Here is a 67,778-nt window from a genome sequence, read left to right on the forward strand (position 1 = left end):
ACCAAGTACCTATAAGAACCAAAGAAGCATCATGAGGTTCTCGGTTCTCCTCTGCAGCTCTCTTCCTGGCAGCGCTCTGGAGCTCAGGTACTCCCAGGGAGGCGGATCTCTACCTGCCGGCTCCACCACTCACCTGGATCACTACGGCAGTACAGGCTCAGGGGGCGTGGTCAGACGGGCCCACCGTGGACGCTGGGGAGGAGCGAGAGAGGACGCCAGCAAGGTGAGGAGCTTTATTTATGTTTTATGACCACACTAGGCGTAAATTCGAGTTCAGGTCACTAAACCCGTCCTCTCCAATGCAGTACGGTGAATGGGAGAGCGGTGCTTTGCTCGGCCCGGGTTTCGAGGGCGGAGTTGAGGGCGGATGCTCCGATGACGAAGAGGACCGCGAGACGCTCTTCGGCTCTGAGCTGCTTTCTCCCAGCGGACAGACGGACGTCCAGACACTGGCCATCATGCTTCAGGAGCAGCTGGAAGCCATCAACAAGGAGATCAAGTGAGCTTCAGATTCTCTAACACTATACTACATTTTTAGTTTTTTCTGATTATTAGATCTGTTCATTTTTCTCCTAAATTTCACACTGATAAAATAGACATTAGTACATTTTTGAACCTCATTCAATTCTAAAATCTTATATCTTTAAGAACTTAGTAATACATTTAGATTTGATCAGATTCAACTTTATTAGCATTGTGCAGGGTACAAGAACAGGTCCATTTACAACCCCAACTTGTAATTGCAACTCCAATTACAACCCCAGGTCCAATAACAATCCTAATTCCAAAAAAGTTTGGACACAGCGCAAAATAAAAAACGAAAACAAAATGCAATTATTAGCAAATTTCATAAACCCATACTCTATTCACAATATAACATAAAAATATCAAAGTTTCAACTGAGAATATGTACTATTTTAAGGTAAAGGTCATTTTAAATTTGATAGCTGCAACACGTCTCAAAAAAGTTGGGATGGGGCAACAAAAGTCTGGAAAAAGTAAATGTTATTAAAATGACACAGAAACACATGCAGATGACTTCAGATGACAGTCCAGGTGTTGAACTGGCCTACCTGCAGTTTAGACCTTTCACCATTTAATAACATTGGGCGCATCATGAAACGAAAAACACAACAAAGGAAACCCAGAACTGTTTAGCATGAAGAATCCTGTATCAGACACATACGGGACAACATTCATCTCCCAAACTTCAGCAACTTCCTCAGTTCCCAGATGTATACGCACAGATGACATGATGCTACACAGTGGGAAAATTTTTTTCGAGAAGTGTTGCAGCCATTAAAATAATGTTTCCCTTAAATAGTATATATATATTTCAGTTTAAACCTTTTTTTTTTTTTATGTTGAGTAGAATGTGTTTATGGGATTTGCAAATCATTGCATTTAGTTTTTATTTACATATCAACTTTTTTTGGTTTTGGGGTTGTATAAAATTAATGATTCAGGTTTGTTTTCTTTCCATTAAATATGAGACACTCTGACTACAAATCAGTATGAAATCACGAAGATGATGTAGCCATTAGGAGTTTTTTTCTGGGAAAATCGCAGAATGACAAATCTGTGTCTGGAATTTTACTGTAATGGTTTGACGACTTATTTTTCTCGCTTTTTCCAGCTTTATGACAGCTTCAGCGTTTTCAAAATATATTTAATAACTTTAAGAAGGCTTTTAAATACCGATTCTGGAAAGATCCTGAGAAATTATATGTAACTGTAACACGTTCTGGGTGCTGTTGTAAAACGACGATTGTGCCGCAGAGGGTTCTTTTTATAATGTCATTAGAATGTTTCACCTCATACTGAATAAGGAGGCACATTAAGGGGAAGATATAGCATGTGTCTCATATGAATTCATTGGTCATTTCTCTGTTTTGAGTTACTTCCAGCTCTTCACATTTTCAGAGATTATTTATTCAGTCTGTGTGTGTGTATGTTAGGTTGATTCAGGAGGAGAAGGAGAACACAGAGCTAAGGGCTGAAGAAATCGAGAGCCGTGTAAGCAGTGTGGCTCTGGATGGACCCCCTGTTCCTCCGTCCTCTTTGGGAAGAGATGCCAGTGGCAGGACCTTCATCACTCCGTCCCTCACCTCCTCCACACTGGCATCCCCCTCTCCGCCCAGCTCGGGTCACTCCACCCCACGCCTGCCCCACTCCCCGGCCCGCGAGTCCGACAGACAGGTAGAGCATCAGTTGGAATATCACACAGTTGTGTAGTTGTGCTTGAGAAATGTGCTGAAAACTCTGGATCAGGATCTAGCTGATGCCTCATCTTGCAAATATGCAATATTAAAAAAATGGCTGTTTTAGATTTAACTACAGCAACTCTAACACTACAAAAATGAAACTAATCTCCAGCACTACATGAGGCGCTATAGTACCAGTGAGTACATAAAAAATTACTTATTCATTACACAAAGAATCAACTTTGTTTCCTTTCTCAGAACAACAAGGAAGATGATAGGTCCCTGGCCTTGCTGGACTCCACCCCTCCTCCCACACCTCGCGCACTGCGATTGGATAGAATGAGCCACACCCACCCCGGGGCCATGCTGGATGACAGCCGGGAGTTTCGCAGGTCAGTGAGGAGCCTTAAAGACATTAGTTTATGTTTGTTTAAATAATTAGCAAATCAGAATGGAAAGGACACACACACACACACACACACACACACACACACACACACACACACACACACACACACACACAGAGTTTTGGTGAATCTCATGTTAATCTTAAGTACTTATATAGTAGTATCGAATTCTTGGTAACTCGGAAGAGTCTTTAGTTTGATCAGATTTATAAAAGAAAATTCAGTTTTACCCTTTTCTTCAAAAACAGCCGAGTTCCCGGAGGCGTGTCATGGGCGGAGCTAAAGAGTAACGAGTTTCACGTTTTTGCGAGTCGCATGCTTTTGCGTAGCATTCGTTTTTTGAGCCGTGACATTGCTGTAAATAAAAAAGGGACTTTATAGTCCTAAATGGACTATGGCGTACCATCAGATCCAGCCGTACATGTCTGATCCATAATCGTATCCCAAGTCTGAAATTGAGCATCAAGAACACCACCAGCAACAGTGACCACAGCAGGATGTGTCTTTATGGTAAGAACAAGCTTCTCCTTCCTTCACATCCAGAAACATACTTCTATGGAAACGTTCTTCTCGCGCGAGTCTTGTGACGAATGACGTACGGTGGTGGGCTGTTCTTGCTCTCTTTCTGGTTGCTGTGTGCCCACACAAGGAATTCCACAGTTCATGACATCATTTAAGAATTTAGTCAATAATCCGCTGTGGCGAGAGGAAGAGGAAGAGGAAGAGGATGACATCATGAAGGACTATATTCAATAAAATTTTAACAAGAGTGTATTTGGCAAAAAAGATTCCGTCTTCCCCCCGAAATTGTTGTTTAAAACTTTGCCCGTGTTTAGCATGAGAATCCAAATCTTTAGACTAAAATAGCCTTGATTTGTCACATATAGATTACAGCACAGTGAAATTCTTTTCTTCACATATCCCAGCTTGTTTGGGAGCTGGGGTCAGAACACAGGGTCAGCCATGATACAGCACCCCTGGAGCACAGAGGGATAAGGGCCTTGCTCAAGGGCCCAAGACAGGCAGCTTGGCGATACCGGGGCTTGAACATCCAACCTTCCGATCAGTAACCAGCACCTTAACCATTGAGCTACCACTTACAAACTCCCCCAACCCCACCCCTTTAAAAAATGTCAGAAAAAATTAGAAAAACTATTGCGATCTCTACAAGTGTGTTGTGTTATTATGTAATATAATATAATAGTATATGATCATTCTTTGGTTGGTATCAAAATGTTTGGAGACTAGCGATGTAATTCTCTCATCAACACCTTGGGTGGTTCCATGTAATTCCGGAGTAGAACGGGAGCTTAATGTCAACAGTCTGCTACACTGACTCAGGAATACAGTTAGCTTCTGATCATCATCACTGTACCCCGCAACATTGTATATCTGCTTCAAATGGACATTTGGTGCAACCCAGATGAGGATGGGTCCCCTCTTGAGTCTGGTTCCTCTCAAGGCTTCTTCCTTGTGATATCTCGGGGAGTTTTTCCTTGCCACAGTTGCTCATCAGGGACAAACTTACTTACAAAGAATATATTTACGTTTAATCACCACATTATCTGTGTAAAGCTGCTTTGAGACAATGTTCATTGTTAAAAGCGCTATACAAATAAAAATGAATTGAATTGAATTGAATTCTGAGTTAGAACAAAGAGCAAACATAAAATTCTGGGAAAACTGGGCAAATCTGCCACAAGGACATCTGGCATGACGTACGTTTGACATACGCTGATGCTTCGACGGTGTTTTAAGCGGCACGCTCGCTTCAACATTGGAAAAACATCACTGGAGGACGAAGAGAGATCAGGAAGACCTTTGACAAGCTTAAACCCTGAAAATGTTGAAACCGTTTGGCAACTCGTGCATGATTGTCAGAGAACAATCCACAGGATCTCACTTCTGCATCCACCATACTTGCCAGATTTGCCTCCTGCGGACTTCGCCCTCTTCCCGAACAATGAAGATCGAGCTCAAAGGTCACTGTTTTGACACCATTGTGAAGATCCCGCGCAAATTGCAGAAGGTGCTTGACATGCTTCCAAATGAAGACTTCGAAGACACATTCCAGAAGAACTCTGGGAGGCGCTGTATTGCTGTGCAAGGGGACTATTTTGAAGTTGATAGTGTGTAAACATAGATAAATAAAGTACTTTCTTGTGAACAGATCAAGTCTGCGAAATTGTTGATACCACCTGTGTGTATATATACATATAGTACTGTATATTTGTAGATTCAGCTTATGTTCATGATAGCTATTGCTAGCTACTTTAATATTACATGTCTAGTTTAACTGAGACTCCACCCACCCCGCATTTTAAAAAGTATATCTCTCTGTGTTTTTCTCTCTCTCTCTCTCTCTCTCTCTCTCTCTCTCTCTCTCTGATCCTTGCAGTCTCTCGGCAGACGGCAGCAGCTCGAACAGCAGTCAGGACTCCCTCCACAAGGCCAGCAAAAAGAAAAGCATTAAGTCTTCCATCGGCCGCCTTTTTGGAAAGAAGGAGAAGGGACGCATGGGACAGCCAGGCCGCGAGTCCACCTCTTTGGGTGAGCCAGGGACAAGCATATTATATACAGGGACATGAGACCAGGACATGAAGGACAAGAATTGAGAGACAGGGACATGACTGATTGAGACATAAGGGACAGGGGCATTGGGACAGAGTGGGACATAAAGGGCAGAGACACAACAGACCTGGACAGAGCATGATGGGATGTAACAAGAAGGACAGGGATATAAGAGACAGGGACATGAGGGCCAAGACACAAGAGACCAGGATATGAACGGATGAGACGTGGAGGACAAGGATATGGTATATGGTATATAGGACATGACTGGTTGAGACATAAGAGACAGGGACAGTGAAGGATATAATCTGATTTGATATAATATGATGTGACAGAGGGGGACATGAAGGACAGGGTGTATCCGAGTCTCCCTGTTTCTCTCGCTACGCAATTTCCCAACCGGGTTAAGTTTTGCCTTGTTTTTTGTTCCAGCTTCCACTCCCTCTGATGATCTCGGCTCCGTCGACCCACTCGGCCTCACCAAGATGGCCGGACCCGTGGACAAGGACCGCCGCAGCAAGAAGAAGTACGCTCGTCTCACTTTCACTTAATATGGGCTGTGTCTCAAATCACACACTTCTTCATTGTATACATTACAATCAGGTTCAGTAGGGGATGTGATGTTTGAGCAGCGGAGATGTTCAACACCGAGACCGATGAGTGCTATATCGAAAAACAGGAAGCTGTAACTAATCACCGATCGCTAGCTACACTATATAGCTATATGGTCCAACATTTTTTGGACACCTAACCATCTGTTTTTTTAGCATCCTATTTCTAATGTTGTCTCCATTTCCTGTTATAATAAACTCCACTCTTCTGGGAAGATGTTCCAGTTGGAGATTTTTTCAACCACAGGTGTTTTAGAAAGTCAGATATTGATGTAGGTAAGGTGAGGAGGCCTGGCTTGCAATGGATCTACTGGTCTGGAAAATCTAACACAGAGCATCTAATTCTCTGCTCTTTATGGATTGTATCTCATTCTTGTTGTGTTTTTTGATGTGAAAATCATGGTTTTGTTATTGTTATTTCTTAAAGGCACGAGCTGTTGGAGGAGGCGTGTCGTCAGGGGCTTCCCTTCGCCTCGTGGGACGGCCCCACCGTGGTGTCCTGGCTTGAGGTTTGGACCTTACGTTCAATACCTAATATTTAGGTATTTTATGCAGTGTACATACAACACCAGATGATATACAAACACATTCCACCCTGTCCAAGCCAGTAGGTGTCACTCTAGAGTGCTTAAAAGTTTTCTCATAGAATACACTGCGTGGACACCTGAGCATTAGATTATGTGCTTCTTTTTAAACCTCCCATTTCACATTTGAAGGGAAGATATTCCACTTGATTTTGTGGAGATTCATTGAGACACAAGGGTGTTGTTAAAGTTGTTGTTAAAGCAGGTACTGATGTAGGTGAGGTGAGGAGGCCTGGGGTGCAGTCAGCAGGAAAACCTCAATAGGTTCAATAGGGTTGGAGGTATATAGCAGGAGATCTCCCACTTCTTTTAACCCATGGAAAGCAGATCTTTATCCAAAAAGATCCAACGATGTGATGTAAATGGTTTGCAAGACACAAAAAACTGAAATTAAGAACAGCCAACAAGCAGAAAGAAACTGTTTTACCTCAGGGAATTGATTCCTCTGTATGCGCTTCAGAAATGTAGATATCAGTAACTAAGTACTTGTGAGAGGATCAGAGTAAAAGCTAGCTGCTAATCAATGAGGCTAGCAGTTTCACAAGCTCAGAGATAATTGCTAAGCTTTATTAAGTACGAGAGGTTCTAAGAAATGGGACAGAAATTTTAGGAACATGCACATTTCACCTCAGAAATGTTGCTAAACGCAAGTTACTATTTACTATTTGTCACCATGCTGTTTTAATGTATCTTAACATTTTTCTCTTTTTCTTGCTATCTTTCTATCTCTTTATTTCTCTATCTCCCTCTCTCTCTCTCTTCCATCTTACAGTTGTGGGTAGGCATGCCTGCATGGTACGTGGCTGCGTGTCGCGCTAACGTGAAGAGCGGTGCGATCATGGCTAATCTGTCCGACACGGAGATCCAGCGTGAGATCGGAATCAGTAACCCGCTGCACCGCCTCAAACTGCGACTCGCCATCCAGGAGATGGTGTCGCTCACCAGCCCATCTGCCCCGGCCAGCACCCGCTCTGTATGAACACACACACACACACACACACACACACACACACACACACACACACACACACACACACACACACACACACACACACACACACACACACACACAAACAAACACGTTGGCCCTTTACAAAGAACAAAGGGGACACCTGTGTACCTTTTAATCTGCATTTCAAATCCGGAAATTGAAGTGTTTATGTAGATTAGTGTTAAAGGCACCGAACATTGCCTCCGAACGTCATGAGTTTAAATCCCAGCAACACCAATCTACCACTACTGGGCCCCTGAGCAAGGCCCTTAACCCCATAGATGCTCAGTTGCATGAATGAGATATGGGTTTAAGGGCCTTGCTCACTGGCCCAGGAGTTGCAGCTTGGTGTGGCTGGGACTTGAACTCACAACCTTCAGATCCAAAGTCGATTTGGATAAGGGCATCTGCAAGATAGATAGATAGATAGATAGATAGACAGATAGATAGACAGACAGACAGACAGACAGACAGACAGACAGACAGACAGATAGCAAAATGCAGTTTAGCATCTACCAGAGGTGCAAATAGTAACAAATGCACAAACTGACAAGTGCAGATTAATATGTAAAACACAGGTTTTTATTATTGGGGTCAAATCTCTGTCACATGGTATTTCTGGAAGTCTGAAAAAGAGCAATAAATAACAACATTGTGTGTGTTTTTCAGTCAACCAGTAACGTTTGGATGACGCATGCTGAAATGGAGTCTCTTACTGCAGCCACCAAGCCAGTGAGTAGCTTCCGTTTCTCTTTTTTTCATCAACTACATCCACCACATGTCCATGCTACCTGATAATCCGTCTGGATCTGATTCTGGATCATCCATCAGTCGTCTATCACACTGCAACACAGCCCCAGAATGGAACACAGCACATGTTTTGACTCTCAGAGCCCCGGAGTCTAACAGAGTAAAATGTCATTAATATGTTAATTATTAACAAGACCAAAACACGCTTTCACCTGCAACTCTCCAAATACATTTTGTTATAAGGTTTGCATCTCTTAGCTAGCTAGCAGGAAGTAAAACAATTAATAATATGTATACTGACTATTAAAATCTTCTCAGAAATCCTGTCCTGTTACCGTACCCAACTTTGCCCTGAAAATAGTTAAAGATTTTTTTGAAATCCACTCAGGTTTGTTTAACTAGCTAGAGTTAGCAGTGAACACTACAAATAAGTGTGATATCTTTCTCACAGAAAAATCTCTGTAAAGGATCATATCCTCTCATATATCAAATAGAACTAGTGTATGCTAGCTAGCTTGCTATTTTGCCCTTAATTGTACCTATAAATGGTTTCCTAATCCTGTCAGTGTTGCTTATGTTAGCTAGCTAGAGTTAGCAGTAATGATTAGGAAATTTGTTATTATAACTTTTAAAATTGTGTCAAAAATCCTGTTAACTTTGCTTATCTTAACTAGCTAGTTATTTTCCCTTTAATTGTTTGCTAAGGTTAGCAGTAAAAATCCACAAAGAATTTGTCTTAATGACAAATGTTAGCTAACGATATATGTTATGGCAGCTAGCTAGAGCGAACATAATGAGCTATATCCTTATAACTTTTTAATCTTCAAAATCCTATCAAGTTAGCTTTGTGTAGGTTAGCTAAAGCTATCAGTGATGATTATGTATTTACGACTGCAACTTTTAAAATGTTTTTAGGAACATTATCGAGTTAGTTAATGTTAGCTAGGTAGACTTAGCAGTAGATGTTTCAGTGTTTCATGAAGTTTGAGAGACACGTGCATGTTCCTTCTGTTTCTATGCAACAAACTCGGTCATTTAACTGTATGAAAGTGGAGGAAATGTATTTTCTTAAACCAAACAAATCTATAAATTTCCAGATGTTCCACTTTATTTTTAGTAAAAAAAATAAAAATCCTCCATTAGCATAAAGAACACACACAGTTCGTTTCTCCAAACTTTCAGCTGAAATACTTTGCCTTGCCGTGCCGCTTGTAAAACTCGCCAAAGATGTTCTCCATTAGTTGGACATTTCTTTCTTTCTTGTGATCCAGTACATCCCAGAGCAGTTCAGTAGGATTGAGGTGCGGTGACTGGGCAGGTCGTTCCATGATAAATATCACTCCAGACGACTGTTTGCTCTTTAAACACGTACAGAACTACGTACAGAATGTATGGAGAAGTCGGTTCCAGACGGAACTGCATGGTGTTGAAGTGTGGAATGGAAGCCATGTTGGTTTACTTTCACTTTCTGGAACCTCCACTGCTCCAAAACAACCCCTAACCATTAAACCCCACCTGCATGTGTGACTGAGGGGGTGAGGAAGTCTGATCACATCTTCTCTCCTGTTCTCCATCTTACACAAGTTCTTTTGTGAGAGACAAAAATGTCACGTTTGGACTCCACAGCACCTTCTTCCACTCGTTCACTGTCACTTTCTGGTGTGTTTTTGCCTTTTACTTAGTTTGTTGCATGGAAACAAAATGAACATGTATGTGTCTCAAAAAACCATAAAAGACCAGGTGTTTCCTAACGTCCGACAGGTGCTGTATGATTGTAGCTTTATAAATCCTGATTCAAGGGGTTCCTTTATGGATCTTTTTACAAGCCAAGTATCATTAACTCTACATTACATAATGGGAAACACAGTGGTGATTTCTAATGGTCCCTAATGGATTTTAATGGATTTCCGGTGGTCTCTTTTGGTGAAATGTGGTTCTCCAAAAGGTGACATTTGTAATGATATCCTGATGGTAATCATGTACTATTAGTGTGAGGTAAAGTTTAATGGAAACCAGAAAAAGATTAATGGAGTTTAATGGACTCCATTTGTAAAGCGATGCTGAGAGACAGACACTGTTGAAATTGTTGGACATGTGTTGACCTCTGTCTCTCTCTTTCTTTCTCTCTTTCTTTCTCTATTTCTCTGTCTATCTCTCTCTTTTTCTTTCTTTCTTTCTCTCTCTCTCTCTCTCTCTCTCTCTCTCTCTTTCTATCTATCTGTCCCTCTTTGTGTGTCCTCACTAGGCTTTAGTGTTAAGCATCTTCTGCTTTTCCCTCAGAGTTCTGTCATAAGCGTACACATGCCGCTTCCACCTAATGACCCGGTCACTAACAAACTGTTCCTCCCTTTGTTCCCTTTCTTCCTGTCCTCCCTTCCAACATCCCTCCTTCTTTCTCCCTTTCATCGGCGCGTCTTTCCTGCTGCTCCTGCCCCGCTTTTCCTCCTCTCTTCTCACCCCGTGTCTCTCTTTAAACTCCTCCTCAACTGTGCAGGAGCTGAAGGAGTTCAGCTGGGATCAGGTACGTCATCTGCACAGCACCGCCACATAAAACTTTACCTGAAAGACCATGTTTATGAGATTCTTTTTCACAGTTATAGATGATGAGAATCAATTTCGTGTCTGGTCTATAAATTCCCACTAAGGACATCACATAGCTTAGGCTCGTCATATAAATTAGGACCCCCCCCACAAAGCATTTGGCCACCACCTAGCTTAGGACAATCCTTTAGCTTCGGACCATTATGTATATGAGGACCACCACAAAGCTTAGGGCCATCATATAGCTCTGGACCATCACAAATCTTAGAACTATCCTGTAGCATAGGACTATGATAAAGCTTAGGCCCATCATGTATCTAAGGACCATCACAGAATTTAGAATCTAAAACAAAGCTGAGGACAATCAAGAAGCATAGGATCACCACACTGTTTAGGACCATCATGAACTTTTGGCACAGCACCCCCAAACAAACGTACCTGATAGACCATGTTTATTCTAATATTTTTACGCTTGTAGATGAACAGAATCAAGTTTGTGTCTGGTCTTTAAATTCCAGGCTCAGGAGGCATGTTAGGACCACCACAAGGATTAAGAGCATCAGGTCTTTTAGAACCATCATGTATCTCAGGAACATTAACAAACACCAGGGTTGGGCAAAGATACATCAAAAATTTCTTTTAAAATAAAATACCAAATACCTTTAAGTAAATCAAAATAAACTACAAAATACATCAGCCAAACCATGTATCAAAATAACCTACTGTATTTTTGTATTTAAAAATTATAAAAAATACTTTTACATGGGCGCATGAAATTTCATAACCTTCCATCAGTTGGTGTGTTTGATCTGTTCCTTCACCATCACACCGACTCAGCTGTTTGAGAGCAACAGTTTTTCTCTGGGTGAATCACTCAATAAATCTAACACATGCAACCAGTTAACAGATCAAATATTCACATACGATATCTCTGTGATCTCCCAGATGAAGGTTAGTTTTAAAGTAACCAATGGTTTAAAGTTGAACAGTTTGCGAATGAATCATAAATGTATCCTAATTAAGTTACTTGGTGTTTGGTAATGAAGGGCTGCTTTACATCAGTAACACTGAGTCAATAACAAACAACAAAACAAAAGTAACTTTTGACTTATAGCACCTGCATTTATAGCAATTAGTTTCTAACTCATTAATCATTTGATTGTTAATCATAAATATAATAATATATAATGTGTCAGGAAGTCATACATGTGATGGGATGCAAAATCCTGATCCTATCAAACAGCTCCTTCAATTAGGGTACGATATTCAATCAAATATTTATTTGTAGATTATTAAATGCCTATTTAAAAGCTGGCAGCTACACGGTTCTTACGTTCACCACCTTCTTTCATATGGATAAATTTTCCCTTCTGATCTCAACAAGTCTGAGCAAACAGGCGCCATTCAGAGGCCACTTTTTAATAATGCCATCATGTAGAACTTCTTACAAAACATTTTAAAACTACAAAAAAAAACCAACACTAAATTAGTTTGATACTAAATATGAAGCCCTTTTCTTTAACCCACTGAAATATAAGTGACAAAATCCTATTTTATATTTGAAAAACCCATTTGAAATACATGTATCATAAATACTGCCCATCCGCATACCACGGATATCTTGTAGCATAGGGACATCACATAGTTTTGGACCATTATAAAGCTAAAGACCACCATGAAGCTTGGGACAATCATACAACTTTGGACCATCATATATCTTTGGACCACTATGTAACATAGGACCATCACAAAGCCGAGGACCATTATACTGCTTTTTACCTGGTTAAACTTAAATACTCCCATATTTAGTATATATGGGTTCTGTAACATAAATTACTGTTATCACTGATAACTGAAAAGGTATCAAATATACAGCAGATCATTTATTTGGCTGCCTGTCAATTTGAAAATCTCTTTATTTAATGCATCTATATTTGTGCGTGTGTGTGTGTGTGTGTGTGTGTGTGTGTGTGTGTGTTAGATTCTGGCCTACGGTGATATGAACCACGAGTGGGTGGGGAACGACTGGCTGCCCAGTCTGGGTTTGCCTCAGTACAGAAGCTACTTCATGGAGTCTCTGGTGGACGCTCGCATGCTGGACCATCTGACCAAGAAGGAGCTGCGTGGACAACTCAAAATGGTGGACAGCTTTCACAGGTACCAGTAACGCCTGTAACCTGTAAATGAGTGTTTAAAATGGTAAAATGGTGGCTGTTGAAATTAAGAAATAAATTGAGAAGAGGTTTGACAAAGGACTTCAAAATGGCCAACGTAGCTCACATGAAGCTCTTCTTAACATATTGCAGATTTTAAGGACACCTTACTGATACATTAGGCCTGACCTTGAAAGTTTGATCAGGGGTCTATTGTAAATAAGTGTAAGAATCTTTACATCATTTTTTCGCCACTAATCTGAGGTAAATATTAACGTTTCTTATAGTTTTATTACATTTCACATTCAGATTGTATTTTACATAAAAATCTTTTTTTTTTACCATATTTTTTAGCACTTTTTGTTACAGTTTGCTAAAGTGATTAGCGTTTCAGAATTTGTTGTGATGCAGTGCTGATATTTCTCCATATAGCAAAACCCTAAAGGTTTGATAAGGGGTTGATGCCAATCATATTTAAAGTGTACATTTAGCCATAGCAAGCCTTTTTTTATATAATTTAGCAACACTTCTGAGGTAATAAATCTTCTGGGAAAATGTTAGCTAGTGACAAATGCTAGGAACTAAAACTTCTATGTCAGCGAAGTGGAATAAGAAGTGCTAAAAAGTATTCTAAAGCGCAAAATGCTTCAAGAATGGGTCGTCTTATGTAAAATATAACATTTCTGAGGTAAAAGTTCATATTCATAATAGTTTTGTCTGGTTTTCATTTGTGCTAGCTTAATTCTTAGCCGTAATCATGATCTAGCATATATACACTGACGTCTGTAGATTTTATTCATCCAACAGGATTCATTGAACAAATCATTGTTGTGACATTGGTGAAGTTTGGTTTAGTGGTTGATGATAAAACACGTTTAGGAGCGTAATTTTAAATATACTAAGTATTTTCTCTGACAATAACAAACATATCTGAGGTAAATGTTGATATTCCAGATAGTTTTATTTGTTTTTTACATTCACTGTGCCTTTAGCTCAGGATTATATACAACGCTTGTGCTAGCTGTATCATTAGCCGCAGGTTTTAACTAGCATAAATCAGCTAATGAACAGTTTATGCCCTTCTTGTTGACCCTTGTGACCTTTCTGACCCCAGGGTGAGCCTTCACTACGGCATCATGTGCCTGAAGAGGCTAAACTACGACCGAAAGGAGTTGGAGAGGAAGCGAGACGAGAGCCAACACCAGAATAAAGGTCTCGTAAATAGATTTAGACTTTATTCACTCCAAACACAGAAAAATCCGGATTTTTCTCCAAAACCGCTTTTGCGAACACAGTTGGATCCTGGTAAATAAACTGAAATAATTTGCTATAATTAAACACACACACACTAAAAAAAAATATCACAAACTATGCAGAGGAGAGACACTACATGGCCAAAAGTAATGGGACATTTTTCCAGTCATACGTGCTTCTTCGAGAAAGTTGGAGAGACACAATTGTACAGGACGTCTTTGGATCCAGTAGCATAAAATTTTCCTTTGACTTAGGTTTACTAATAGTGAAACTGTTCCAGCATGACCAGATATGCTTTACATGTGTGGGAGTGAAAGATCTCCTGCTATAGAGCTCTAACTGACTGCACCCTGGCCTCCTCACCTCACCTACATCAGTGTAGAACATCTGTGTGAACATCTTCCCAAAAGAATGAAGGCCATAATAACAACTAAATTTCGAATGGGCACATAAAAATCTTAAGGTCAGGTGTCCACAAACTTTTGCCGATAGAGTATAGCAAGAGAAATTGAGTTAGTTACAGCTTCCTGTTTTAAGATCCGGCACTGGATATCACACCCAATACAGAACCTTTTATCTAAAGTATATAATGTAATGGCACAATTTGAAACACATCCCATATTGAGAAGAAGTGAGACGAGCTTCTTGAGGTTGACATGAGTGGAAGATCTTGAGTGGCCTGATCTCATCCCTCAAGTATTAATGATATTTTATTTTAAAATTATTATTATATGAACTCTGCACTGGATTCCCACATGCTCATAAAATTCACATTTCAGGGGACCAGAAGTTCTGGAGTTTTAATAATGTTAATAATTTGTCCCAATTTTTCACACAAGTCTGATGATTAATTAGCAGCAGGTTACAAAACTTGACTCAGGAATTTCTCCTGCCGTCTGATTGAGTCGGGAAATGTACAGTGATTTCCGTTACGCCCAAACTTAAACATGTTTTTTTCATATGTAGTATTGTCTAAAAAGTCTGTAATAGAGCAGTTAGCCGCCGGGGTCTGTGCGTTGCTCAGGAAACTCTACAAAAGAACCACTTGAGAGACACAATTTAAAATAAAGCGAGTGGAGAGCGGAAGGGAGGCTACCCAGCATGCATTTAGTCAGAATAACAAATAACATGCTACTATATGCAACATTGTGGAAATGGCACATGAGCTTCTGGTAGATCGCGGCTTAATGTATCTTGGAGGTAAAACGTGATCCGAAATCATAATCATAACGATCCTGGAAAAAAATAAATAAAACACATACAAAATTGCTAAATCTTTCCAGATCAAAAAAGATACAAAACAGGAAGTGAATAAGATACACAAATACGCTTCTGTTTTTGCTAATTCAGGGGTGTGGTTATAGATGCATTATTGCGACATGCTTCTGTGCATTCTAAAAGTTCCTATGTAGCTGTTCAATATCTTATGTATGTTGTAAAGCTACAGAACGAATCTTTACATTAGATTGTGTAAAGCTACCGATGAAATCCTGTACTTTCAAATTTTAAAGTAAAATTTTTCACTCACCCACTAATTTAGCTACAAAATTCTTACCAGCTATATAAAACTTACACTAGTCAAAAAGATTTGCTAGAAATTAGCCCAAAATCCTGCCAGGTGACAAAAAAATGATTCTGTTTTACACTGGGGCAAGTTCCCTCAGGCAAGTTTCCCCACAATATGTTTCTCGAGTCGTAGATTTAGTTTAAATGCAAATAAGCCAGTGTGCCGTTATTTGTGGAAAAGTAACCTGTATATATAGTATGTATGTATGTATGTATGGCAGCCAGATATGCACAGATTCTGCACAATTAGTCTGTATTAGTCTAAAATCAGGAATTTCTGATGTGATTACAGATGTGATGGTGTGGTCAAACGAGCGTGTGATGTGCTGGGTGCAGTCCATCGGTCTGAAAGAATTTGCAGATAACCTGGCTGAGAGTGGTGTGCATGGAGCTCTCCTTGCCCTGGACGATACCTTCGACTACACCGACCTGGCCCTGCTTTTGCAGATCCCCAACCAGAACACACAGGTGAGAGCGAGAAAGCACGTGTGAGCTAGCACATTGTCCTTTCTTTGGCATGTTGTCCTATTGTGCTCGACTGTTCTGTGTTTCTTTTTAAAGAAACACCCTTTTAACTAGACATTTCTGCAACATTATGTGCGGAATCATGTGGTTCATGTTTCAAAATAATGGTTTTTCAGCTCTTGCCTGGTTGTGTTTTTCCAGCGTAATGGATTTGGTTCACAGTTCTCGCCGTGTTTGGCTTTTAACCGCATGTTACACATGATGAAATGTCTGTAGGAGAATGCTGAGGATGGAGCCACCCGACAGGAGGAAAAGAGGAAGACCCAGAAGGAGGTTTATAGATGTGGTGAGGGAAGAAGGTAGTGGTTTAAAAGAGGGTAGTTGAAGGTAGTTGGTTTAAAACCAGGTAGTTGGTTTAAAAGAGGCAGATGAAGAGGACAGGGGGGTATGGAGACAGATGATCTGCTGTGGTGACCCCTAACGGGAGCAGCCGATATAAAAAGAAGAAAGTAAATTGTTCATACAATGGAGTATCTTTGGGAAAATGTAAAGAAGTGCGGTAAGACTCACGGTGGCAGTCGTGTGTTTACATCAATACGGAATGGTGTAAGAACTCTGTCCTCATTTTCACCTACTGCTCACTGCTGGTGGAGTTTATAGTTATGAGATGTAGACCTTTTTATTTACCCCCAGGAATTCAGCACCGCTATTGTGCTCGGAGTGTACATTCCACCTAGCGCTAATGCTAAGGAAGCAGCTTAAAAGTAGGTGAAAACCTGGCCAGCAGGATCCATGTCTGCTCTCCAGGACTGCTTTAAATGCACTGACTGGGACATGTTTAGGGCTGCATCCAACGGCGATTTCATCAACTTGGAGGATTCATCAGTGACCAGCTACACCGGCAAGTGCATTGATGACATGACCATCTCCAAGACCATCACCACACGTGCCAACCAGAAGCCGTGGATGACCGCTAAGGTGCGTGAGCTGCTCAAATCTAGAGACTCCACCTTCAGAGCAGGGGACAAGACAGCCTTAAAAACAGCAAGGGCCAAACTGTCCCATACCATCAGAGAGGTATAGCATGCACAAGGAAAGCTAATCCACAGCCACTTCCAGGGTAGCGGAGACAACCAGCGCATGTGGCAGGGCATCCAGGCGATCACGAACTGCAAGCCAACTTCACCTGCTTGTGACTGTGACGCCTCCCTTCTACACGCAGTTTGAGGTGCAGAACAACATGGCGGCAAGGAAGACCACCCCTCCTCTCAGTGACGAGGTGCTCTGTCTATCCACGGATGAAATGAGGAAACCAGACGAGTGCTCAGGGAATGTGCAGAACAGCTAGCGGATGTCTTCACTGACATCTTGAACATCTCCCTGAGCAGCGCGGTTGTTCCTACGCGCCTAAAGACAACGACCATCGTACCCTTGCCGAAGAAGTCTATAGTCTCCTGCCTCAATGACTATCATCCTGTCGCCTTCACATGCATCATAATGAAATGCTTCAAAAGGCTCATCATGAGGCACATAAAAAGACCCAGCTACCACCCTCACTGGACCCCATGCAGTTTGTATCATCCAAACCATTTCACGGACGTTTCCATCGCAACAACCCTCCATCTGGCCCTCACCCACCTGGATATTAAGGACATGTATGAATGCTGTTCATAGACTTCATTTAAGCATTCAATACAATAATTTATCAGCACCTGATTGAGAATCTGAGCCTACTGGGCCTAAACATCTCCCTATGCAACTGCATCCTTGACTTCCTGACTGGGTGTCCTCAGTCAGTCCTGATCGGGAACAGCATCTCCAGCACCACCCACTGAGCACTGGGGCACCTCAGGGCTTTGTGCTCAGCCCACTGCTGTTCACTCTGCTGACTTAAGACTGTGTAGCAATCAAGTTCTCCGATGACACGACCATGGTGGGTCTCATCAGCAAGAACGACGAGTCAGCATACAGAAAGGAGGTGCAACAACTAACAGCCTGGTGTAGAGTGAACAAAACCAGAGATGGTTGTTGACTTCAGAAGAGCACAGAGCTTCTTCATTCAACTTCACTTGGTCACGCAACTCCTGCTCCATCACCAAGAAAGCCCAGCAGCGAGAAGGCTAAGGAAAGCCCATCGAAATGGGCAGCTGCATCACTGCCTGGTTTGGGTCACTGCACCGTCTCGGATCGCAAGACCCTACAGAGGATAGTGAGGACAGCTTTGAAGATCATTTGAGTCTCTCTCCCCTCTATCATGGACTTTTTTAACCTCATGCTGCATCCACAAAGACAACAGCATTGTGGACGACCACACACACCCCTCACACACACTCTTCACTCTCCTACCATCGGGGAAGCAGTTCCAAAGCATTCAGGCCTCACATCCAGACTGTGCAACAGTTTTTTCCCTTTAACCATCAGGGTCCTCAACAACACAGAACACACACAAACACACACACACACACACACACACACACACACACACACACACACTCAACTGTTACTGAGCTGAATCTGAACTCAAACACACACTCATACTCACTTCACACATCCATGTCTTCAGCACCACCCATATTATATTCTTTTATTATTACACAGCTGCTGTTTGGCACAAGCTACTGTGTTTACATTTTGTGTTTATTTACAAGTTTACTCCTGTTTCCAGTTCTCTCCTACACACTGCACTGCATAATACACAGTATATTTACTGGTGTACACACTGTCTTGTGTTGCACTGGCAAAGACTCATTCCAAAGCTCTGTGTTTTAGTCCTCAGGTCTGTGTTTTCTATTATGTAGCTTTATGTTGTTTTATGTAGCACCAGGGTTCAGGGGGAACGTTGCTATATATATGGTTGAAATGACAATAAAACCTTCTTGACTTGACTTGACTTGAGAACCACGAACCCAAGCAAACATTTCCTTTTTATCTTAAATGTTTGTATTTATTAACAATTTTTTTAATGAGTTTTCCCCTATTTTTTTAGGCACGCCAACTCTTGGAAAAAGAATATAACTCCTTGATTGCCATGGGAACCGAGAGGAGGCCGGATGAGGTAAGTGTCATGTGATGCATTAAATAAGAGACAAATGTTGCGTCTGATGATCCGGATACAGTGAGAAATGTTATTATATTATTCTTTGTGTAACTGAAAGATAAAGATTGAACAACCCCGACTCATTAACTCTGAACTGGCGGAAAATTGTGACCACTGAAGATTAGAATGGTTTAAAAGTTGGGGATGGTGTGAACATAACAAATTCGACATAAAAAAGGACTTGTTAATGGTTCTGTAATTTGTCCGTGTACGTTTTCTTTATATTTGAAACCTGTTTGTTTTTGGATGCGTGGTTCTTCTCTCAGGACGGCACTAAGACATTCACTCGCTCCCCGTCCTGGAGGAAGATGTTCCGTGAGAAGGACCTGAGAGGAGTGACCTCGGACTCTTCAGAGACACTGCCTGCGAACTTTCGCGCCTCGGCCATCTCCACTCCATCTGTGACCCTGCGCAAGGTTCAAAGCGAAGGTACGATGCACAGTTACACATTCTTCATCCTCATCATCATCATTATCATCCTCATCATCATCATTGTCCTGGATATGAAACCAGATGAACCAGACTCAAAAACCAGGGCTCAAATAGGATATTTCTGGTAGATGTGATGTTTTAAACTGAGTGTGTTTGGAATAAATAAGACATGAACTTGCTTTGAGTTTGCGTCATCGTTCGACAGCTTTGATTGTTCCGGATGGTGCAGGAGACCACAAGGATTGTAGGAAAATAGAAAATGTAGTGAAATATCGTAAAACCAAATAATGGATGGTGTCTTAGTGCTTACAAACTTAAAGGTAGAATATATGGACAAACGTACCATAAGATTCGTCTTCTTAAACATCCCATTCCTCTATTATGTCTCATTTGCTGCTCTAATAACCTTCATATCTTCTAAAAAGATGTTCCAGTAGATTATGTGGAGATTTGTAAAGATTCATTCAGTCACAAGAGAGTTAGTAAAGTCAGGTTCTGATGTAGGTGAGGTGGGAAGGCCTGGGGTGCAGTCAGTTTGAGTCTCCAAGTTAAAGTGAAGGGAGAATTTCATGCTACGGCACCCAAAGACGTAATAGACGTACAATTGCATACCTCCAACTTTCTAAAGGAACTACATATGGAAGGAAAAGTCAGGCATCCTACATTCCATGTCCTCAATCATCACGTGTGGTTTGAGATGCATCTTTTAATACAAAGCCTTAAAAACATGGTTTAACGTTTTTTTTTTCTCTCTCTCTCTTTCTCCACAGTGTCTCCGAGGGGCGAGTCAGCATCAGTGAGAACATACTCTTGCTGAAGGCCTCAAAAGGTGTGCAGTTAAACCAAAAAAGCGTTTTCTCTCTCTCACACACACACACACACACACACACACACACACACACACACACACACGTTTACAAGCGTGAGAGGAATGCTTTGATTGTACGTTTGCCTTCTGTTTACGAGTTCTTAATAATGTAATGACCCATGCTAAAGTTTCCACATGTCTAAAGGGCGTGGAGTTTCTAGCGGCGCCTCGTCGCGTTCCTCTCTCTCTCTCTCTCTCTCTCTCTCCTCTTATTGTGATAAATTACACTCAAAGCTTTTTAGCGGTTCGTAAGAATTCCGGGTTTGGTGGCGAATCATCGCTGAAATTCTGTGTCTTTCCACAGGGGGCGCTGTGAGCACATGACTGGGAAAGCCGAAAAAGGAAAAAAAAAGCAATGATTATATTACATTTAGAAAAATATGAAAACAAACAAACAAACAAAAAAAACCCCACCCCACTGGTCTGGACTATTCTGCAATAACAGAAGACGGAGCCGGGGCAACCGGAAGAAGAAGAAGAAAAAAAAATACATAAAAGAACTTGAAGACTAAAGACGTGACGAATGTATGACGTAGAAAGGACAACGAGGACACTCAGACCTGGTGTGGGAAACGGAGGACTCTTTTTAACTTTCGCTCTGTCGTTCTCTTGTCCCTTTTTTCTTTCGTCCGTGCCATGATGTCTCTCAGTCAGTCGTTGTGGTTTTTAATCAAAACTGCCGCTTTCTTCAACCCCCGCTTCTGTTAATTGGACCGACCCTGTGCACTGGTGCCCATTTCGTTCAGATTGTACCATCTCAGAAAAAGGGGTCCGTGTCTCTCGTTTTCTCTTCTTCTTCTTTTCTCGCCCTTTATCGTTTTGCACCCAGACAGGATGGTAAGTAGCGCAGACAGAAGGCGTCGTAAAAATGGAAAGTGCGAGTCAGAGGTTAACCGTGATGGAAGGTGGCGTCTGCACTCCCACCGTGCGAGGAACCTCACGCTGAAAAGCATTACGGGATTTCCCCTTAAGGCCAAGCTTTTATCTCCAATTCTTTTATTTTAAGGGGGTGTAAAAGAGCAGCATGAATGAAGATTAACTCGAATACGTAAAAGATTTGGGGCAAAACAGATGCAGATGGAAGACATGGAAGGAAAAGTGAGAATGATAGAAATGATAAAAAAGAGGGTGAGGTCCGAAAAATGCAAGAAAATCCACAGCGTCCTCCTTTTGACACGATTCATAACGCAAGCCATAACGGAGGACGACGGGCGAAAAAGGTGCAGGATGAGAAGTGGGAAAAAAAAGGAGGAGGAAGCTACAACGAGAACTGAAGGAGAATCGTTTCTTCTGTGTTGCGATGCATGTCGAACATCGAACAACGACTCAAAACCTTTTGGGGAATAAAGACAACAAAATGTGACAATGTGAATTAAAAAAAAAAAAAACATCTGAAATAAGTGTACATTAACATACGACCACATTCGCGAGCCTGGGGAACAATTTGTAAAATGTGTGTATTTTCATTTTTATTTTTTTGATTTTGTATGATAACTATATTTATTTTCTTTATGTATGTATTGAACAACTGTATGTACATGTTCATTTATTACCTAATTCTGACTGTAAGTTTGATTTTATCTAGTTCGAAGCGTAAATATCTTCAAAAAGCGAAAAAAAAAAAAAAAACGTACGAAAAACATGGTCATATGAAATTATGCTACTTGTAACGTGTACAATTTTGAGGACAAACTTGTGTTATGGTTCCAAGCGAAACGTCGCCGGAGGGACGACGTTGGCGACGACGATGTCGGGGGGCGGCGGCGACTCGGCTCGAAGGCGCCACCTGTGAATTAAAGTCATAAAGCCACTGACTGAAGATATATAAATATATATAAAACGGAGGATGTGAAAAATGAAAATAAAGCGGTCCTGAACGGTACCTCAGGTCATCTCGGTGTGTTTGTGATCCGCTCAGAGGGACTCTAGAGCATGTATCGGGTTTCGTGTGTCGTGTGTGCGTACGTGAGTATGTGTTCCGCTGTGTAAATGACAACGTTGTTGATTCGCTGCAACCCTAAGACTGAGGACATGTATGTATGTTTGCAAAAAACAAACAAAGAAAAAACAAACAAAAACAAAGGTATTTGTACATGTGCAAATATATTCATGAAGAATTCATGCCGTGTCTTCGCATGCTTGTGTGTGTGATTGGAGAGAAAATGAGTAACAGCTTAAAAACAGCTTAAAAATTGTCCGGACCGCCAACATTTACCTCAGATTTGGTGATGAATCACGTCGAAAAATACTCTGGGTGGCTACAATACACTTTAATTACACTTAGCATGAAAGTCAAAAACCAACTGTCATGTTTTCCTTGATCTCAGTCACATCTTACTTAAAATTATCCAAATTCTATCTTAGAAATCCTCTAAATCATCCAACATTTTCAAAATGCTAATCAGGATGCTATGAGCATACAGTATCTTACATTAGCTACCCTCGCTTCATAGCTCCAGAACAAACTGAACTTCATGTTCAACTGTTGATGTCAAGAACGTTAACATTTACCTCAGATCTGCTGGGAAATCACTAGGAAAAGACAATCTACAGCTACAATTACACTGTAATTACACTTAGCATCAAATGTTAAAGCTAATGCCATGACTTTCAAAACTAAATGGCCCCAGAGCGAAATAAAGCTCTGACCTTCTTCTGACCAGGCAATGTTAAGGCAAAAACGACAGTGGAATCTACACAAAAGTTTCATGAACATCAACATTTACCTCAGATCTATTGAGAAATCGCTAAAAAGAGACTTTGGATGACTAGAATTGCGATGGAATTGTTCTTAATATAAATTGCAAACACAGTTTTCCGCTACATTGGTTTCAGGGAGATCATGTGAACCTTCTTATATGCATGGTAACACATTTATTAGTTATAAAGAGTAATTTATACCTTGAATAACATCTCTATGGCCTACTAGCACTTCAGAGACACGTGATGTAGTTTATTCAGCTGTTGTTAAATAAACTGGCACTTACCTCAGGGACCTGCTCAAGCTAAAGTGGCTAACCATGAAAGAAATCTGATAGCTTTCCATTTCAATATTGTTCTGATTAGCACGATCAAAATCAGTCAAATGGAGTTTACGCACTTGAGAACTGGTTAGCTAGTTAGCTAACACAATGGAACTCAGGAACACAAAGTTCTCAGAAACTTTAGCGTGTCTCTCAGATCTGTTGGTAAATTACCCATAAAAATCTTCAGGACTAAAATGGTGTCATATCTGATCTTAGCATCTAATCTGCTCATCCAATTTCTGCCAAATGGTTCCACAAATTAGGAAACTTTAAAACGGATTATTGTAAGTGTTTTATTTAATACCGATAAGAATAAAGTAACTGTTACTTGAGTGTTATTTACCTGTCAGTCATTAGCATTATAACTGGAATAATCCAGGCCATATTGCTCAGGTATTTATAAACTATAAGGCCAAAATTATTGAGACACCTGACTTTTCTAGCCATTAGTGCTTCTTCTGCAAAGTTGGAGGCACACAATTGTATAGGACGTCTTTGGATGCTGTAGCATGACATTTTCCCTTCATTTGTAGAAAACTGGGAGACACAAACCTGTTCCACAATGCTCTTGTGCTCCATGAACATCTGCTTTCCATGGGTTGGAAGATGTGGAAGATCTCCTGCTATAGAGCTCCATCCTTATTGAACACCTTTGGGATTAATGTGAACGCTGAAGGCCTCCTCACCTTCATCAGTACCTGACCTTACTACCAACCCTTGTGGCTGAATACAAACTCACACAAATCTCCCCAAAATCTAGTGGAACATCTTCCCAGAAGGGTGGAGAATATTATAACAGTAAAAGGGAAATAAATCTGGAATGAGATGTACAAAAAGAAGCACATACCAATCTTATGCTCAGGCGTCTACAAACCTTTGGCTATTTAAAGTATATATATATATATATATTATCGGCAAAAAAAACAAAAAACAAACACAAGTGTAACTTTCACTTCATCATTTATTAATGCCTTTATATAGAATTTTAATTACATGATCTTTTTTTCCTGTCGAAATGAAAAAAATCCACGTCGAACAGAACTCTAAAAATCTCAGTAAACAAATATTTTATTTTATTCATTTTTTTTTTTTTTTAGAAAGTTTGCAGGCACTACATGACATTCTTACACACACACACACACACACACACACACACACACTCCTGACCACCAGACGTGAGTCGGCGCCTCTCGGAGGCCACGTTCGAGTGTTTTGTAATCCTATAAATATATACATAGTTTCATACTTACATAAATGCACGTGTTTCCCGTACAGGACATTTACAAAGGAAAATATATTAATATCACAGGTACTCATGCTTTTATACTAATAAAAAGTAATAACTTACAGCATGTATATAATAGATACAGAATAACAAATATATAGATAAAAATAACAGCATTCTTGAAAACGGTATTGCAACAGGTACGTGACGTTCGAAGGAAAAAAACGTAAGAAACTGAGGTTGTTGTGTTTTATTGTGGTTTGTGAGTGACGGCTTCTGTAGACAAAAGAGATCTCGCTCTTCTTTTTCCTTTCTCTTGGAGTGAGTGAGTGATAGAGAAAGCTACAGCCAGGTCCAGATGTCTGACTTCACCACCAAGAACATAGAGTTTGTAATCTGACACAGATTGTAGTCAACATAGTTACATTTCACAGCAATTAGAAAGAAAAAAAAAACAAAAAAAACAGAACGAATCTGGTGGTTTCTACACTGTAGTCATGGCTGTTACGATTCTGTCACGTTACGAGTCCCCCAAAAAAATTGCGATACCACATTTAAACCTCAAGCAAACGAGGCCATGGCCACATGAATACGTTTTTGTTTGAAAACGCATATTTTTCTCTCCGTTTCGGCCTTGGAGACGGGATTTTCAGTCAATGAAAAAGTTGCTTTTTGAAAATGTGAAAACGCGAAAATGCTCTCCAAAGTGAATACAATTTGAAATGTTTGTGTCAAATTGTGGACTTTCGAAAACGATGACGCGTTTTTAGTCACAAAGAGGAAACGATGCAGTTTAAAGCGTTTTAGTTTTGCTCAGGGATGAAAGCGTTTGCAGAGGTTTCAGTGTGGAGGAGCAACTTTTGAGAAACGATTCCAAACTAAAGTGTGGACGTGGAGAGTTTTTAGACGCCATTTTTAAATTCATCCGGAGCAGTGTAGACGCAGCCTGAGATGCATTGCAAATTTCCAAACACTGATAGGCGTAATGGGCCGGAGATTTCCATGTTCCCTTTCGATGCAGCGAAAACTTTAGGCTCCTAAAATGTGCAGTGGAAGGCTTGTCAATTTTATGCTGAATTGGTGGTTTTGTATATGTAGTACAATATCTGTGGTAAGTGGTTGTAACTAACTTGTGCAGATATCCATACTTCATTAGCGCGTCCAGGAAAACCCCAGCAACTGGAAGTGGTAGCTTGGTGGTTAAGATGCAGGATATCTACTTGAAAAAGTTCAAATCCCAGCACTACAAAGCTGTCCCTGATGGGCCCCTGAGCAAGGCCCTTAACCCTCACCTACTCAGTATAAATGCGATTTGGACAATGGCACTGGCCAATTAATGTGAATAACCAGTGGCATAGATATATGCAGGAAAATCTGTTTCTTTTACTGAGAACCTTCACTACAGGCCGATTTTATCCAGGTGACCTCTGACCTGTAAATTCTTACGAGCCAAAACTAAATTTGTCTGTTTTATATAAATAAATAAATAAATAGCCACTTATTGTTAAGTAACATCGCAGATGGTCAGGGTCATCGTCACATCCAGTTTTGGTTTATTTAATGTAATCAAAAAACCTTCATTTGTTGTTTTAATAAAACAAAGTTTATTACACTTTACTGACACTGGACTTTATTAACCTGATGTTGGAAGCACACAATTGTGTGGGATGTCTTTGGATGTGGCATGAAATCTTCCCTTCACCTGGACACTAATAGACCCAAATCTGTTCCAGCATGACAATATGCCTGCCCCAAATCCAGCTCCTTGAAGATATGATTTACATGGGTTGGAGTGGAAGATCTTCTGCTATAGAGCTCTAAACCTACAGGCATTTACATTTCGCGCATTTGGCAGATGAGTTATCCAGAGCGACTTACGATTATCTCATTTCTACAACTGAGCAGTTAAGGGTTAAGAACCTTGCACAAGGGCCAGCTTGGTGGTGCTGGGGTTTGAAATCATGACCTTCTTATTATGTTCTAGTCAAGCATTTCTTCGACATGTACTCCGGTTTTTGTTAGGTTTTTTTTTGTGTAATTGAAATTCACAAAATAAGCTTGATGGAATGCACCATCATTTCCAAGTCTATGCATGAACTTGAGAATGTCACTGAGTGCATCATTTTTATAGGAATATTTGAACAATGCATTATTATTTTATAGAGATATGACCCACAGGAAGCTCATGCTACTTGTTGACGTTACCATGTGGCACGATCGTAAAATCAGAGCTGAACACGTTCCCTGTTTCTTGGTCACGTCACACCACTATCTGACAAATGGCAAAATATCTGAGACTTGTATAGCTGCAAATGCATAAAAAAGGGGTGGAGCTCTTGGTAGTGAACTCATTCATGGACCATACTGTTCATATATACGCTAACTGGCCATGATTTACCCTGCAATCACACTGGCAGCAAAGTGGTTAGGAGACAGGAGCAACTGTGATCATGCAAATGGGAAAGCTTTTGCCAGTGAGGGATGGTGTTGTTCTTTGTTTATTCCGTGCAAAATTATCCATGTTTTTGGTTCATTCATGATCAGCTAATCCTGTTGTTAGCATGTGTTGATATTACTGTACCTTGGGGGAGACCAGGGTAAAGGACAATCTAAAGACCTGCACAGAGCAATTTCAGCAGCAGTGCAAAATGGCTGCCAGTGTGTATACACCACAAAGCTGCACTTTGGAGGTCAGCCTATTGCTAATCATATACAATGGCATAGAAGTGTGTGTGAGAGTCATTTAATTTGACACCTTATTTGTCGGTCACCATGTAGGTGTAGTAGCAGTAGACTAAAGCCTAACTGTTAAAGTCCTCCATCATTATCAGTTAAAGTTTAGTAAAACAGTAGTTGGAGATGTTTGGACTTTTTCATCCCACCAGAGACTATGGTGACAAGGTTTCTGCAGAATCTTATTATAATTATCTGATGTCCATGTAACGCTACTTCAAATGCTCATTGAAATGCTGCTGATGGGTTTGTGAGACCCACATGCAATGGCCAATCAGCTTTCTGTTACTGGTGCGAATCTCTATTGAATTGTACCGCAGATGTAAAACGGATTTTATTTTTCAGCTATGGGGAAGCCGATAATTAGCTGTAAAAAAAAATTATTCGGGGCTTGGTTTAAAACAAATTTGTGTATTTTGATGTAGTGATATGCGTCTTATCTTTAATTCTTAATGGTCTCAAAAAGTTTTCAATTTGACATAGTGAACCTGCAGAAACCCTGTGAGACTAATCAGGTGTTTAAACCCCAAACAGCTTATCCGCATGTATCTGCACCACACACAGTAACATGTCATTGTGTACTGAGAATAAACCCAAATATCTACCAAATGTCTCTTAAATATCGGCTTTTATGTTGTTGTACCCTGACGTGTGGTTAAAGTTCGGTTCTTTTGTGTCCTTGAGAACAACACACAGACACATGATGTATCAATGCGGATCCACCTCCATCCTGTCCCCCTTGTATTGTCCGACGTGAATGCTCTCACGTACGACTGCTTGGTCTGACACTCACTCACCCAGTGGCGTTTATCCACACCAAGGCAGCCAGCGCCGGCTAGTCCGTGCTCTCCGGCTGGCACGCCGCGGTGATCAGGCCCGCGGCACCGTGTCTCGTAGAAGTACTGCGTCATCATGCCTTTCTTGGTGGGAAATTTCTCCAGCACAGTGACATTTTGCATGTGCACATCAATCGCAGTTCGCCTGTCCATCACCCAGCTGCTTGTAGACTCACAAACCGATCGCTCGATTCCCGTGTGTGAGAGTTGGCGTTTTCTACGTCGCAGCGACGGTGCCGCATGCTCTGAGGAGTCTGATAAATCCGTCGGGAGATTCCTAGGGGATTCTCCATCTTCATTTTTTTCCATCCTAAATTCCTTGTCATCCATTTCAGGTTCTTCCTGTTGCTCAGGCATGAGCCCCAATTCCAGCATTACCTGCATTGGAGGATGTTTGGGAGGTGAAGGGGAGGTGGAGAACAGCACTCGAGGGTTTGTTTCCAGCAGCAATAGTTCATCATCCACCTGCAGGAGTCCATCTAGGCCCAATCCCAAGCCCTCGGGGGGCATTGCAGGCATTGAATTTGCCCTCATTCCCTCTCTACCCACCTCCCTCAGATCCTCCTTGTGTGTAGGCATGTCTGCAGGATGCAGGTGCCTTGGCCAATCTTTAAAAGTCAGTCTTCCAAATGACACCTCCTCATTTTTTCTATCATTAGACCCATCTCCTTCAATATGAGTTTCTAGCTTGCTATCCCCCTGAAACTGACCATCTGTTGATCTATAGTCCCTATGTAGGTGGTTCTCCTTGGAAGTTTGGTGTTCTTGAAGTTTTCTTGAAGATTCCAAACTGAGGTCCAACCTGCCTGGCTTTCCCTTTTTGTATTGATTCCTTCCAGGCAAAATGTCCTCGTTCACAAATGATGTGTCCTTAACCGTCAGATCCATCCGAAGGTGGGTATCTGCCGTCCTGTGAGGTAATTTTTCCGCTGATTTTTTATGACTCGACACGTATTCCGCATGGGTATCTTCGGATCTGGAGATTGGATTGACCAGTGATCTGGTGCTGTTGAAGTTGTTCCCAGGCTCCATTGTCGCAGCAACAAGCCTGGGCACACTGGGACAATGAGGGAAGAACAGGGCCGAGGCAATCACCATGGCAACCAGGGGAAGCCAGTGCATCACTCCCAAGACGTATCAACTAGAAGAGAGAAAACAAAGTGTGAGAGAATGCAAGAACCTTAAGATGTTTTTGATTACATCTGTCAGAGTCATTCCAGGCACACCTCCATCCAAAACCCCCCAAAAAACCCGACAGGAACAATAAAGTTTAAGTGGCTATAGACTTACAAATCTGGCACACACCAGTGGGAAAAAAACTACAAATGTGGGAAGCCTCCATGCACAAAAAGAATGTATTTCACAATTATCGACAATACACAATTTAAAAAATACAGAATCTATGCATACAGTATCTCACTAAAGTGAGTACACCCCTCACATTTCAGCAACCATTTTATAATGTGTTCTCAAGGGACAATCCTATAGAAATGAAACTTGGATATATTTTGGAGTAGTCAATGTGCAGCTTGTACAGCAGTACAGATTTATGATATCCGTTTCATTTCTATAGTGTTGTACCTTGAGATACACTCAAATGGTTGCTGAAATGTGAGGGGTGCACTCACTTTTGTGAGATACTGTGCATATCTAGTAATCTATAAGTCTACTTAACTCGATTAGTGGTTTTCAAGGTCAAATCTTAGAACTGCTTACAGTTAAGGTCCTTTTTTTGCAGTTATTGCTTAATGATGGTGTTGTGAGAAATACATTTCTAAATGTAACCCCTTTTTTTTAAATACACTTATCAGGACATCAAACCATCAGAGGATATCAGACCTACAATACACACGTTTCTTTAAAACTGAAGGCCACTCCACGAGTGTTAAACTGCTCCTTGGTAGTAAGTATAAACACACATGAAGTTATTTTCTTAGTGATTTATGCACTTAATTTTCTGCAGTGAACAGAGTCATAACAGCCCCATCTCAGGGAGCTTTTCTTGCTGCTCATGAGGGATAAACAATTCTAAAGAATAAACTTTTATTTTAACCTTATAGCAGCTTTGTCTGTGTGAAGCTGATTTGAAACAAGGTTTTGTAAAAAAGAACTATATAAAAAAAATGAATTGAATTGAACTAGCAAGGGGGTGACAGTTTCATGAGGCGTTCAAAATACTTTAATATCACGTACGTTTTGTAAACGTTGTGGTTAAAAAGCTTTTTGGTGCTAGCGTGAATGCGTTGATTAAATATCTAAGCAAGCCTTTTAATGAAAAGTCTAAGCATGTAGGACATGGTATCTCAGTGCTTAAGTAGATGGACTGCCAAAAATGAAGGATGTGAGTTCAAATCCCAGCACCACCAGGCTGTCACTACTGGGCCCTTGAGCAAGGCCCTTAACCTTCAATAGCTCAGTTGTATAAATGACATAATTGTTGGTTGCTCTGGGTAAAAGTCTCTGCCAAATGCCATAAAAGTAAATATAGTGTAAACTATGAATTCGCTTTTTATTGCTCAGACGTTTTCTGGGACAGAAAATGTAATTAAATTGGTTTCAGATCACAGTTCACTCTATGCATATGCTGAGGTGCCTCCCCACCCCTCTGAGGCTTCGTCTAACAAATGTCAAGTGAGCCAACAGCAATCGAAATACCCCTTAAACTGGCCTTGTGTATCCCCCAAGGGGACAATCTGGTTTTAAAAAAGTGTCAAAATGAAGCCATATGCGTGAGCTTTCAGGTACCCGCTCTTGTCTTGCGCCACGCTGATTGACAACACTGAAATCTTTCACACCTGTTTTAAGCTCTCGACTTACAAATCTCTTCTATCCAGTCTCACTTACCATCAAGATTGGGTCAAGTCTCAAGTAAGTCACTCGAGCAGAGTTCAGGTAAATTCCTAACTGTGATACTGGTAAGGCAGTGTCAAGTCCCTCAAACCAACTGCTGAAAAGATCTATGCCTCATTAGTTCTCTTTCAGCTCTGCTTCATCAGGGGTTCGACTTGAACAAAAGGCTCATGGTACAGCTTCTTAAGGTACCACACCTTACACCTTAGACAGCCAATTAAACTACTATCATGGAAGAAAATCAGAAGACAGAGGAGCAAATAAGTAACACTGGATAGACTCTAAGAGTCAGTAGCAGAATTTAGTGTAGATTTTACTCACTGGCTATTAATCCTTAAGGCTTTTATTGGCGATTATACTGCAGGCTACGTGTGAGTTCTTTAGGGAAAGCAGGTATAAAAAATAAAGGTTTGTAATTATGAATTTCTTTGAATGTAGTTCAAAGTTCAACTGCAGTGAAACTCCTTTTTGGCAAATGCAGGCCAAATCATCGTTCCCTTGCAAAAATCTGTTTGTTCTAAAGGTTAACTAAATTAAACTAAAAAAAAAAAAAAAAAGGTTTATTGGCTTTTTAATAGTGGGAACCCTAACACCCCCCTCAACCCCCCAATCGTTTCACACACAAAATGCATTCCGTATGTTTAACCACAGAGTCTGTAATGAACAGCAGACATCAGAAAGTGCTGAGTGAAACCCTTGGAGTTGGCAGCGTCTCTCCGGCTGTTAGTGATTCACATGATGGTTTAACGGAGCCAGTGAATGAAACAATAATTAGCGTGTAAGGGTTTTGCTCTCGCACTTCTACAGAGCTACAGGTTTGACTGGACCACCAGGGGGCGAACAAAGCCACGTCTTCAAGCTTATTTGTGTATGTGTGTTTTGTGGTCTTGCCGATGACAAATTATCGAGCGCTTGCCCTTCGTTTGCTGGTAGATTCCAGGCATCAATCTGAAAAGCCGCTACTGTTCTTAGTGCGTCAAAAGCGACACGAGTGAACAGTGGAAAAAGATTGAAAGAAAGAATGAAAGAGTGAAGGAATGCTTAGTATGTGAAGGATGTGGCTCCTCCTGGGTAACCCCAGGCATGACAGGAGAGAGACAGATAGAACGAAAGAGACAGAATAGCTACGAAACATTACGCACAACACCACTCCACCCTCGGCCAATTCTCTCTTTCACAGAACTGACAAATTAAGCGACGCTGAAGATAATGGTCAGTGTGAACACCTGCCGTTGTATGGTTTTTACAGACTAATTTTAGCCTTTCTGTTGCTGTCCTCCCTTTCGTACGTAAAGCTATTACTGTCCTCCCAATCATAAATCCATCACTACTAGGTCAACTCGGTAAAGGGATGGGCGAGATGCATTGTCTTGCATTAAAGGGCATGATGATCCCAGATGATGTCAGACTTTTGAAAGATGCTTGTTTTTTTTTCTGTGAACAGTCACAGGCAATTTCGTTTGCTGTCTTCGTAAGGGCTTCCTCTTAAAGTTCTCATCACTCATACGGTAACTATTTACTGCCTGTGTAGGTGGGGGAAGATATAAGCATCTGTTTAGCGTGACGTGAGAATTCCTTGAGCAAGTTCTTCACGACCATGATACCTCCTTGACATGACTAGTTCCTTTTTCTGCTGTTAAATGGAACTCTTTAGCAACTAATATTACCTCCATCAAGACATCCGAATGTAGCTGATAGTAAAAATCGGTATTTAGGATTTATACTAGATTCAGAAGTTAGGTGAGATGAGCGGAGAGTTGGGGCAGAGGAAAGTTGGGGCACATGGGGCAGAGGTTTTGAAAAACCATGGCATGTCTCACTTTTATGTGATTCTGCCCATCGACTGAATGGCATTAGGGCAGGATATATGGCTACAATTATGAATGCTCATGAATGTTCAAATAAGATCATTCACAGTCATTAATATGACAACCAACAAGGGACTATTTGTTCTGGAAACAGACTCCTGTTCTGACATATTCAAATCTCTCTGTTTTCTAATGCATGTTATCATATTAATGACTAGTTTTCGTAGTGTTTTTTTGTGCATCTTGTGTGTCTGGTGGTAGTTTAAAGGAAAGTGCTTGTGTTTGTAGCAGGTTGTCTTGAAAGTATTAAACACCTCTTGAATGCTTCTCAACTCAACTAAAAAATGTGCTTGTGTTCCTCAAGTTGCTTGGGATTTTTTCCAGGCTCCTGTTTTTGACCCTGTTTAAGATAAACTGTATAGAACACAGATGGACAGAAGCAGCCAGAAAATCTGCTCAAGCTGCAACTCTGAATACACAACGTATTTACTGATGTAACTCTCAGATTCTGTGTATGACCCTTATACAGTATATGGACAAAAGATTGTGGATATCTGACTATATGACTGCTATGTGCTTCTTGAACCCCCATTCAACATTTAGTCTCCACTTGCTGTTATAGTCAGCTTTACTCTTCTGGGAAGATGTTCCACTAGATTTTGGAACATGCTTGTGGAGACAAAAGGGTGTTATTAATGTCGGGTACTGATGTGAGTGAGGTGAGGAGCCTCGGGGTGCAGTCAGCCTGGGAAAGGCAGTGGGCCACTTAAGATCTTCCACTCCAGCTCATGTAAAGCCCTGGAGCCGGCTGTGTGTAAGTTACTGACAATATTAAACCCCCAAACTGAAAATAATCCATTTTATTTCACTTTTATGAATTCCGGTGACTTGTTTAATATGAACATTAATTAGGTCCATGCTTTGCATGAAAGGAAAACAAATCTTTGGCTTCCATGGATAAGAATTACACAAATTATCCAAACATATACCTACTAAAATAAACAAAGGGCATGTTTGATTTACTCACTGGACTTAAATTGATTCATACAGCACCTGTCATACGTTTGGAAACACTGAGAGACACGTGCATGTTCCTTTTGTTTTATTTGCAACAAACTCGGTAATGTAACGCTATGAAGATTTCCAAACCAAACAAATCTATAAATGTCAAAATGGTCCACAATATTTTTGTTTCTCCAAACTTTCAGCAGAGATACTTTGCCGTGCCTCCTGTACAACTTGTCAAAGATGTTCGTCACTAGTTGGAGATTTCTTTCTTTGTGTTCTTGCATTTTACCAAGTTTGTTGCACATAAACAAAAGGAACGCTTTCAAACTTCTGACAGGTGCTGTATGATTGTGACTTTTGAAATCCTGCTTCTTAAGGTTCCTTCATGGATATTTTCAGGAATCTCATAAATTCTACATTTCATACTGGTATTTTACTGAGTTTGTTACACAGAAACCAAAAGAAAAATGCAGGTGTCTCTGAAACAACAAAAAATCCCACAGGCACTATTGAGTTGAATTCTCAGAATTGGACCAAGACCACCATGCTGAGACCTGAGACTTCTAGTCATAACACTTATCTCTTAACACTAATAATCATATCTGCAACCCTAACCGAACCTAACCTTTCCCAAACCCTAAATCCTAAACTCCATAACTCTACCTCTGAAGCATATCCATAACTTTCACTTACATATGGCAAATGGGATGTTGAATATCAACACATGGCCAATGGTGTCATTTATCTTCTACCATCATAGTACAGTGGCTATGAGATTCACAAAGAGTTCTATATCTGAAGCAGCTTTTTAAAAAGTTCTAAACATCTTTAGGAATATGACTGGAAACATATACAGAGTAGCTCAAGTTTGTGTCCCTTCATAAGTCCTGAATGTCCTCCTTGGGGTTCTGTGGGTTTCTCTACAATTAATAATAATAATAAATATTTTGGAAATGTCCCGCCTGCACTGATCAAACGCGGGGGCGAACTGCATTTGAAAGATTCTCGTGCACCAAATTTCACTCCTGGTATAAACAGTTGTGGTGGAGTCTGGAGAGGCCGAGAGCATGGTGCTTGTTTAATCTCATGTGAAGGACCTGGAGGATCTGCAGTGCACCTTGTGTTTGTAATGTGGTGCGTTTGTCTGTGAGATTGTGGTTGTTATGGGGATAGCATTAGCTGGCTTTGACTGCACAGCCCGTGTGTGTGTGTGTGTGTGTGTTGGTGTGTATAGTGTGAGTGTGTAAGATAAGGAGATTCTGAGTGTCGATTGCACGCTTGCATTAAAAGGCTAGTGGTGAGATAGGACACAAAAGAGGGCTTGTTTACATGTATGTGTGTGTGTATGCAGGCATGAAGGGTTTAAAACTAATGGACTTGCTGTGTGTGTGTGTGTGTGTGTGTGTGTGTGTGTGTGTGTGTGTGTGTGTGTGAGATTTTGGCTATAAAGCCCACAGAGCAAAGCTGTTTAGTCGTGCCTGGTTAGCAGACCCAGTCAAGCGCATTATCACAGCAAATGGAGCGTTCTAGAGATAAGTTAGAGAAGTTCTGCTGTTTGTGGACAACCTCCTCCAAGTCCGTCACCTGCATGTGTGTTCAAACACACATTAGTAACAGTTTTCCCCCCGTGCAGGTAACAACACATAAATCAGGCACGTCAGCCATCTTTCACTTACACCCCTGTCAGGCATGCAGCTCATCTGAACTCTTTACAGGGAAAAACATTTGGGCCTCGCTATTGCTACAATTAACGTGACACACGATGGAGAAATACGGGCGCTGAGCAATAGCTAGCTTGTGTATAAGAACATTAATTGACACATGATGGACTGATAAACCACATAGTGTGTTAGTGAGGTGATGCACAGGTGAACCTTGCATAGATTCTACAATCTCTGGTGTGATACACTTTAATCTTTCTGGACGTATGATTATCGTTCTTCCAAACTATTGTCCCTTAATTGATGTTTTGGTGTAGATAATGGTGGGGGTGGAAGTTAAGGTTCAAGCCCCAGTATCGCTAAGCTGCCACTCTTGGGCCCTTGAGCAAGGACCTTAACCCTCTGTGCCCCAGGAGCACTGTATCATATCTGACCCTGTGCTCTGACCCCAGCTTCCTAACATTGCTGAAATATGCCAAGGAAGAATTTCACTGTGCTGAATTGACATGTAACAAGTAAAAAGCCCCCTGTTACTGTTTAAAGATTCCTGTCTAACACGTTGCTCCAAATTCTTTTGAAGTGTTTTAATTAATTGGATCTTTGCGTGGAGTTTCTGTGACCTGGGCTGTGTTGAACAACGGCCCCAGCTGCTGACATCAGCATCAGCAGTGGTGCTTTCCACAGAGATATGCAGGAGATGGTTATGATGATTAAGCGTAAATATGTTAGTAAATAAACTGAGCTGAATATGTTTGGCTCGTGTTGGAATGTTTGGTAGATGTTGATGTGTTTTGTAGAGCACTGTAAGGGGAGCCCCATAAAAGTCTCACAGGGAGGTGAAAACTTGACAAAGCTTGACTTGAACAAACATGACAAGACTGCTGATGTTCACGTTATTGAGTCACCTTTAAACAAACTCTGGGCGCAAATGATTTCCCAACCTACTCCCATGAAATCCACATTTCATGTGTAAAAGCTTCTGTGATCAATTTACGAATAAATGTAATTTAAATGCATTTGTATAGTGTTTACAATAGATAGATAGATAGATAGATAGATAGATAGATAGATAGATAGATAGATAGATAGATAGATAGATAGATAGATAGAACAAACTTTAATGTCAGTGCAGGTACTCAGCAACAACATTTAATTTACTTTAGCATCTACCACAAGTGCAAATTTAGCAATTCTCCAGCACAACTTACAACAGTTGAGGGTTAAGGGCCTCGCTCAAGGGCCCAACAGTGACTGCTTGGTGGTGCTTGGATTTGAGTTCATGACCTTAACCACTAAGCTCCCACCCTTACTTCAGAGCATAAATCCCTTCATATTGCATAAATCACTTTATGTCACATAGCTGATAATAATCATACTGATAAGCATTCTCTGAAAGCTCGATCAAAAAGTTGCAAACGCAATCTGAAAGAAACAAACAAAAAAAGAACTGCATCGAGGTCAGGATGAAACAAAGCCTTGATTTAAACAATGCCGTATCTGTGATCGCTTTGTTCAGGATCGGCGTGGATCAGCAGCATCCCACTCATCAACACACCCTGCGGAAAAAAAGGGCCAAGTTCAACATTCCCTCTGACAGGGAAAAGAAAGAGCGAAACGAGAAGGAGCTGCAGAAGATTATCAATTCGCAATCAAGTGCAGGAATGTTCAAAACTCGGCCCACGTGTTTCCGATATCTAGGATATTTTAGATCGAGCACTAAAGCTGACATGTAAAGGGACTAATCACACGTCATTGTGTAGATCTGTAGATCTTACATGTTTGGGTGGCCTTGCTCGTTCCCGCTTTTTCCCCCTTGCTTTCATTTTCTTCTGTCCTAAGGAAGAGAAAGTCCAGACCCTGCTCTGAGACCTGCTCTGGATAATATTATCACTGCAGTGAATGAAAACACTTCCCATTAATGGCCTTTATTCTCAAGTCTACTTTTACAACTTTTTTTCTAACACCTGATATGTGATGTTAGATTAGGAAGTGCCACACGTGTAATGTTTTGGTTTTTTTTTTTACTTTGTGCAATCGACGAGCAGGTTAGGACAGACCCGACAGCTGCCTCTGTGTGTGTGTCTGTTTTGTTTTAAGTGCTTCTTCAGTAGCTGATCCTCTGCTCTGGCAGCTATGCCCTGGAGATACATTCGTCCAGTGCCACTCTCTTCTCCATGTATATCTGTTTTTTTCCATAACACACGCACCGGCGCTCTGCCTGTAAATCTCCCATGCACCCGCTCTGTCTGCTACAGCGACGTCTACATCTGTGCTTTCACTGCCAGAGCCTATGGAGCGAGAATTCGCTGTGGATCATCGGAAAATGAAGGGAAAGTGGTTCAAAAAGAAGGTCTCAGGTTGAAGGCTCCTCCCCTTCTCACGGAAATGAGAAAGCCTAGTTCACAGCGTAGCATGTCCAGACAATCTGTAGGGCCTGGAATACTCTCACTCGTTTGTCTGCTCATAGAGCTGGAGTGGAGTGGAGTGATAGCTCAGCGCTTGAGGCTCTGTACTAGTGACCATAAGGCTGTGGGGACAAATCCCAGCATGCCCCTGTTGGGCTCTTGACCTAACATTCCTAAACTCTTCTGACTGATAATAGACCCACACAAATTGTACATATAGTATAGTTACATATGTCACTTTAAGCTACAGAACAGACAGTTTTGAGGTCAAATCCCTGAGAACTCAATGTTTAACTCATTTTCCTCTTTCGTAGAACTGCATTTAGCCCTAATTTTATGGTAAACCCATTATAGATTATTATATGTCATAGAAGCATCACACTTTGGAATAGTGTCCAGAATGTTCTGGGGTCAGATCCTTGAGAAACAAGAGCGAGTTTGGCCCTTGAAAACCTCCTGTGATTGTGTTCAGCCCCATGTCAATGCTTTGGGTGATGTTAAATGAACATATTGTATGCCACAATAATATATGTTCCTGTACTAGCAGCCTGCAGGTTGTGAGGTCAGATCCCACCTCTGTTTGTCCCTTGAACCAACTCTCTTAACTGGATTTACTCCTGTTATATTGTAAATCTTGTCAGTCAGTAGGGAATTAATGTGACTCATTAATAGTAACAGTGACCAGAAGGTTGTGAGGTCAAATCCCAGAGAAACTTGAACAACCTTTTTTTTCTTTTACTGAATTTTATTCTGTGTAAATGTCGAATCCTTTTGCATGATGTTAGATGTATACACTGTATGTCACAATGGCGTACTCTTGTGCACTACCAATAAAGTCAAATAAGCCCCTGTTTGACCCCCTGAACATCCCGATTACACTGTAAATTGTTTGTGTGGTTTTATAAGTAGGAGTGTGTGTGGAGTGAACAGATGCACTGTAAATGAACGCTTCGTGATCGGTCAGTTGCTGAACACATGCTGCGGAGAAAGAATGTAAATAATATGATCTGTCTGAAAGCTGGAAAATGTAGATATTGGCTCCAACATCACATCACATTCAGACCTCTGACCCAATGCCTTTCTCTCATTCTCGTCCTCACTCTGTCCTGTCTCCCTCTCTCTGTCTCTCTGGCTTCCTTTTCTGGAATCTTCAAGCAACTGGGAAATAAGTGCAAAACAAAAAGCCTTTACTCATTCTGTGGAGAAAAAATCCATCCAAAAGCCAAGCAATTCGAAAAAGTCAACAAAACACAATGGGGCATACTTGTGGGATTATGTGTGAAGAGAAACACCGGCCTGAAGCCCCAACTCTCATTCAGTCCTGGCCAAATATGATGGCTCTGATGGTAAACACACGCTTGTCGAGATGGCGGAGAAAGTAAACAACAAAGGATCCCTCATAGAAACATTACACATGCGATCTCAACGCCTGAGTTTGCTAACAGGTAGGTAATGACACGAATCCTCCCAGCAAAATTCCCAATGACACGCCGAAACACTTCTAACTTTCAGACTAACTTTTAGACACTTCACATGAAACAATGTCTGAATAACTGTTTTGTTATTGTTAACAGAAACATTAAAAATGTAGGTGCCCTGAAGACGATTCGAGCCGGTAGGTGCTAATGTTTGTTTATTTAGCATGAAAATGATCTTCTCGGGTGTCTTAGAGAATTACTTGGGAAGACTTGGAGAATATTTCAACATGTAAGAACTGAATAAAAAAAAACTCAAACGGGTTTTACTACTTATAGTCAAATTATATAATTAGACTGTCGTGTCTGGAAGCCTGTCAAACTCGCTATATATATATATATATATATATATATATATATATATATATATATATATATATATACACACACACACACACACATACACACATAACTATAAACAGCAGTTTATTACAAGCACGTTTTTTTTGACAATACAGTTACAACTCACTAAACTTCTGTCCTAATATTAATCATTATTATTGTTATTATTATTATTGTTATTATTATTATTGTTATTATTATGAATATATTCCCTCGAGTTCTTACCGTTTAGGTGAGTTTCGGACCGCACGTCCTTTCGACTGAAACCGCATTGATTCCCACGAGGAAGTTTCCACTCTTCAGAAAATCGTCAAAGTTTTTTATTTATGTTAATTTTTTTATTATCACTATTTTTTATCGTCACGATATCCGTCAGCGCGGGCGACTCATCCTGGGTTTCCCTCTGCCCCCCGACGTCCGCTCGGTTTCCGTTAGATTCCGTTAACAATCCGGGGTTTTAATTGTGGTATTTTTTTTTTCTTTCTTTTTAAATTTTTGAATTCCTCACACGGGACAGCTCGCGAGACATCTCGCGCGCTCTCTCTCTCTCGCGCGCGCTCTCTCTCACTCTCTGTGCGTGGCGCGCGACGTTACGGCTCGCCCAGTAGATAGCTTCCCTGCTAGCACCACTTGTGGAGAATCTCTGACGTAAAAAACAAAACAAAAACCTCACAACCATCCGCTCGGACGTGAACTGCGAGAGAAGATCTGAGTGAAAACAACCGATTCCCGATCGAAGTACGCCGATGTGATCTGTCTCCGGACCCGCCGAACTGTCGGTAAGGGAAAAAAAGGTGCAGGGTGAAGATTTTGTGAAGCTTTTCATATAGGACGAGACCCAGAAAAGGGGGCTGGTTTCAAGAGGAGGGGGGGATGAAAAAGAAGAAAACCAGAAGTCCATGAGAGGGAACACGGAGGAACAACATCTGCTGCCTGCCTGTGGGTGTAATCACACAACATTTCAACTCATTGAGCAAGGTAGCCATCTACCTGGATGTCTGATTACCTTATTAACACCAGAGCCTCCAGGTTCTGGGGAGGAAACCCAAATTCACACAGAAGAGCAACCAAGACATGAGGAAAAATGTTGCAGCATTAGTTTTTGCCTAAAAGCTCAATTTATAAATGGTGTGCCCAAAAGTATTGGGACACCTGACTTCTCCTGCCAAAAGTGGTTCCTCCTCAAACACTGAGCACAACCTTTGGTGGCACACAATCGATATGATGTGTTTGGATGCATTACCATAAAATTTCCCCATTAGGAGACTGTTCCAGCATGGTTTTTTTTAAATACAAAACCAGCTCCATGAAGATATGCTTCACATGGGTTTGAGTGGAAGATCTTCTGCTATAGATCTCAAACGGTATTGACTTGAGATCTTGACCTCAACTACATCACTTTACTAACACCCTTATGGCTGAATGAATCTCACAAATCTCCACAAAATCTAGTGCATCTTCCCCCCAGAAGAGTGGCTCTTATAACAGCTATAACAGCCAATGGGGAATAGGATGTGCAAACAGAAGCACATAGCAATCTTATGTTGGGGTGTTCACTAACTTTTATCCACATGGTGTATACTGAGTGACGAATTCTTCAAAGAATCTTCTGGAAACGTGCAGTAATTCAGGGCTGTAAAGAACCTTCCAGTACTGGTACCAATAGTACTTTCAATAGAATCCATGTCGTAGAAACACAACCACCAGGGCTTCATCTCAGCCTCATGAATTCGACAATGCTAACGTTAAAATTCATTCATCAATTTGCGTTTGTAGAGAAGCAAGGGATCAGTCATCAGATTTGTATGAATAAAAAATGCTGTAAATTGTTTGTCAATTCCACAAAAAATCCAATGATATAAAATCATTTTGTTATTAATACTTACGTTTTAAATTCTACTACACTTTTCTAGGACCAACTAAACGTACAAAATTAAAAATACGTCCTACTCTCAACTAAAAAAAAAATGTAAATGGTAACTCCATAGCTAAAATTTGATGTGGTAATATGAATATGGATTCCCTCACACGACTTAACATTTTTAATAGTCCGTTTCGCTTTTATGACACTGTTTATGATTTTACTTAGACAAGCTATATCGTTAGAGGCGAGTGTGTAATGGTTTTGGCATGCAGCTGCATGATACTAATTGATGGTTAGCTTCATAGTACAGATACAAAGTGAAATTTGGCATACCAGACATGTCTTGGCTGATCAGAGAAATCTGAAGTAGCCAAATTATGTAGATCAGAATTTTGTATATTTTTAGTATTGGTATTTAGATCTAGCGGATTTAAATGTTTCGAATGCTAAGGGTTTCGTTTCTTTTTGGGGTCGCAATAAAGTACTAGTAAAATCAAACTGGTCTGATTCATGCTAAGAATAAAAAGTTATTTTTCTGTCACCATCCATTTAATGTACAATTAAATGCTAGTTAGCTGCATATATGGAATACAATTATTTAAATTCTTAAACTCAATTCTTATTAAAAAATATAATTTCCATTTGGACATGTCCACTCAAATTGACGGATATGTATGACCTCACCTTTGAAACAAATGGGGCCCTGTTGTCTAGGAAATTATCCTCATCAATGAGGTCAGTAGGCAACGCTGAAGGTGAAATCCTTCATGTTTGAAAAACTGTCAATCTAACGCTAACCTACCCTTAAATCTGCCGTCATGGGTTTTTTCAAAGTAACTGAAACGGACCGTAAATGCTATTGGCTGCTGTGGGAATACGTGAAAAACATTTTTTCCGATTTCAACCCTCATGAGTCACTTAAGCCATTTAATGAGTACACGAAGCTCATGTATGCATTGTGGTGCGATGGAGTTTTCCTGTACATGAATACGGGATCAGGTTAAAAAGTTTGCAAACGGATCAGCATGCCTTAAATAAACAGAAACCATTCTCAAGCAGTTGCTCCAACAGGTCATAACCAAGGCTGTTTTTAGAGCTCAACAGGTAGTACCTAAATCTGATTTATAGAAAGCAAGTTACACCCAGGCTTAAATAAAACTCTTAGCTGTGTGCATTCAAATGTCTTATCATAGACAGGGTTACCAAGCGTAACGACTACTGGCTGGCGCGTAACTTACTGCATCTATATTGCTACAGGCAATCATAAAACAAATATACAAACGTATCTTGCTGAGGTATTGTACTTCACGTATTGAACAGCATAAATCATAAGTGGATGTTGAAAATAAAAAGTATTACGTTCAGGTTTTAGTGCAACCATTTAAATCGTGTAAAATAAAGTAATAGTTAAATCGATGCAGACTTACATTCCAGAAGTCTAGCTTTTGCTAAGGAGTCTGGTATTTCTATTTTTTGTGATATTACCCACTGCAACACACTTCAACACATTACACTCTTTGGACTCTGAAGCAAAGTGTCCAAAAGAAAACATCAGACACTTTGTGATCTGTGGGCAGGTAGCCACCGGCTCAATAGACCTTATATTCCTGTATAGTTCAGACAAACTAAAACAGAATCCCCTACTAGTCCTAGAAAATGGTGTGTACAGTAGAGTCACATAGAATACAGATTTACATGGCAGAGGTAGAGCTTTCTCGAATTAAAGAAATAAAAGCAAGTTATCTGTGACATATTGAATTGCAGAGCATCATATTTTTTGCATTGTTGAATCAAATCAGAATCGAACATCAGTAGCTGCTTTACATGTATCTTTAATGTATCGTATCGCATTGGCCTCAGTGTTGGAGATGCACATCCATAATATACCTGTACATCAATCAGCCATAACATTAAAACCACTGACAGGAAATGAAATGAAGAGCATTGAGTATTTTCTTGCAATAACCTGTCATAGGGTGAAGCTATATTAGGCAGCAACTGAACAGTTAGTTCTTGTAATGTGTTGAAGTGTGTTGCAGTGGGTAGTATCACATAAAAATGGTCCATAGAACGACAACTGGTGAACTGGTGACAGCTTGATAGTTAAGGTGCTGGGCTACTGATCCAAAGGTTGGGAATTCAAGCCAAGCTGCCACTCTTGGGCCCTTGAGTAAGGCCCTTGTGCTCCAGGGGCATCGTATCATGGCTGACCCTGCACTCTGACCCCAGTTTCCGAGCAAGCTGGGATATGTGAAGAAAGGATTTCACTGTGCTCTAATGTATATGTGACAAATAAAGTCTATTCCATTCTAATGGACAGCCATGGGTTAGTGATGCACATAGGGAGCTCTGATAGAAAGGTGTTATAACACAAAGTGCATCACAATTTGCTGTGTATGGAGCTGTGTAGCTGCAGAGCAGTCAGAGCTCCCATGCTGGCCCATCTATACCACCCAAAGCTACTACAATGGACATGTGAGCATAAAAACTGGTCCAGGGGGGCAATGGAAGATGGTGCCCAGGTCTAATGAATCACATTTTTTTTTTACATCATGTGGACTGCCGATGGCTTAGCTGGGGGAGAGACGGAACCAGGATGCACTATGGAAAAAAGGCAAGACTGTGAAAACCGGGTTCATGTGGATGACGCATACCACCTACCTTAGCATTGTTGCACATTAAATACACCTCTTCATGGAAGTGGGATTCTCTAATAGCAGGGTCTTTCATTACGATAGTGTTTTCTGACACAGTGCAAAAAGAAACATGCAAAGGTGTTGATTTGGCCTTTACATTTTCCAGAGCTTAATCTTAAGTAAAGGATCTGCTGTGAACGTCACAGCACACCTTCAGCGGGCTTGTGGAGTCTTGAGATATCAGAACTGTTTTTGGGCTCACAAGGGGAAAGTACACAATATTAAGAATATCGAGCAGATGGTTTTAATGTTAAGGCCAATCTGTATTGCAGTTTTGTTGTTTCCGAATTGTCTGCTTGAATGATCAGATCAGATGTTCTGCACATCATCCAGATATACAGTAGCAATAAGCTGTCATCATGGCTGGAGGATGATAACCAGAGATTGCTCTTACAGTGCATACTTACGTTTCTCTGGGGGTTTTTATTCACTCATCTTCTGCAGATGTTGGTTGATTACAATCTCATCACCCAAAATGTAGATTGTTAAAAGGTGATGCATCAGTGAGATGAGAATGAAGAGATGCGTTTCTGCGGACCCCCTTGCCTTGTAGTGGTTTGTTGATTTGACTTATTCCCCAGTCATTACCAAAACCTTCATGGGGTAAATCAGGTGTAGTCAAATGACATATTATACATTGTGGAATTACTTTGAAAGAGGAGAAAAGAGGGAAGACCTGATGAAGCTGGAAGAGTCAGGAAGATCAGATCCACCACTTATCTATTTACAAGGAAATCCTAACATGTATTTACTCTGGCTTGTTTAGAACACCTGCAGACAGTCATGTGATTTTAACCAGTTTAATAACAACCCTAGTCAACGACAAAGATTAAATGCTAGCAAATTTTCCCAGCGTTCACTATAATCACAATAACCATTATTTCACTCCAGACAGCTCTGCTTTTACATATTAAGCCACATTCCATGCTCCTACCTCTGTTCACACGTTTTCTCTGAATCATTTTTTTCTCCCTCCACCTTTTTTCCCTCCCTCTTTTCCTGACTATTATAGAAGTTTCTGTCCCATCAAACAACCCCATTTCCCCAGAAAGTTGAAAAAGATGAAAGGATAAGAACAAGAAAAGGGGACAAAAGAGGCAGGTGTTGAGTTACAAGCCTGCCCCACTGAGAGTGTCCATGAAAGAGTTCGGGCATGGGAGAGATGGACGAGACAGAGAATGACAGAAAGACTTGCAGAGATAGGCGCGACAGAATGAAAGAAGAGTGCTCCTGAGTCAGACCGTATCAACTCCGACACACAAACACAGAAACTTTCATCAGTTTTCATGGATTTAGCCTGAAAATGCATTCCCTGAACACACCCACTGAAGAAAGTGGTCCTCCTCGTGAGCTTTTTCCCTTCCTCCCTGCGGTATTCCTCCCTGTTGGCATTTGGTTTGTCGCTCCCTCGTAATCTCTGTCTCCCTCCCACCATCCTGCATCTCCGACTGTGTCTCAACTTGCCTCGTATGCACTTAGATATTTCAGCCCCAGGGTCTATCAGTCAGATAAAGGGAGAGTGAGAGAAGAGCGAGAGAAGGTTTTTTTTTTTTCAGAAATGTGCTGCAGGATATACTCATGCAGGGCGACAAAAGGTCATTTAGCAAAAAAACTCATTTTCACATACTTGCACTCCAATTCAAACACACCGAAAATGAGTATACACTCATACCCTGACTCACACAGGCCACTCACACTCACTCACTCATTTGCTCCATTGCTCACGAACCCTCCTGCGTTCCTTTAACGTCCCTGCTCTCAGCCATTCACAGAAAGCTAAAGGCTTTGTCATGCCTCTGAACCAGCAATTCTCGTTTACACAAGGTGCATTTTTTTAACACCCTGTACCTCACATGCATACTCAGGACACTCCTCTTGCACATACACACACCTGAAAGTCACAAAGAGCAGATATTTACAACCAGACACCACTTTTTTTGTTTGTTTGTTTCAGCTTGACACCGTTTTGCGCTCGTAACGTACCATCAGCGTGCAATCGAAAATGAAACTCCTGAGGAAATAAATCTGACCCACGTCAAGATTTCCTTCCTCCACATTTGTTTGCTTTTACTTCAACAGTGATGTTTTTATGAATGTAACCGAGTCAGGTTTACGTCCCCAGACATGGAAGCCCCAACCCTGAGCAATTACAATCTGTAATGTAGCTATTACAGCAATTATTGAAAATAGAGCTGTCAAGGAAACTAAAGTTCTGTTCACATGCTACTCACACACACACACACACACACACACACACACACACACACACACACATATCTTGGGCTTAGTTAGTTATGCCTGAGGTTAACCTTAGGGTCAATTACAAAGCTCTTTGCCATGCAGGGTCCTAGCCTCATTAAATCTGTTCCTTTTATTCTCTTGGCTCTCCGTGTAATCCTATTTTCTCCTTCTTTGCCAAATCCTCAAAAACATCTCTTTCCCCCCAGAGCAACACTCACCTCATGCCCCCGCTATTCCACCCTGCCTATCCATCACATCCACTACATCCACCACATTGCTACCTTCAGGACCATTAGGCAGGGGGGTATTTACCTACCCATGTGTTTCCAATTTCAGCCACGCTGCTCAGTTCCACAAAATCTGACTTAATTCTCCTGGACCTTTCCCAAGAGCAGCAAGGCACTGTGACAGGCGAAGGCAAAAGTCAGAGGTCAAGAGATGCCAGCAGGTAAAACTGATTGATGGCTGTCTCATGTCTCCGCCCAGCCCTACAGTGGGAACTTTCTTTCTTTTTTTTTTTTTTTGTGGTTCGTCGTTCACGCCCGACCAAGCATCCAGACTCGTTGATGAGGTCGCCAGAGCCTGAAATCGGACTTAGGAGGTCAGAGGTGACGAGTTCAGGGCACTGATATTCCCACACCAGAGACAGGCTACACGCTAATCACTGTCAGTACACTCGAGCGAGCGAACAGATGTACTGATAACGTGGCGGACGTGTGTAATTTCAGCAATGCTCTGAAGGTTCAGTAAATAAGAGGTGGCAGTATAGGATTTATGAGGTGAAGGAGGAGGTTCTGGCGTGAGGAAGGCCTCTATTAAGGGAACAACAGGTTTTCTTTAATTTGTCTAAATAGAACCAGGTTTAACTGTAAGGGGATGCGAAAAGGGAAAGAAGGGTGGGTCGTGGTTACAGGGGGCAACTTGTGGGTATTTTTGATGCATAAGCAGTCTGTGTGCTGATTATATAATAGTGAAAAGAGTACTTTTTATAAACCATACTTTTTTATGACCTTCATGTAATCAACATTCCTGTCTTGCTTGAACCATGAATATCTCGTTTGTCTCAAATATAACAATATGTAGCTTAATAAAGCTAAAACAAAATGATGGTATATTAGCATTTAGGTGACAATTTAGAATTCTGTCATATTTTGAACTTACTGCCACATCGGCGGCTGAAGCTGGCTGATGTTTACAAGGCCAAGCCTATAATGGTATTTTGTCTACTCAGCAACAACATCTAAAACCATCTGTGCTTATTTGTCAAAATCTCCCTAAAGAATCGCATGTTCTGACCACTGTTTAAGTCTCTAATGAACATTTCCCAGGGATTTAATGTGAAATCTGCTCAGCTGGCATTTTTTTCTTTTTTCTTTTTTAATTTAAAGCCTTGTTTTTCACTCTGCAAACCTGCGGTTTGGCTCAATTACGTCTCATTTACAAAGCTTTTTATTAAACAATATATTTTTCGAACTAACAACAAATGATTGGTTTTTAGTAAAGCACTCTGGGTTGCGTTGTGTTCCTGTGCTCTGAGAGTCTTTAGAGAATGTTTTATTGCATGAACATCGCCTCGATTGTAAACAATTGTAAAGCGTCTTATTGCTTTTGCAGGGGTTGCATTTGCAGCGGTCGTTGCGTTAAATCAGTTCAATCGTATGCACAATTCTTTAAATACGACTGCGGTTTGTTTACAAGTCATATCACGTTTAAAGTCGCTCAAACCGTGTCCTCCTCCTGTGGAAATATACCCGTTGCAGACTTGAATACAATGTTTTGTTTTGGTAGAGTGATTGGTAACAGGCAGTGCACATGGTCAAGATTCTTGCACGTCACTGGGTCCATGCTCCAAAGCGTTTCTGAAATGCTTTTCAAATCTGATTTCCCAGTCAGATCTCATTGTACAAAACAGGTAATGTAGACCCCCCCCGCCCCACACACACACACACACACACACACACATACACACACACACCCCACCACCTCCTGAGGAAACACTCAGATCATGATGAGTCCATTCAGTCATCTTTGTGTGAGTCCAAGCTGCATTCAGGAAGTAAAGATATAAAGAAAGATAGAGAAAGAGGTAGAGAGGTTGAGTGACGTATTCATTTGATTAGTTCATTGATATTTGGCACAGTGATAAATTAAAATTTTTACTCCTCAAAATATACTTTATATAAGAGATGCTCAATACATAGGTCACAACTGGCAAATTGCAAAGATGGTATGGGTAGATCTCGTGCTAATGAAAAAAAAAGAGATCTCTTCTTTTCTCTCTTGAGATCTCTTCTTTTCTAACAAACAGGTCACCACGTATGCTCGTGATCCGACTTATTCATGAGATTCAGCCTTTTCCCAATTAAAGATTATTAAGTCCAAATACCGTTCCACCATGACTGATGATTATTTGGAAGTCTGCTTAAAACTGGCTACCAGCAGCTTCTGTGCGGGTTATGAAACCCTGACTGACTCTATTCAGTGCAAGTCATAGGAGGAAGGTAGTGACCATAAATGTTTTGAATTGTATTGTCCCAAAAGGGTACCTTATGTAATAGGGGTGACCCCAAATAGTCGAAGATTTGGTGCTTCCAAAGAAGGAATTCAAACAGGATTTTTAGACCCTCTGATTCGACTACTAATCTCACAGTTCATACCATTTTGGTTATATAGGGGTGCTCAATGTCTCATTTCACATAGAAATATATATATATATATATATATATATATATATATATATATATATATATATATATATATATATATATATACACACACACACACACGTTAGGACTCACAATTTAGGCTTCAAATACACAGAAAGCACCAAAGAGAACCCTTTAGGGGGCACTCTATGGCACTGTTTATGAGCAAACATGAGACACTTCTTGCATCTGTTTTACCACAAGACGAAGCCCTCATGAGTTTCCTCGTGAGAGTTGGTGTCGAGTTTGGTGCATGCGATTATTGCTGAAACAATGTTCAGTTCTCATAACGTGATGAGTATCACATTTAATAAGTGTTGAGGTATATATATATATATATATATATATATATATATATATATATATCTCCACAGTGTGATACATTCATCTAAGAGGTGTTCAGTGTGGTTGGAGCTCTATAGCAGGAGATCTTCATTACCTTACATTAAATATTTAAATCTACCGTAAAAAGTTTAGCTGCTAATAAGGGTGTTAGTAAGTCAGGTACTGATTTAGGTGAGGTGAGGAGGTCTGGGGTACAGTCAGAATGGAACATCCATCACGAAGGTGATCAATAGGGTCTAGAGCAGGAGATCTTCCACATCTTCCAACCCATGGAAAGCAGATCTTCATGGAGCTGGCTTTGTGCACAGGGGCATCGTCATGCTGGAACAGGTTTGTGTCTCCGAGTTCAAGTGAAGGGAAGTTTTTAATCACACCAAGTCTAAAGGTTACAGTATGAGTGAGGTTCTAAAAATCCTGTTTGAATTCAGTTTGAGTCTCTACGTTCTACATATAACACCACATCCTGTCTTTCAGGTTGTACATTTTTGCAGATGCTCTGCGTGCTTATTGCGGTGTTTTAAACTGGCCTGAGTTAAAAAAAAAAAAAAAAATTATAAGAACATTTGTAGTGTTGGTGAACATTTAAACAAATCCAGTGCAAATCTGCGGCTTTTTCAACAACTGGGAACTTTTAGCTTGGGTGCGATAATGATCTTTTTCTTCTTCTTCCCCCGACGCACTTCAATCGCGACCGAATGATTTAACTGGCTGCCGTATTTACTCCAGGAGAGACCACGCTAGACCACAGATCTTTGTGGATATTCCCAAAATAGCAAGTACTTGATGAATTATCTGAAATGGGTTTTAAAACAAGCAGATCCGATTGATTCTATGGACATAAATAATCCTCACACACACTAACACACTCACACACACACATTTTCTGTGTAAGACATTGTAAATGTTTCTGACCGGCGGTATGGAGTTTCAGCGGCTCGCTTTGTGTTTAAACCACTCCGGCAATTAACAAGGGATAGACTTACAGCACATCCATCGCACAAAAGACAGAAAGAGAGCGAGAACATTCTCCAGCCTTTTCCATCTGGCCGTCCTACGGGACAGGGTGTGTGTGTGTGTGTGTGTGTGACAGCGGAATGTTGTTTTTGTGTGTGTGGGACGTGGGATCACTTGTGAGTGAGTGATGAGTGCACATGTGTATTCTACACCACTGCGCTCTTTGTTCATGCATATAATCGCAGTACTGCTGCTTATTCATGCGAGTCCCCGGTATGAGGAATAGCGAAGGAAAGAGGGAGAGCGAGATATGGAGAGAAGGAGCCAGATATTTAGCCTAATTAATAGATCTCTGTGAACCCAACCTCAGCTTTGCAGCTTTATCTATAAGCCGAGTGTGTATCCGCCGGAGCTGCATCTAAGCTTATCTGACATTACAATTAACTCCGACGGCTGACGTGAGGCTGACATGTCTACAGGACCCGAGCCACCAATTGAAGGAATACACTCTTAAAGCACAACTCCAGTTTTCCTTTTAGGAAAGAAACGGAAAGATGCACCTCAGAAGTTCAAGGGCAGGCAGTAAAATTAAAGTTACAAATAAAGCAGTTTCATAACAAAAAAATCCAGCTGCTACCCTGAAACTAATAATTGTGAAGGATGGTACAGATTTGTAAGAAAGTTTTGTGAACATTTTTCGAATCACAGACTTGCACCCCCAGGAGAAAAATTTGTCCCAAGAACTTGTGGCATTGTGGTACCCCTGCTACAAATTCCTCAAGTCAAGTCACAAATCACAAGCCAAATTGAGCCAGGTCGGATCCAGTGAAGATAAGTCAGGTCCAGTGAAGTCAGGTTTAAGCCAAGACAGGTTAGTTCAGGTACTGTGAAGGCAGGTCAAGCAAAGTCAGGTCGGGACAAGCTGAGTTAGGAGAGGTCCAATCAAGTCAAGTCAATTCATTTTAGGGCAAAAGCAGTGCAAGACAAGCCAAGTGAAGTCAAGTAAAGCCAAGTCAGGTCAAGTCAATTCCGGTCAGGGCATGACAAGCCAAGTGAAGTAAAGTGAAGTAAATTCAAGCCAGTTTAGGTAAAATCATCAAGAATGAACCTGACTCAAAAGGAAGTGAATCAAACATGCTTGTTGTTTTAAGAGACGCTTAATCTGTAGGGCTACGTTAAAGCGTAGAACTGCAAAAATGCCATGATTACTGAAGATTTGGAACAAATAGGGAAAATAAAAACTGGAAAAACACAAACTAGTTATATTATTATGTAATCATTTATTTAAAGCCGTCTCTGTAATCTCTGTGCACAGATGACATATGGTTTGCAATGTAGAGGTTTGTCTTGGTCCAAGGACGCAAAGAATCAATTCCACTCTGATTCAAGCTTGGTGAAGGAACCAATAAGTTTGAATAACATACTTTGAGTTCCATGTAGAAGCACAGCAGAACAAAGTGCTCTGTGTGAATGAGTTACAACACTTTTCCCTTCCAGACAACAGAATGGCTATAGTTTGGATGAAGAAGGAAAAGCAGAGTTTCTTGCAAGTTCGAGTCGTTACAGACAGATGCATTTCTGTGCGTATGTGAAAATGTCTAATGAACTCAAATTAATGACAACCAACAAATGAACCGTTGGCAGACCACCTTCAGAGTTACATTAGAGTTGGATTGTGTGGTCGGCTTGATTTGTGAAAACAAAACGGTCTGCTTCACCGCTCGCCTTTTCCGGTTAACGAACTCCGAGGTTCACTGTACATACTTATACAGCTGCAGTCGCTCTTTACCTCTATGCTAAACAGTAAGAAAGGAGAGACTGCTAAAGTTTTGCATCCTTACAAAGAAATGGAAGCACTGTCCAGTATCAAAGATGAGGAGGAGGACCTGATTAAACACCAGCTGTTCTCATCTCTCAAACATATGAAGATTTTTTCTGCTTGCAATAAAAAAAAAGAAAAGAAAAGCATAAGAGCAGTGCTCGCTCCAGTGCCACGTCAAATCGAAAAGTAAAAAAGTGCATGATGATTGCGAGAATACACGTCCAGTCAGCAATAACCTTCTGGAATTCTGGTTGCAAAAGAAAGTCGACGGTCTTGCCAGCGGTAAAAAGAAAGAGAGCAGAAGACTATTTCAAGTCAGTTTATGCAGCAAGTTTATTTGCAGCTGGTTTCCTTTAAGTCAGATTGGTTTAAAAAAAGGGACGAGGAGAAAACACCGGCGTTCCAGAAGAGTGACGTGGAAAATTTACGAGAAAGTCTGGTAAACATCTTGTTGACTGTCAAACATGACACCAGTGTTCAGAGCGTCACTTGCCTGGAACCAAAGTAAAGAGCTGTTCGTGTAAAGCCTGGGGCTCGAGCTACTGTACAGCTATCGAACCAGTCAGTCAGCTACCAATCGCTATCAATATATCCATTTTGTTAAAAAACAAATGTGCACCTGTGATCGTAACATGGCCATTATTTCAATGTGGAGAGGAAATTATCTGTTACATCTTGGGTGTCTTGCTTATATCATATTTTAGACATAGCTCCTTCGATAAATGAAATTGTTGGTAGCAAAACCTGTTGTTTTTCAAGCATTTTCTTCTCCAGTCCATCAAATTCATCTTGTGCTTTAAGCCGTTTATCAAAATCCACGTAATCACCATATAAGTTTCGCCACACGCAGAAGTTCTCCATAAAGCTCACTGAGGTTTTGGAAATGTGTACAATAGCTGTCTCACTCTGGATGGAACTGGAACTGGATAATACAGGTGGCTGGAAAGCTGGCTGGACAAGAGCTCACATATGAAATTCCAGGCAATCACAATCCACTATTCACACCTAAACTCCTTCCAGCCAATCACAATTCACTATACACACCTGAACTTCTTCCATCCAATCAAAATCCACTATTCACACCTGAACTCCTTCCAGCCAATTAAAATCCACTATTCACACCTGAACTTCTTCCAGCCAATCACAATTCACTATTCACACCTGAACTTCTTCCATCCAATCAAAATCCACTATTCACACCTGAACTCCTTCCAGCCAATCACAATCCACTATTCACACTTGAACACCTTCCAGCCAATTAAAATCCACTATTTACACCTGAACTCCTTCCATCCAATCAAAATCCACTATTCACACCTGAACTCCTTCCAGCCAATCACAATCCAGTGTTCAGTGCTATTGAAAGCTTGAATCTGATGGGTCAGAATGAATCTTCTCTGACCTTCTCTCAGTGGCTCACATTAGTCACAGGGATTTATAGTAATGAGCATTAAGCAGTATAATCAGCAGTAAGGATTTAACAAGTGAACGCGTCTAAACCACTTTCTGAATGAGTTGAAAATTAAATAAAGAACAACGAACAAAGGTCTGAAATTTTAACTGTATTCAGACAAAATATTTGGACACCTGACTTTTCCAGCCATATATTTTTGTTCTACAAAGTTGGAGTTGAATTAGAAGATTTTGAATATCCTGCTATTGAGCTCTAAACACATTTGAACACATTTCCACCTTTGGGATAAAATGTGAACGCTGATTGCAACCCAGGCCTCCTTACTTCATCTCACCTCCATCAATACTTGACTTTTTTTGTTCGAGCACAAATCTCCACAAAAACATCTTCCCAGAAGACTGGAGGTTATTATTCCAGCAAATGTCGAATAATACTGTGAAAATTACTTTTCTTAGTAAAGTGTATTTTGAATGATAACATTTAGAACTACAAAATGCACCAAGAAAACAACTAGTTCCAGAAAACAACAACCTTCAAAACATCTAAAAACATTCTGAGCAAACGACACGAGACTCTCGGCTACACATGTTAGTGTTTAGCTCGTTTTTTTGTTTAGCATTTGTTCTTCAGGCTCATCGTGTGCTAATAAAATCAAATCCCTCATTTGTACGCGAGTTTACGACCCTACTGAAAGATCCGAGTGAAATCTGTATGCTGTGTTCACTCCAACTCCAGCATTGTTGATAATCTGTATTCTCTAAAGATTTCTTTTTTTCTCCATAATTTGGAACATATGGATTTAATGTAAAGTGCAGAAATGGCTTCAGACGAGCCTGGTTAGGTCATGACAAGTCTATGTTGCGTTCTTCTTGCGTTTCTTTTCAAAATGTGAATTACGATGCCTTCGTTCCTTTTTTGATTTAATATTGAAGGCAGAAAAAAGTAAAAAAAAACAAACGAGAAAAAGAAAAATACTTTTTTTCCCTCTATTTGTTTAATCACAGAGTGAAGCAATCAAAATGTCACAATACGAAATATGATCAATGTTTTAAAGTACGCAATATTTCCAATCTAACATCATGTAATTAATATTACAGAACTAATTAGGACTGTAATTAATATCATCAGTCTGCTACAACGTGCTTAAGACCACCGTTTGCATGAACAGTTCTGCATTCTCCATCATTGAGCAGAACACCTCATCATTGATGGAACTGTAATGAACGGATATTTAGTGTTAAGGATGATGATATTTTCATTTTCATATTTTTAGTCTGGTTCCTTTTTTAGGATTCTTCCTCTTGCCATCTTTTTCCTCAACACAGTCACCACTGGCTCACTCATTAGAGATCAAACTTATAGGCACTAAACTTAGACACTCTTATGAACTTGTTATCTGTGTTAAGCTGTTTTGAGACAATGTCCATAGTTAAAAGTGCTCTATGATAAAAATAAATTGAATGGAATTCAATCCTGACCTGAAGTAAAGGGGAATTCCATTGGGCACTTTTCTGAGGAAAAAAATGTTTCACTCTGGAGCCATTTGCACAAATTCTATATAACATGATACAAACTAGATCAACATATTCAGAGCTGACAGACAATCTGGTAGAACATGAGGTAGGGCAGGGAAAGGCGGGGTAGGGAGGGGCAGGTCAGGGTGGGGTTGTTCTGCAATCAGTGTATACAGAGTGTATACGGTATAACACTGTAAGAAGAGGACATGTGTGGGACCATCTCCAGGTTAAATATGTAACCATGGTTATGTATCTATGGTTACGTATGTAACCATGGTTCACAGTGGGAGCGATACGCTGCGTCTCCAGACCACACCGTCGGCATCCCTGCAGTGTGACCTTCCCCTTCAGAAGCTAACGCCGGTTTTACTTCATGTGCCTTTATGCTTCCTGGGCGTGACGTCACCCCGCCGGGGACAGCGTGCTTTCCTTCGGACTGATTACACAAAAACACACAGGTGATCCAGAACGTGGACAATTCGGAAGCGTTCCCAAAGCGTTGTTGACGCAGCTCGAGTTCCTGCAGAGGAATCACATTTCCTGTCCCCCTCTTGTTGGTTTTGAAAAGCTCTTAGTGATGGATATAACTTCTCAGAGTAAAACCAGAATGTAGGTACAATCTGTTAAATTAAAAAAGTATTAAACTTTATGTACGATCCTTAACTGCACACACTGGTGTTCAAACAATAAAAAATCTGTTGTTGATCTAAAAGATTTTAGAACATTGTTAAATATAACATTTAAATTTATTTTTTTCTCTTTTTAGCTCCAATTGTTACCGCAATTCCTGTCTTGAACTCACCAGTGCTAGATTTAAGCTAAGGTTTTCGAAATTCCAACATTTTATATTTTCTAGTACCTTTCAACCTTCGCCACATGGACAAATATATTGGGCCAGTTGGAGGCACACAACTGGGTAGGATGTCTTTGCATTCAATTAAGTAATGCATTTAAAGAAAGATGAAATTTTCCTTTGAGTTAGGAGACCCAAACCTGGCCTCTCTTCTTGGAGACAAGGTGAGGGAGGTGAGATTGAGATGGTTTGGACATGTGCAGAGGAGGGACATGGGGTATATTGCTAAGAGAATGCTGATAATGGAGCCACCAGGAAGAAGGAAAAGAGGAAGACCAAGGAGGAGGTTTATGGATATTGTGAGGGAAGACTAAAGAGTTATTTTGAAAAAGGCCGATGTAGAGGACAGGGGGTATGGAGACGGATGATCTGCTGCGGGGACCCCTAACAGATTAATTTAAAACAAGGAAAAATATGCATTGGTGTATAATCATTGGCTGAAACAGCGACTAAAAATGGAATCGTTTACTGCTGCTGTTATTTGCTGCTTTTAGGTTTGGTGTGTCTTCGTACCGTTTGAATTGAATCAATTGAATCAACCTGATGCTCACGAGTCACGACAGAACAGATCCTTCATTAAAATGTACCATTTACTGTACCATTGTGCTGATGTTTCACCTTCATGCATGACACCTGTGTGTTTTCCTTTCCTGAAAGCTCATTTTTGTATTTCTTCCAGGTACAGTTTTCTTTGTTGTGTTTAATATAAAATGGTTTTATGCCTTGGATGACTTAGGACGTACAGTTTTTCCCTGCTGCCAGTTAACCCTGTCCTAGAGACCTGCACTCCTGCTGTTCATGTCCATGTCCAAAAAAAAAGCAGAGTAGCAGGAAGAAGCAGTCAGTGCACTGAAAATAAAACTACTTATACATTTTACCTGCGGGCTTATGTGGGGGGAGCGTGAAAAAAACATAAATGTAAGCAAATTACACATACAGTAGAGAGCGAGGGTTTAGACATCTTTACGCAGACTTGATATTACTTTTCACTGTGTTTGATAAACTGGTGCTGTAAGCTTTATATTAATTATACTACTTTCATGCTGATTCTCTGCACTGTATGTGTAAGGTTGTGAATTTTTTTGTTTTGCAAAGAGGAGTTTTTGTTTTTTTTATATTAGGGATGTGCATCTCCATAACGGAGGCAGGTGCAATTTACATCTAATTACATTACATTAAAGATACGCATGAAGCAGCTACCGATATGATGCGATCCGATTCACCCCATTACGATGCAGTGAGATCCGATTTCCATTCGGTTTAACACAATGTGGTTGAATAGAAAAAAGACAGATAGTTCAATTGAATTTCTTTGGTTCAGACAGACAGCAGATTATTCATTTTAATTACTTGTTTTCCGACTTTTAACACACGGCTCTTTTACACAAAGAAAAAGAAAATTGATCCAAAATTGAAACTTTTTCTGTTGTGTCTGCAGGAAGTTACAGCTCTACCTCTGCCATGGTAATCTGTATTCTATGTGCCTCAGCCTCCGTAGGCATTGCGATACGTCATATTCATCATTATATAGCAGCAGCGGTGCTGAGAGAAGGCGCTCGAGATCAAATATTAGTCACAAATTATTGGTCTCTTTTTTAAATAATAAAAGTATATTGCAATTATTAATTATTATACATAATATTTTTAACCAAAGCAAGTATGTTAAAAATGATGCATCGTGACTTTTTTGATGCATTACATTGTTTACTTTTATACCGATGCAGCAATGCGAATCGCTGAATCGACCTTTTTTTATTCTGATTGCCAAAAGAAATGGTGCCATCTTTGTTTTAATTTCTTTTTGCTGTTCCTAACAACCACTTTCGGTATGACAAGTTCTTCGGAATCTGATTAGTTTGTAAAGCAGACGTCGTCACGCTTCAAAGCTCAACGCTCATCACCTATATCTATCACTAAATATGTCATAGAGCTTGCAGAACGAATGAAAAAACAAAGACAGTTCCCACAGGGACGTGGTTATTTATTAAGTTCTGAGATTATTAAGTGCCACAAGACCTTCCCAGTCGAACTTCCTCAGAAGATTTAAAAGTCAAGCAAACACTTCCAGACTCTTGAACGTGTCAGGTGTCACTGTGGATTAACAGAATTAAAACACAATTCTGGGAAATGTTCATTGAGCCTGTTATGTTTGCCTGTTTGGCAGATTTCAACATGGCTACACTACGTTTTCTGGAGTTTATTATCATAAATTATCATCAGGAGGCTAAATACGGATCCGCTTGAGACCAGTTCACAATGCGTCATAAATATTGGGACACCTGACTTTTCTAGCCATTTATGGTTCTTCTACAAATAGTTTAATTGTGTAGGGCATCTTTGGATATGGCATGAAATTTTTTGAACTTGGAGACCCAAACCTGTGCACAAAGCTAGCTTCATGAAGATTGGCTTAACATGGGTTGGAAGAAGTGGAAGATCTTCTGCTATAGAGCTCCAACTCTACCTTAAGAAGCACTAGATACAAGGTCTTGCCTAATTCCTTATGGTGCCACGATAAAGTTCTAGTCAATTGGAAATAATTTGCTAAAGATTTCCTCTACATGGGCAGCCTGAAAATACTTGTAAATGGTTCCACCTACTGTAGAACCCATGATTATAGCATTTGATTATAATTATTCTGAACAGTTTTTCACTTCAGCATTAAACAGAACAGCTGATATCACAGCAGCAACGTGATACCAGGACTATTGTAATGCATTACTAGGTGGATGTCCTTCATCATTAATAAACAAGCTACAGTTTGTCCAGAATGCAGCAGCCAGAGTTCTCACAAGGAGAAAATATCACCATATAACCCCAATCTTCTCATCCCTACACTGGCTTCCTGTTAAGTTTCGAATCGACTTCAAACTACTGCTTCTTATTTACAAAACACTAAGTGGTTTATCTCCCATGTATCGCTCCAGTCTTTTAACATGCTACAATCTGTCACGCTCCCTGAGATCTTAAAACTCCGGACTTCTAGTAGTTCCTAGAATAGCAAAGTAAAGGTGGTAGAAAATTCTCACATTTAGCTCCTAAACTTTGGAACAGTCTTCCTGACAGTGTTCGTGGCTCAGAAACACTCTCCCAGTTTCAGTGCAGATTAAAAACTTATAATTTTAGCGAGTTCTACACATAACACACATCACATCATAACCTTGTGCTCCAGAACATCTGATCACATGCACATTATCAACTTGTGCTTGTTAATATCATGAACAGCAGCTACGCTAATTTCTCTCCACTGCTTCTCTTTCTCTCCCGATCCCGAGGCATCCTGAGGTTGCTCCAGCCCCAGTCACGTCCCACATCATGAAGTTTATGGACCTCTGTGCAGCTGGGGATGTTTCTCATCAACGCCCTGGGGTTCCATGAAATTGCAGAGTAAGAACAGGAACTCTGAGGATTTGGATTTGGACTGTAGTTAATGTCAGCAGTCTGCTACACTGACTCAGGACTACAATGTGCTTCTGATCACCATCACTGCACCCCGCAACATTGTTTATCTGTAATAAATGGACATTCGGTGCAACCCAGATGAGGATGTGTTCCATCTTGAGTCTGGTTCCTCTCAAGGTTTCTTCCTTATGCCATCTTGGGGAGTTTTTCCTTCACCACAGTCGCCACCGACTTGTTCATCAGAGACAAACTGACACGTATAAAGAACATCTTATTCATTTTTAATCACGTTATCTGTGTAAAGCTGCTTTGAGATAATGTTCATTGTTAAAAGTGTAAATAAATTGAATTGAATTGATGCCGAACCTAAAAACATCCCAACCATCTAGACGTACCAGCACCATTTGGATTCCACTTTTCATTTTCCAGTTTTGACAATTCCAGTTTGGACATTGGACCTCTTTGAGTGTTTAAAGACTCTGGCATGGAGAAGCTGGTGTTGGATCGATAAAGATCTCAGATGTTGAGCTATTTTATGAGTTTCTCAGTGTCTCCTGGTTTCACAACTTCAACTGACAGTATAAGATTGTAGAAAGAACATCACTCACTCACACACACTCCAGTGCTCATGTTAGTTCTCTCTCCCAGTGTTCTGTAGCGTTTAAAGACTATAATCACACTCTTTATGTCACCCAAATGAGGATGGGTTCCCCTTTTGAGTCTGGTTCCTCTCAAGGTTTCTTCCTCATAACATCTAAGGGAGTTTTTCCTTCACCACAGTCGCCCCCAGACTTACTCATCAGGGATAAATACAAATCATTCACCTTCATTCTTAATTCTGGAAATCTGCTTTGATACAATGTCCTTAAGCACAATAGAAATCAACTTGACTTGAACAATATATAATGAATGAATTTCCAGTTTGGAGGATGAGGAGGGACTCCACTTTTGAGTCTGGTTCCTCTTCCAGACATTGAAACTTCCAAGGTTTCTTCCTAATATTGTCTCTAGCACAAAGTTAGAGGCACACAATTGTATAGGAAGACCTGTTTTTTCCATGGGTCCGGAGTGGAATAGTCTTGATTGGCCTGCCATAGCTTCCACTTAATGTCTGAATAGTTTATTTTATTTACAAAAATAAGGCAGCATGTCAGGGTAAGAAGAGAAGAACATGAAGAGATGCTCAAGCATGTATAGTTACTAAAATATAAAATTCAGGTGGTGGTGTCATGACCCGGGCTTCTTCCATTTGTTCAGATCTTTGCACAGGGCCAGCATTTAGCTTAGCACCTGAATGTACTGAATGAGCAGGTTCCTATCAATTCATAATTTCTTTCATTGGAAATGAGACAACTGGATTCCTTATTTTGTCTGGTGCTATCAAAAAGTTTCTGTTCACAAGAAAGTACTTTATAAATTTAGATGCATTTCCACACTATCACCTTCAAAAAAGTCCCCATGCACAACAGTACGGTGCCCTCAGACTTCTTCTGGAATGTATCCCGGAAAACTTCTTTTCGAAGCGTGTCAAGCTCCTTTTGCAAATCACGCTGGATCTCCACAATGGTATGGCAACATTTCAGCTGGATCTTCATCTTTGGGAAGAGGGCAACGTCCACAAATCCGGGCGAGTAGCATGGGTGGAGAAGTGAGATCATGTGGATTGTTCTCTGACGATCATCATGCACTAGTTGCTGAAGGTTTTTGACGTTTTCGGGGGTTGAGCTCGTTAAAGGTATTCCTGATCTCTCCTCATCTTCCAGTGATGTCCTACAGCTCTTGAAGCGCACGTGCCGCTCAAAACACCTCTAACGACTCGTTGCAGCACCGCCGTATGTCAAAAGTACATCACCTCAAACGTCTCTGTGGCAGATTTGGCCAGTTTCACGCAGAATTTCACGTTTGCTCTTTGTTCTAACTCGCTGTCCGTGATCCGTGATGAAATCGCATACGTGGTAAGACACGTGGTCAGAATAGCACCAGTTACACCATCAGTATTGAAACTTTTTGATACCACCTCGTATATTGTTAGCTAAGAGTTTCTATGACATGACATCACGTGTTTTCAGTTTGAGTGACAGCTGACATTGCGGGCAGTGGTAGCTCAGTGATTGAGATGTTGGACTTCTTATCAGAAGGTTATGAGTTCAAATTCCAGCAATAACAAGCTGCCCCTGTTGGGCCCTTGAGCAAAACCGTAACTACTGAGTGTATGAATGAGGAAATATTGTAATCGGTCTGGATAAAGAAGTCAGTCAAATGCTGTAAATACAAAAAACTGTAAAACGTTTACCGTATTTTCCGGACTATAAGCCGCTACTTTTTTCCCACGCTTTGAACCCCGCGGCTTCAACAATAAAGCGGCTAATTTATGAATTTTTCCTGGGTTTTTCTCGTTTTCACAAGCTTCAAGCCAAAAAACTTGAGTCCCATAACATTTGACCAATGAAACTGCCGAACGGGTTCAGGTGAACCAATGAAACTCTTTATATTAAATCAGATGCGCTCCCACTGAATCGGGCCGCACCACATCATAAATATGGATGATGTTCCTCTGATGTTTGACCTGTCGCTCACTCGGACTGTATACAGGATAGGAGAATCATTCGTCACGCTGAAAACAACCGGACATGAAAACACACACTTCACTTGTGTTCTGAGCTGCACGGCATCGGGAGAAAAGCTTCACCGATGGTGATTTTTAAACGCACGACGATGCCAAAAGATAAACTCCTGAGAGAAATAGTTGTGAAAGGAAGGAGGAAGACAGTGAACAATCACTTTCTTGGTAGGCTACTGTTTAGATACAAGCCGTGTAACAGACACTGTCTTTCATTAAAGCCTGTGTAAAGTTCATTAGTTTCAGTGTAGACACCTGCGGCTTATAGACAGGTGTGGCGTATTTATGTTCAAAATAAAAATCTTTGTCAAATTCAGTGGGTGCGGCTTATATAAGGGTGCGTTTAATAGTCCGGAAATTACCGTAGCTGCTAATAAGGGTGTTAGTAAATCAGGTACTGATGTAGGTGAGGTGAGGAGGCCTGAGGTGCAGTCAAAGAGGTGCAGTCAAAGGTACTGATGTAGGTGAGGTGAGGAGGCCTGAGGTGCAGTCAAAGAGAAACATTCATCCCAAGGGTGATCAATAGAGTTTATTGCAGGAGATCTTCCACATCTTCCAACCCATGGAAAGCAGATCTTCATGGATTTGAAGAAGAGGCACACATAGGTGTCCTAATATTATCATAGAAAAGTGAAAAAAACTGCTGGATAAAAGTTCCAACACGAAGCAGGACGTCTGATTATGTATGAATCCAATAACAGCGTGTTTTATCTATAAGTTACTAGATAAGTTCATGGTGGTAGATACTTTAAGGCCATGAGGTTGTATCCACTTTGAGACTAAACTCAGTCACACTCACCGACCAGCTGACGGAGTCTGATTATTCCCACGTTACTGCATTACCCACCCGGAGCCTCGTATCATTTTCCCTAATTGATGCGAGTGTAAAACGCTGGCCATCTGCCTGAAGAGGTTCAGTCCTGAAAATGACGAAGGTTTAGATTTAATGGATGTAATGGCACAGTCACGTTCAGAGCGTCAACAAAACGAGCTGAGATTCTTCATACAAGGAATCCATGTTCTCACTTACGTCTTTACCTTCAAACCATAAAAAACCCACAAACATCCTGAAACATCAAAGTGCTGATCCTGGAGACTCCTTCCATCAAATTTCATTTGCAGAGATCATCTGATGTGACAGAGCTGTTACTATAGAAACCCTATTCTTCCTTCTTTCCTTTCTTCCTTCCATTTTTCTTCATTTCTTTTTCTTTCATTCTTCTTGTCTTTCCTCTTCCTTCTTTCTTTTTGTCTTCCATCCTTCCTTCATACCTTCCCTTCCTTCTCCTTGTCTGTCCCTTTCCTTCCTTCTTCTTGTATTTCGTCATCATTCATTCATTCTTCCTTCCCTTCTATCTTTCTTTCTTCCTTTCTTTTTGTCCTCCGCCCTTCCTTCGTTCCTTCCCTTCCTTCTTCTTGTCTTTCTCCTTCCTTCCTTTCTTCCTTCCTTGTTGTCTTCTGTCCTACCTTCATTCTTTCCATTTCCTTCCTTCTTCTTGTCTTTCTTCTTTATTCATTCTTCCTTCCCTGCTTCCCCTGGGAAAAAATTTGCCATGTTCTCTTCCTGAATGTAGGAAAGTGCTGACACTGGAGTAAAATCGTCTCCGTTATTAAAACTGGGAATGATCTGTTACTGACCAATCAGAACGCAGGATTCAGTGGAGCTGTGGTGTGAATAAATAACAGTTGTGTAGAATTAATATGTGATCAGTGAGTGTTGTGTTCTGAAGGTCTGGATGATGTTCGACTGGACTGTAGAGCAGCAGCTGCTCCTGATAATATTTGCACTTATTAAATAAACCGGAAAATCAAACCAGCGTCAGATGATTCGCTGAGACACTGGAACATGCAGAACCACACAATGTTCTTCAGCCTTGTCTCTTCAGGAGCCACTTGACACCTTCTACACAACGTCTCAGAGAGTCGATGCCCTCCAGTGGACCGGGAACGGAAGCACATCCAGCACATGACTCCTATCACACACTCTCTTTTACTCTGTCTATCTCCCTACACTCTCCCTCTCTATCTGTCTCTCTGTCTGTCTTTCTCTCTCCCTCTTATTTGTCTTTCATCCTGTATCCTTCTCTCCATCTGTCTTTCTCCCTCACTCTATGTTCTCTGTCTCTTTTTGTCCCCCTTTTTTTCTGATGCTCACTTTGTCTTTCTCTCTGTTTCTCACTCAGTTGTTTTTGTTCTCTCTCTCTCTCTCTCTCTCTCTCTCTCTCTCTCTCTCTCTCTCTCTCTCTCTCTCTCTCTCTCTTTGTCTCTTCTTGTCTCTCTCTAAATCCTTATCTCTTTATCTCTGTCACTTGCTATTGTATGCATTTTTCTTTCTCTCTCTGTCTCTCTCTCTCTCTCTCTCTCTCTCTCTCTCTCTCACACACACACAATGTCCAACAATTCCAATTGTTTGTTTATCAATAAATCCCATCGTATTTTGCACTCATTTACAGTCACGTGTGAAGTCACAGAGACGTCAGTGGAATTTTTACTGCAGGTCTGATTTACGTTTTTAGCAGCAATAAACAGTTTCTTTCTCAGTTTCTTTCTTGAAGAAGGAGAAAAGCAGCTTGTCATCTTACTAAGCAACCGGTGTGATGAGAGGAACGTTCCACCTTTAGATCTGATAGTTACTGACACTGGAGATGTTACAGAAAACTTCAGCATGACAACCATAACTCTAAACAAGCCGAGTTTCGCTGGAGAACCATCAGCTCCTGACCAATCAGGATCCAGGACACAACTCCGCTGTGTGATTAGAACATCTGCTCCTACGTTCTTCCTCTCAGGATCGTATACATGTTCCACTTCATCCTCAGCACCTATAGGTTCTCCTGTGACTTCACGTCCAAATCAAATCAAATTTTATTTGTCACATACATACAGAGTACGACATGCAGTGAAATGCTTTATACGACTGACCAGCATGAGGGAATAGGGTGGGGGAAGAAATAAAACAAGGGAAAAAGAAGGCAGACAAATAAAACCAATAAACTATGTAAAATATAAAATTATAAATAAATATATAAAGATATAAAGATATATATATATATATATATATATATATATATATATATATATATATATATATATAGGAAAAATAGGAGAATTGTATATACAGGGTGGGCTTATGATAAAGGGTATGCTTATGTACAGTAAATAGTAATCACATATGATTGTCTTAAAGTAAACGTGTGCGGTATGGTGTGGTATAAGTGAACGTGTGTGGTATGGTGTGGTATAAGTGACCGTGTGCGATGTGGTACAAAGTGACCGTGTGCAGTGTGGTGTGGTATAAGTGACCGTGTGCGGTGTGGTGTGGTACAAAGTGACCGTGTGCAGTGTGGTGTGGTATAAGTGACCGTGCGGTGTGGTGTGGTATAAAGTGACCGTGTGCAGTGTGGTGTGGTATAAAGTGACCGTGTGCAGTGTGGTGTGGTATAAAGTGACCGTGTGCAGTGTGGTGTGGTATAAGTGAACGTGTGCGGTACGGTGTGGTACAAAGTGACCGTGTGCAGTGTGGTGTGGTATAAGTGACCATGTGCGGTGTGGTGTGGTATAAGTGAACGTGTGCGGTATGGTGTGGTATAAAGTGACTGTGTGTGGTGTGTTGTGATATAAAGTGACCGTGTGTATGGTGTGGTATAAGTGAACGTATGCGGTGTGGTGTGGTACAAAGTGACCGTGTGCGGTGTGGTGTGGTACAAAGTGACCGTGTGCAGTGTGGTGTGGTATAAGTGACCGTGTGCGGTGTGGTGTGGTATAAAGTGACCGTGTGCAGTGTGGTGTGGTATAAAGTGACCGTGCAGTGTGGTGTGGTATAAAGTGACCGTGTGCAGTGTGGTGTGGTATAAGTGAACGTGTGCGGTACGGTGTGGTACAAAGTGACCGTGTGCAGTGTGGTGTGGTATAAGTGACCATGTGCGGTGTGGTGTGGTATAAGTGAACGTGTGCGGTATGGTGTGGTATAAAGTGACTGTGTGTGGTGTGTTGTGATATAAAGTGACCGTGTGCGGTATGGTGTGGTATAAGTGAACGTATGCGGTGTGGTGTGGTACAAAGTGACCGTGTGCGGTATGGTGTGGTATAAAGTGCACTGTGCTGTGCAAGTCCACAGTTAAAGTGACTGTCCAGGGTTTAAAGTGTTGTAGTGCGAGAAAAAAATAAAAAATATATGCAGAAGTGTGATGATGGAGAGAGTGACCAGCTTTTAGATCCAGTTTTTAGCTCCTGGGTGTCTCCTGGTTTAAACTCCGAATGGCCTGCGGGAAGAAGCTCCACCTCATTCTCTCTGTGTTCGCTTTCTGGGAGCAGAAGCGTTTCCCTGAACGCAACAAAGAAAAGAATCCATTATTGGGATGGCTGAGGTCCTTCATAATCTTCCTGGCTCTGGTCCTGCACCGCGTGCTGTAGATGTCCTGCAGGTTTGGGAGCTCAGTGTGGATGGTACGTTCAGCTGAACGCACCACCCTCTGGAGGGCTCGTCTGTCCTGCATGGTGCTGTTCCCGAACCAGGAAGTGATGCTACCCGTCAGAACACTCTCAATGGTGCAGGTGTAGAAAGTCTTTAGCACCTAAGAGGAAAGTTTAAAGTCCCTTAAGCGTCTCAGATGGTACAGACCTTGCCGGGCTTCTTCACCAGGGTGTTGGTGTGACACGACCAAGACAGGTCGTGTGTGATGTGAACACCAAGGTACCGTAAAAACTGTCCACTCTCTTCACTGGAGTCACGCTGATGTTTAGCGGTTGGTATGACCGCTCCTGCTTCGTGCTGAAGTCCACGATCAACTCCTTAGTCTTGCTGACGTTTAGGAGAAGGCTGTTCTCCTGGCACCATCTCTCTAGGTTTTTAACCTCCTGTGGGTAGGCCGTTTTGTCGTTGTTGGAGATCAGGCCCACCACAACAGTGTCGTCAGCAAACTTGACGATGGTTGTGGAGTTGGAAGTGGCCACACAGTCATATGTGTACAGTGAGTACAGCAGGGGGCTCAGAACACAACCCTGGGGAGCTCCAGTGCTGAGGGTGAGGGTGGATGAGGTGTGTTTTCCCACCCGTACGGCTTGTGGTCTGTCTGTCAGGAAGTTAGAGATCCATTGACACAGCGGCAGGCTGAGTCCCAGGACCTCCAACTTAGAGGTGAGTGTGGAGGGAATTATAGTGTCCAGGAACGGCTCATGACTGCAGACGCTCCCAGAAAAAAAAAGAAAACTGAAGTCACGGTTCTCTGTAGATTCACCAACAACACACAAGTTTACATTATTCATATTTTTAAAGAAAAAATTCCTGAAACCTCAGAAGGGTTTTTTCGCTTCTGAATGATTCTTTGAACCAATAAACAAAAGTCAGTCATTTCCACCTGAGATTTTTTTTGTCTGAAGGCAATTTTTTATTAGACAGAAAATTTTTATTTAATGAATAATATAAAATTATATATATAAATTCTAAAATAAATAAATATTAAATATATTAAAATATATTATA

The 67,778-nt window shown here is 40.9% G+C and overlaps 2 protein-coding genes across 5 annotated transcripts in view; one reads left to right on the forward strand and one right to left on the reverse strand.

Moving 5' to 3' along the window:
• The window catches only part of ppfia3 (PTPRF interacting protein alpha 3), a 60,863-nt gene extending 38,248 nt beyond the window's left edge, over positions 1–22,615 (forward strand). The window contains exons 16-32 of the mRNA XM_046866448.1: positions 58–223; positions 306–499; positions 1,959–2,199; positions 2,463–2,596; positions 5,010–5,161; positions 5,615–5,708; positions 6,221–6,302; positions 7,150–7,350; positions 8,038–8,100; positions 10,613–10,639; positions 12,641–12,816; positions 13,927–14,024; positions 15,925–16,100; positions 19,084–19,152; positions 19,461–19,623; positions 20,397–20,455; positions 20,799–22,615. Of these exons, the coding sequence (XP_046722404.1) occupies positions 58–223; positions 306–499; positions 1,959–2,199; positions 2,463–2,596; positions 5,010–5,161; positions 5,615–5,708; positions 6,221–6,302; positions 7,150–7,350; positions 8,038–8,100; positions 10,613–10,639; positions 12,641–12,816; positions 13,927–14,024; positions 15,925–16,100; positions 19,084–19,152; positions 19,461–19,623; positions 20,397–20,443 (2,083 nt within the window). The 3' untranslated portion in view covers positions 20,444–20,455; positions 20,799–22,615. The remainder of the gene's footprint in view (positions 1–57; positions 224–305; positions 500–1,958; positions 2,200–2,462; positions 2,597–5,009; positions 5,162–5,614; positions 5,709–6,220; positions 6,303–7,149; positions 7,351–8,037; positions 8,101–10,612; positions 10,640–12,640; positions 12,817–13,926; positions 14,025–15,924; positions 16,101–19,083; positions 19,153–19,460; positions 19,624–20,396; positions 20,456–20,798) is intronic.
• A 1,867-nt stretch (positions 22,616–24,482) lies between these two features.
• On the reverse strand, positions 24,483–42,192 carry LOC124396961 (neurotrophin-3). 4 transcript variants are annotated; one of them, XR_006927861.1, is made up of 3 exons: positions 40,089–42,192; positions 39,110–39,204; positions 38,619–39,024 (listed from the first exon to the last, which is right to left on the reverse strand). XR_006927861.1 is itself a non-coding variant. In XM_046866366.1 (2 exons), the coding sequence occupies exon 2, from the start codon at positions 29,434–29,436 to the stop codon at positions 28,108–28,110; it is 1,329 nt and encodes a 442-aa protein (XP_046722322.1). In that variant the 5' UTR covers positions 29,437–29,455; positions 40,089–42,192; the 3' UTR covers positions 24,483–28,107. The 4 variants fall into 4 exon arrangements, 1 of the variants encoding a protein (XP_046722322.1); XR_006927860.1 differs by adding an exon at positions 39,311–39,386 and having other exon boundaries at positions 38,629–39,204; XM_046866366.1 differs by lacking the exons at positions 38,619–39,024; positions 39,110–39,204 and adding an exon at positions 24,483–29,455.
• Positions 42,193–67,778: the final 25,586 nt, after the last annotated feature.

The sequence above is a fragment of the Silurus meridionalis genome, chromosome 14 (genome assembly GCF_014805685.1).
Source record: "Silurus meridionalis isolate SWU-2019-XX chromosome 14, ASM1480568v1, whole genome shotgun sequence".
In the NCBI taxonomy this organism is placed as follows: Eukaryota; Metazoa; Chordata; class Actinopteri; order Siluriformes; family Siluridae; genus Silurus; species Silurus meridionalis.

Coding starts and splice junctions, on each gene's coding strand:
- LOC124396961 (XM_046866366.1), bottom strand. CDS start 29,436: ATGCACTGGCTTCCCCTGGTTGCCATGGTGATTGCCTCGGCCCTGTTC.